Raw genomic sequence first — 60,948 nt, 5'->3', positions numbered from 1 at the left:
GGTCAGGCCAGGCCAGGCTAGGCAGGGTGAGAGAAGTAAAGCGGCAGGTACTTACGTTTCCGAGAAAGTAGCGGCGGTAGTATATTGTTGATTTAGATTCGACGACATCCTGAAGCTAGTAGGTGGCGGCCTCATCGCTCTCGAACTTCTTGTTGTTGTAGGGGATACGAGGCACACCCAATATCCCCCTTACATTGATCACATCACACACTAATATTTTTACTATTTCGGACACCAGATTTGTCTGTTTCGTATATGTATAATTGTTCAATATTAAAACCACAATTGAATGCTCTTAACAGTTACAATTTTCAACTTAACAGCCATATAGTTGGCAAGAACGCCGCCCGCCAGTGCATTTTTTTTTTTTTTTTTTTTTTGTCTCAGACATTAAGTGCAAATGTCTCAGACCCTGTTGGAATATAACCAGTCTGTCAATCGGGTCAACCCAAGTGTTGCGTTTCCATGCGTTTCCAAAAGGGTCGCCCATGTTGGAATCGGTGAACGCCCTAGTAATATTGTTGAAAACATCTTAATAACTTATTAAACCAAAGGTCTTTTTATGTCAGAAGAACGGCCGAAACTAGATCTATATATGAAAACTCTTTCAGGACAAAATTTAAAGTAAAACTAAAGATATTTGTAGTTGTATAAAAGTTGCATTTTTCATCGGTCGTAGAGCCGGAAATCCGCAATATTCATCTCAGAACAATGCTTATTTCACGCAGAATCGTTAATAAACGTAAGATTTTTATACGTCACAAGAAAGATAGAAACATAAATTTACTTTAATCTAGTTTTACATAATCTAGTTTTGTAAGAGCAGCTGCTGGCTTGGGAAAGGGGCCCACGCCGTCTCCGTCCCGGTTTATATAACCTCGGGTCCATGCGCGCGCAGCTTGGGGCGGTTAAAGTCAGCTTCCAGACATACGTTCTCTTCCACTCAGAAAACCCACCGTTTTTGGGAAACAGTGTTCTTTTCACACGATGAGAAAGGGTTGCGCAATGTCCTATGACTCACAGGATGAGTATTAGCTGCACAATAAACTACAGGTCACAGGATGAGTATGGGTTGCACAATAAATTACAGGTCACAGGATGGGTATGGGCTGCACAAACTACCGGTAACAGGATGAGTATGGGATGCACAATAAATTACAGGTCACAGGATGAGTATGGGTTGCACAAACTACTGGTAACAAGATGAGTATGGGGTGCACAATAAATTACCGCACAGAGGATGAGTATAGGGTGCACAAACTGGTTGGGTACATTTCCTTTCACCTAATGCGACTATTCATGTGTCCGGACACCGGCGATTGTGTGGTATTGGCTATTTATTTAACCATAAGTTTGCATTCATTTAATAATTATATTAAGATATTTTTCCTTGAAATGTAGTTACATTATCGTCTACATGTCTTTATTCTGACATAAAGACCTATGGCGTTACTTTGCATATATGCAAAGTAATTATAAAATTGATTGGCTTGTGTGGAGGCCTTCACACTCCCTGAGCGAGCCATCAAGTAACTATAAAAAGGCATATATCTTCACTTTCACTTCAGTTATATTTATGCCAAAGTATTAACATGCAGCTTATATTTATGTCTTTATGATGACATAGAAAACTTCGTTTATTACAATATCTAGATTAAATTAACATTGATCTTCGGAAGGTCATAGTTCCCATATCGGTAAGGAGAGCGTCGGCCATGAAGCCTTGTTTAAAGTATGAATATTTTTCCTCTAATAAGGTATAATCTCGGTGATGGATTCACAAAAACAATTTTATATCTGCCTTTCTGATAACATATACAAATATAATCTTTATTTGTGAATATTTGTTAATTAAGCAATATATCAGAGGGCGTGTAGGGTTCGGTGTTCAATGAACGAAAAGGACTGGATCACTGTGTACAGGAGGCTGATATGGCAGCAAACACTCTCCAGGCGACCATATATCTTGGATAAGTCGCTCCACATAATTGTCGCTTGGACCGTCGACTTCCTATGGCGTCACCTCTCACATATTTACGTCTCATTTCGTTATGAAATTAGATTTCAGAGTAAAAATAGGTTTGATCATGTTCTACGTGTAGCACCAACATTATAGTAAGTAAATATATCATATTTCTTCATTACTTACGTAATGCTAGGACGATTTGTGTAGTTTTGGGCCGATTTGGGCTGATTTGGGTAATTCTATGGACCGCGGGGGGGGGGGGGGGGGGGGCGAGAACGGGTTGGGTGGGAAAGTAGAAGAGGAATAAATTGGAGGGCGGTCCGTCTAATTACCACAAGCTACCACAAACTACACAAACTTCAGAAAGCTTCCTGGCAATACGTTAGTAATGAATAAATATGATATATTTACTCATTATAATGTTGGTGCTGAACGTACAACACGAAAAAACATAATTTTAATCTGAAAAAGTATCTTTTTATAAAGAAATTAGACGAAAATAAAAAGCTGGTGACGCCAAATCAAGTCGACGATCCAAGCTTCGGTTAGGTTAGGTTAGGTTTGGTTAATTTAGGTTAGGTTAGGTTAGGTTAGGATAGGTTAGGATAGGTTAGGTTAGGTTAGGTCAGCCTAACTTAATATATCATATTTATTCATTACTAACGTATTGCCAGGAAGCTTTCTGAAGTTTGTGTAGTTTGTGGTAGCTTGTGGTAATTAGACAGACCCTTGGAGGGCGAGATAACACGAGAAGTTTAGAGAAGGGTGATGAGCATGGAAGAGGGAAAGGAGAGAACAAAGGTGTGAGGGATAGATGAGGAGCTGAATGTGAGGGGCAAAGGGATAGGAGGGTGACGAACAAGGGAAGGGGTGAGGAGCAGCAAGAACCCATGGAACTGCCTACCCGCCAAAGTCGTAAAGGCTGAAACTTTGCATCAAGATCTAGCTGGATAAAATCATCCGGATTAACTGAGGGGGAACTTTTGACAAACCACCAGCTTCTTGTCCTCGTCGAGGCCACAGATAAGATAGTGGTCTATCAGGTAAATTTAGGTAAAGAGCAGGAACAGAGTGAGAGGGACAGGTGAGAAGCATGGGGAGGATGAAAGAGAACAGGTGAGTAGAAAGGGGAAAATGAAACATCACTTTCAAAGCATCATATGACAGAGTACTGGGAAAAGAGGACATCAGGGGGGGGGGGGGGGGTAGCTCTCATTCTGTAAATACAGCCACATTATTATCAATAACCACCACAACCTCCTCCTCAACCTTCAACACTATGGAGTCCGAGTTCACTCCCTTCAATCTTACCTCAGTGACAGGCACTAGTATGTTTCTGTGAATGAAGTTGCTTCTTCAACTCTGCAAATTAACATTGGCATTCCTCAGAGTAGTATACTTGGTCCACAACTATCTCTCTTTTATGTCAATGATCTTACAAATGTCACTCAAAACTTAAAGTCAGTTCTATTTGATAATTACATAACCTTCATTTGAAGATCTCGGTAGTACAGTTGGGTTCATTCTGGACTTGCAATCGAGAATTTCCGGGTTCAAATCCCAGGTGGGACAGAAATGGTAGGCCACATTTCCTATTTTCTAATGCTCTGTTCACCTAGCAGTAAGTAGATACTCAAGAGTTAGTCAGCTTGTTATGGGGTTGAATCTTGGGCGGGGTTAGTAATTTGACCTTGCAGGTGGTGGGGGGAGCCTTGATATAAGCCTAACATGTATGGACACATACTGGTTACCTGTCCCCCGACACATTGAATTGTTATGAATTATTTTCTCCCATGCCAACTTACTTATTTTAAATGACACAGTGTATACTGAACTAAGAAGAAGTCCATTTGTGGCTGACCACTAACAGAATTGATTCCCAGAATCTGCACTCTGGGAGTACCCAGAGTGCAGATTCAAATCCTCATACTGTAGTTCCTTTTGTTTTCTCATTGATACATTACATTAATATGATTTTTTTGTGCAATAAAACAATAATTATACAGTATATTTAAAATCAGAAACTCAGCCCATATACCACATTTTATTCCTGCTGCCCATCTACTTAGACTTTCTACTTTCTTTGAGGATGTACAAGGTTTATAGCTTGATCAACCACATTGACTGATCATTATACAATTATATATATACAGTATTAATAAAGGCTAATTATACTGGAGGCCATAATATTAACAGAATTTTATTATGAAAGATATCTGAATACACTAGTACATTTAATCAACTGTTTAAAGATTTGTTTTTATCAAAGTATATGACAAACAATGCATGTCAACTGATTACATCACATTTAAAATGTTTATGTTGCACATGTAAAGTCATCTTCTCTGTTCGGTAGATCCACAACACGTTCAGGAGGCAGTACAGTCACTGTGACACCATCTTCAAGACACAGTGGAGCCAATATGACCACAACTCCTCCAAGAGGTAGTGCGGACAGACACTACAATCACAATGCGATACACCTTGTGGGGTCTCCAAGTAAAAATATTCCATACGGTCAACAGCAACATTAACATAGGCAAGTGACCTTCGTTTTCATTTATCTTGTTACTGTATCTGTATCCGTTTCTTTGGTAATTATGTTTATTCATGTCAGTCTATTCAGTGATATATAGCAAAGGTGAAAGACAATAGAGCACACACCAGGTAAGTGTCCATGTGAAGTGGGTGTGGGTTAAAGAACAGATAGGCACAGTAGAGAGGTCTTTTGAATGAAACAAAAATTAAGATTGGGATGAAAGGGAAATTTGTGTTTTTTTTTTTTTTTTTTTTTTTTTTTACTTGAAGGGCATGAGTTCCAACTCTTGGGCCCTGCCTCTTAGCTGTCAGTTGATGTGAACTATCAAGCTTCTTGTGCTTTGACAATTCTATTAATAAAACTTTGGTTGAATTAAGTTTCGTTAACACTTCTCTGATCCAGGGTTGCTATTCGTAACCTTGAAAGTGTGCTTCCTAATGTCTCTCATTAGGTTATTCCAGCAGTTATCTATACTCCTTGTTTTTTTTTTCTGCCTGTAGTAAATATTTTATCCTTGTCCATGCATTCTTTCTTACTATCTTGTTCATCTGTGATCAGGTCCCTCCTGTTCTAATCTTTTTTTCCAGTACAGTAATTTAAGGTTCAGTTTCCTTGGTCTTTCCTCCCAACTGAGCTATATTTCTGGTACCAACCTTGTAGCAAATTTTCTTGTTCTGAGATTTGTTGGCATGGCACTCTCTAGTACTGGCCTCATGAAGGCAGGTGGTTTTCTAAAGTGTGTTTGGGGGAGGACTGTTGAGGTGTTGTGGGGTGGGGGGGAACCCTATAACCTTCAATAATAATGCATCTATAAAATGATTTGACGTGCTCACCATTCTGTAGTCAACACTCAGGAATATACATTAACAGAAACATGTTCACTATCACTGACATTTCACATCCTTTAATAACTTTGTGGCTTAATAATTTTGTGGCAGCCCTGAAACCTAACACAGTTGTAATATATGGGTAATTCACTTGAAACTAATTATATTTAGACAAATGTATTTGTAACGGACTTGACACAAATTGAATTTAAACAAAACTTGTCAAATGTAATAAACCTCTGTTGAGACTGGAATAAATTAAACTTTAGGGGTAAGAAATGTTATATGCTTCAGAGAAGGACAGACTCATAAAAAAAAATCATTTGTATGGCACCATAAATACGAAGTTGTTGGCACCAAATAAATGAATGAATGAATAGACAGGAGATAACAATAACTGCTCACATATTTAAGGTCAAAATGGTATTAAAACCTCTTGACTGCAGTAATTAAAAACAAAAGTTTGTACCATTTTGGATTGACACTCAAATGGAGTGTGTGCTCAGAAAAAAATGATCATAACATGCATTTTTACAAAGTAATCAATAAAAGACATCATGCTATAGTAATCTACAATAAACTATTGGATATATCATTGTTTTAGAGACAAACTATATTTCATCCCAGCAAGACTACATCACAGATTGTCTGTCGTCTTACTCTTGTTTAGATCCATTTTTTATCAAATCTTTTGTATATAAATTATTGCTACATACTAAAGAACTTTACAAGCTATACTACAAGTGTTTTATCACATAGAAAAATCTGTCACAACTATGTAAATCATACAAATCTGAAGCTATCTGGAAAAAAAAATAGGGTTCTACTTTGCTATATATATATACCAGAACAGACTAAAACAGAAAAAAATCCACCTTTGGAAACCATTCTCATATTTAACAAATTTACTAGGTACGTACCTTAATAATATTTGTCCTAATTGCTTGATCATGCAATATAAAGTTCTTATCAAATAATCAACTGCTGACAACACAGCAATTAATACATCAACTTTATACATTTATGTAAAAAAGAAGAAATAAGAGATTATGTGAATAATAATTATATATATATATATATATATATATATATATATATATAATATACTCCTGAATGCCTAGTTTTAACAAATGGTCGCCATGAGCTTCATTCATCATATAAGAATAACAAAATCACATAAATATACAGTATTGGCATACAAGAGGTAGTTGACTGAGATAAACTGTAAATGCAGCCTTAAAGAAAATATCTTATGGTTGTTGCACATCAATGACAATGTTTTCTTACATAGAGCAGAGAGTGAAAGGTATTTGTTAATATTTATATGTGCACTGTTCCTCGCAAATTATATGATTACTCCTACTATATAAAAATTAACTAGGTCCATTAAAAATAGTCTCTTAGACCTTATATTGCATAAAAAATACTAATGGACCACTTGCATACAATATAACAACATGGGATATAATTTGCCTCAAAATTTAACAGTGTAATAATATAGTTTAACCTCGGGAATCACATGTGTATGAAAGAAAATGACATGCTGGTCCAGAGGAGTGACTATTCTTGGTCCAGTTCCCACTCGGATGATGGGAATGATTAGAAGATAAATATTGTTCTGTCTTATTTGGTGGTTTAAATATGATGGCTGATGAGCAAAAGGAAATAGAATCTGAAGATTAATATGGGAAAAGAAGAAACACTGGGTGAAATATGATGATCGGAAGACCAAGTGGGCTGTGAGAAAAACAGTGTGATAAAGCAAATGTTGAGAAAAAAAACTGAAGGATACACAGATCTATTAAACAGTAGAGAACACAGAAAACAGATAGCAAGAGAATTAAATTGGGGCAATGAGCAGTGTTAGGGTAGAGTTCCCCGGTGCTCTACCTCGGTTACAATCCAATATTTGGTTCATGCATCCAAGTCCTAGTACTGTGTTTGTGTGTGTGTGTGTATGTGTGAAAGTTTAGACGATATGTCACATTTCTGGGAAGGTTGATAGATTTAACTCAACAGGAAGATATAAGTAATATATGTATATTTAACATTTACAATAGAAATCTTAAAATTTTTCACTTTCCTACAAATTCTTAACCTATTTTCTGAAGTAAAAACAAAAAATAAATTTAATAGTTGAAGACAATGCCAAAGAATTGTTGAATATACCATACTTCCAATAACACCAATAGGAAAAATTTATTTGGATTATTGTTGAACACTTAATTTTTCACTGATATGGTCTTGTTCATTCATCCCATTTCCATAGTGCATGTACAGTATAATCGTGTTCTTGTTCCTCCCAAAATTGTTAACATAATGGGTCAGTCACTGTATTGATCATCGGCAGCACATTTGTTCCTAGTCAGTGGTGAACTAGTGATCATGCCGCTGCTGGCGTCACTTGATCTTGTGACCCAGAGAGGAACACAGACAGAAGGCAAATGCCACCGAGAGAAGTTCAAAGAGGCCCACACCTATGCCAATCCCCATGAGCACATTGACGTGGTTTTCCACCCACTGCATCAGTCTACCGTAGCAACCCTGAAGAAAATGGAACCGAATTAGTCAAGCAGTATCTGTTTAGTAAATATGCTACACATACTAAAATTCTAAAATATAAAAATTCTATTTAAAATATGTATATTAAACATTACACCAGTATAATATATATATGTATATATTATTATAATAATTTTTGTCTCTTGTACTGTACAAGGGGAAACATGTAAATCTCCATTACACTCGTATTTCACTGTCCAGTAAAGATCTGTGGACTAAAGATACCATTAGTAAGTCAAACTGAATACGACTTCTCACTATGCATTACTCTATACTGTATGGTTTAAAGTTTGTTTCTCACAGTCAAATAACTTGGTGAAACTGTCGGTAAGGTTTCAACTAGCTAAAAGCATGCAAGTATATATATATGCTGGTAGCATCCAGGTCTCATGCCAAAACCAATCCTATTATTGTTCATGAATAAGCTTCAAAACTCATGCTCTTGATCCCTTTAAGTTTATGAGTGACTCCTCTAGTGTTTGTGTCCCACCTCTTATCACATCTCAGGTTTGCCTATTATATGTACTGTACTGTATTGTAATGCAGTTCATCACTACTTTAGTTGAAGGTATTTGAGACCTATTATGTTCCTTTGAAAAGAATGCATTTTGATTCATGACCCTTTTATAAACAAAGGTTTGCTGTCCAGTTCTTTCACCTTTTTATGTTCTTCTAACCTTTTCTCTACTGCCCAAAAGATGAACTCATAGCATGCTCTTGAACCTTGCACCCAATATATTAAGACTTTCAGTAGCCATGTCTTGTTTCTCTTGTCTTGTTTTAGTAGTGATTATTGGCTGTCTTATAGATATAGTTGTCTTGAATATGCCAAGATGGCTGCTCCTAATGATTACAATTATGATCCTAGTAATGTATATAATGTACTGTATGTAAATCTATGTAATACATTTTGGTGTAAGGCTGAAGACTTCTGTGGTTCTCAACAATCATTTAATACTGTTTTCAAGGATAGTACTTCTAAGTGTTGTTTGAAAAATGCTTGAAAATCCTTTTCAGGTGGTTGAACTTGCAATACTCTTGAAGGACTACAAGACCAGGAATCAATATACGAGGCAGGGTGTATGCTTCAATGGCAAGAAGACGAGTCTTCTTTACACTCAAGTAAGTAAATAAATTTGGCACAGTTATCTTGCGCACGCACTCACGAATACACGCGTGCACGCACTCACGCACACACGCGCACGCACACTGTATACTAGATATACTAATTATATACTAGATAGAAAACTATCACCTGAGGACCACATAAAGAATATTGTGCAAGGAGCCTATGCTATGCTTTCTAACTTCAGAATTGCATTTAAATACATGGATGGCGATATACTAAAGAAATTGTTCATGACTTTTGTTAGGCCAAAGCTAGAATATGCAGCTGTTGTGTGGTGCCCATATCTTAAGAAGCACATCAACAAACTGGAAAAGGTGCAAAGACATGCTACTAAGTGGCTCCCAGAACTGAAGGGCAAGAGCTACGAGGAGAGGTTAGAAGCATTAAATATGCCAAAACTAGAAGACAGAAGAAAAAGAGGTGATATGATCACTACATACAAAATAGTTACAGGAATTGATAAAATCGACAGGGAAGACTTCCTGAGACCTGGAATTTCAAGAACAAGAGGTCATAGATTTAAACTAGCTAAACACAGATGCCGAAGAAATATAAGAAAATTCACCTTCGCAAATAGAGTGGTAGACGGTTGGAACAAGTTAAGTGAGAAGGTGGTGGAGGCCAAGATCGTCAGTAGTTTCAAAGCGTTATATGACAAAGAGTGCTGGGAAGACGGGACACCACGAGCGTAGCTCTCATCCTGTAACTACACTTAGGTAATTACACTTAGGTAATTACACACACACAACTGGAAAAGGTGCAAAGACATGCAACTAAATGGCTCCGAGAACTGAAGGACAAGAGCTACGAGAAGTCAGAGGCCTTAATATGCCAAACTAGAAGATAGAAGAAAAGAGAGACGATATGATCACTACATACAAAATAGTAACGGGGATCGATAAAAGTGATGGAAAAGAATTTCCGAGACCTGGAACTTTACGAACAAGAGGTCATAGATTTAAACTAACTAAACAAAGCTGCATAAGAAATATAAGAAAATTTTCACTTTTGCAGAGTGGTAGATAGTTGGAACAAGTTAAGTGAGAAGATGGTGGAGGTCAAAGCCGTTACTAGTTTCAAAGCATTGTATGACAGAGTATTGGGAAGATGGGGCACCATGAGTTTATTTTTTATCCTGTAACTACACTTGGGTACAGGAATTACATACACATGTACACAGTAGGTGGGACATAAAGAGCTAGACCTCACTTGCCCAAAGTGATAGGCAAGTACAACTGACAGAAAGGTGGGATCCAAGAGCTAACAGCCTGATCTTGCAAGCACAAATGATATAAACACTCACACTCATACCTCCTCTCAACTTTCTCACATACTCTCTATCACTTGCACTAGGCCATGTAATGATTAATGCATTTTTAAGTCACGACATGCAAGGTCTGATAAAAACTTTCTATAGTTTCTGATTCGATGCAGTAAATTTTTGACTACCCACAGGCACAATAAAAATAAAGTTGAGCAGGGAACAAGCTACTTTTACACAGATAATCTGGCTTTGAACAGGTTCATTATCTGTGAATACGATAAGCTAAAATGCTTTACATGAAGGGTATTCTGTCTCGGTAGGAAGGGAGGAATGGTGGGTAGTGGGTAGTAGCAGGTACTGTAATAAACACTTGGTGGCTCGTACTTAAGTGACAAAGTAATTAATGGAAATCACATTAAACTAGCCTGCAAATGTCACACCAATCCAAAAGTTGTACAGTAATGAGCAAATATTTGGATATGTCCTAAGTACAAAACTTACTCAAAAGCAAGTTAATGCATCACACTAAATCCAACTAGTTTAATATAATTTCCATGCATTTGTCACTGCAGAATCCTTCATAAAATCACGTCAAGCATACAGGCGAGCGGGTGAGATCATGCGGACTAAAGTGTTCACCCTTACTTGAGAGCCTTGCTAATGGCCCTACACATGTAAAACGAGAGTGTGATGAGGATTAGCTGCAGTGTGCCCAGACAGATGGCCACAGACAACATGGGAGTCAAGTAGTAGAAGGTGTTCTCCTGTAACCTGCTCAGACAGCCCTGTAACGGCAACCATCACCATACATAACATTAGGTCTGGAGAAATGTCTGTATTAGAGGCGTACAGAAATCACCAATAACTGTAAAACTATGACAAAAATGCAGAGATAAGAGAAAATGTTGCTCATATTGGTGACCTGCAGAATTCACATGTAAATATTTTACAATAGAGAAATTTTTACAATACAGAGAAGTTAGAATACAAACTGCATATACAGGGTGTACCTTAATTTTGTAACTACTAGTATATGACAAAACAGAACAAACTATTTTTATTTTTATTTTATCTTATGTATAAAATTGAGTTCATTGTACAGGTATTCACAATTACAACAGCTACACAAAAATCACACTATGAATAGTATCTGGAGTAAAGGTTTTAGACTTACGGGACACACTGTATATTTCATATTTGTAAAATTTAGAAAAAAATCGAGTGAGATAGAAACTGCTGTTGATCAATGATTAACAGAAATTAGGCCATGTTTACCAACCATTGTGAGAGCATTAATTTATGCAATACAAACATTTACATGCATCACATTACTCATCTGTCTCATGAAGTCCATGAGTTTCTGCAAATAAACTTTTATATACATCAACTGATAAGCCATTTAATTAATATTTTGACATTTTAGAGTTAAGGAACATTTGTAATATAAAAATCTTGGACAACAAAGAAAATAATGTCCTACAAGTAAGCATTACATGCCTAAACATACAGAGTACTTAACATTAGCCACATTATTTTTTTTATTTCTTTATAAGTGACACAACATGTTAGTGATTTCCTTGCAAGTAGGTCAAGAAGTCTGATATAGTGATGTACAAACACTTTCAACACTTTTGTAATATTGAAGCCGTTGATGCAGATGATCATGTATAAGATTATTTAGATTAACATCATACCATTGTGTTAAAGTAGAACCTCAAGGTTGAATGGCCTTTTTTTGTTTCTAAATAATTAAATAAAATAAATTTTTATTCAGGTAAGGTACATACATACAAGATAAGATACAAAGTTGATGGATTTATAGATAACGCTAGTACATACAATGCCTAAAGCCACTATTACGCAAAGCGTTTCGGGCAGGAAAAGCATTTCTTTATATGTATACTGTACTTGATACAGTATAGGGCCAAATATGATAGGAAAGATCTGAATTTGCTTTCTAATGCTGACATGTAGAAAAAATAACTCAATTTGGAATTCATATTGGTACTGGAAATTGCAGTAAAGAAAAAGCGTTAAACAATATTAAATGTGCAGAAAATTCTAAACTTGAGGCTACCTATTCTTGTCTACCTCAAAATACACAATCCATGTAAGCTTATACAATACCTTTCTGTTCTATAATAATGTGTAGAATTGTTTAGTTATAAAATATATTAGCAGTTAAGGAAATGTTTTTCACTTATTTTTAGGAAATTTTCAGATTCCTGACTAGCTATTGCCCCAGACCTGACTAGATACTACCCAACATGAGTCCAAATTTTAAAGCCATTTGATACCCAAAGTCCATCTATTGTGCAAAGTGAATCCTGTGCCCAGGACAAACACTGCTAATACTTCAAAATGTGGTATAAAAAAAATTTGGGCTATCGATTCTTTCTAACAGCTAACTACAGTACATTACACTTGAATTTCTTTACTCACCCAGTTCACCTTTACCAAATACTGTACAGTACCTGCACTCTACAGTGATCATGAGTGCGTACACATACACACATAGGAAGATAGGGCACTGCAAGCATATCCTCTAACTACAATTAGGTAATAACACAAAGAGCAACTGACTGTGAGGTAGTAGGAGTTATCCTGATTAGGGCTGGAAGGACAAGAGGGGTCGAGTGGGTAGAACTTGATAGGGTCACCCTCGAGGACACAACAGGCCCTCGGGATCAAGATATCACTTGACTTGTTTGCCTGCCACAATGCCGCCTGCTGGAAGTCTGTGTAGTTGTTCACCCCACAACACTTTAGCTGTTGGAAGGAGGAGGCATATTAGTCCGAGAAAATGAGAGACGACAGATACATGGAAAAAACATTAAGCATTAATTAATTAGTCTTAGTGATCTATATGAAGGCCATCTGCTGGAAAAATTAAGCAGTCAGAAGACCTGTTATATATCCTAGAAAAGCACAAGGCTCTCCTCCCATACTCATCCTTTGGTATGAACATATGGGTGGGTGATTTAAAATACATATTATTGGCAGTAAAAAAAAAAAATGGCTGAAATTCCACCATATTAAAATAATGTTATTAAATAAAGGACCTGGAGTCAAAATCCACCATTCAGTGAAAGTTGCACAACAGGTAGGAGCAGCAGTCAAAAAAGCTAACCAAACCCTTGGAATAATCAACGTACCTTTGACTAAGAAAAAGAAGTTAGTGATTCAATTGTATAAATCTCTGGTGTGCCCCCATTTGGATTACAGTATTTAAGCATGGAGACCTTATCTTCAGAAGGATATAGCTGCTCTGGAGAAAGTGCAACACCAGGCAACAAAAATCATTCCAGAGCTAAGTCAACCCTTGTACCAGGAACAGTTGAGGGCTACTGGGAAAACAACACTGCAAACCAGGCATGACAAGGCAGATCTCATTGAAACTTAAAATTCTGAGCAATTTGGAGGATGTTGATCTGGACAATTTCTTCAAAAGTCAGATGTAACACGAATAAGGAGCAACAGTTTCAAGCTAAACAAACCACAATATAGGACTGAGAACAGGAGATGCTTTTTTACCCACAGAATTATAAACCGATTGAACTTCCTACCTGTCGAGGTTGTAAATGCCAAAACTCGGTTAAATTTTTAAACAGGAGAATGAGGGTGAAAGAAACTCTGTCCATTTGTTTCCACCTCTGCTAGGGATCGAACCCAGAACCTTAGGACTATGAATACCGAGCGCAGTCCACTCAGCCGTTAGGCTCCTGAACTCATCTATACCACAGTTTATGTACATCAAATATTTAAGTATATATTTTTGTTTTATATATTTTAGGTATTTTTATGTATATTTCTTAGCAAAGAAATAGGGCGGACATTTATTCAGCAAAATGACTGTACAAACATTTAAAGTTGGTATTTGACACCACTAAATTATAAATTTAATATATACTTTTTCGAATTGTTTTAAAATTACAAGAAGTAAATTTATTCCAGAGTTCTTCATGACTGGACGCGGAGAAGCACCTTTTTCTTCAAATTCAGAAGACAGGACTCAAGTGATGACAGTCGATCCTGCAAGCACATCTAGGCCAGTATGTAAACTTACACCCTTTCCTGTATATGTGAGCAAAACGGAGAGGGGAAAAGAGGGGTGTCAGACAGAGAGAGGGGAAAGTATTGTGGGAAGTATTGAGAGGAAGGAGTTGAGGGGAGAGCAGAGCAAATGCTTGAGGGTGGGGGAGAGGTGTTATGACAAGGGGACATGAGAGGGGAAACAGATGAAGGGGCCAGGCAGTGTGTGAAGTGACAGTAGAGGGTCGGGCAGTGTGTGAAGTGACAGTAGAGGGACAGGCAGTGTGTGAAGTGACAGTAGAGGGTCGGGCAGTGTGTGAAGTGACAGTAGAGGGACAGGCAGAGTGTGTGAAGAGACAGTAGAGGGTCGGGCAGTGTGTGAAGTGACAGTAGAGGGACAGGCAGAGTGTGTGAAGAGACAGTAGAGGGACGGGCAGTGTGTGAAGTGATGGTAGAGGGTCGAGCAGTGTGTGAAGTGACAGTAGAGGGACAGGCAGAGTGTGTGAAGAGACAGTAGAGGGACAGGCAGTGTGTGAAGTGATGGCAGAGGGACAGGCAGTGTGTGAAGAGACAGTAGAGGGACGGGCAGTGTGTGAAGTGATGGCAGAGGGACAGGCAGTGTGTGAAGAGACAATAGAGGGACAGTCAGTGTGTGGACAGACAGTAGAGGGACAGGCAGTGTGTGAAGAGACAGTAGAGGGACAGGCAGTGTGTGAAGAGACAGTAGAGGGACGGGCAGTGTGTGAAGAGACAGTAGAGGGACAGGCAGTGTGTGAAGAGACAGTAGAGGGACAGGCAGTGTGTGAAGAGACAGTAGAGGGACAGAGGGAATAGATAGCTATGGGGTGAAGGAATCACCGGGGTTGAGAAACCGGTTCAATATACCCATTTCCCTCAATGAACAGTCGCTGTCTCCACAAACTATTTTTTCCCTTTCTTCTCAGGGGAGCTGGTCGGCCGAGCGGACAGCACACTGGACTTGTGATCCTGTGGTCCCGGGTTCGATCCCGGGCGCCGGCGAGAAACAATGGGCAGAGTTTCTTTCACCCTATGCCCCTGTTACCTAGCAGTAAATAGGTAACTGGGAGTTAGTCAGCTGTCACGGGCTGCTTCCTGGAGGTGGAGGCCTGGTCAAGGACCGGGCCGCGGGGACACTAAAAAAGCCCCGAAATCAACTCAAGATAACCTCAAGATAGATAACCTCACCATTCCCTCTCCTTCTCACCATTCCCTCTCCTTCCTTTCCACCATTCCCTCCCCTTCCTTTCCACCATTCCCTCCCCTTCCTTTCCACCATTCCCTCCCCTTCCTTTCCACCATTCCCTCCCCTTCCTTCTCACCATTCCCTCTCTTCTCCTTTGCCGCGGTGGGGAGTGAGTGCTGTAGTCAGTCTCCATCCATATCCATAAACAGAGCCGGGAGACTTTCAGACCTAGTTCACAAACAAGGTAAAATACGGGGCCTGCATTCACCCTTATTGTGGACTTGAATTTACGCGCAGCAGTTTGTGTGAGACTATTGGGAGGGGGGAAGGAATTTACTGGCCGGAGTAGTGAGATACACAAGACCGAGGTGAGGCTGCGTATTAACGCGAGGCTTTGGCTCTTTCTTCATTTAATGATTGTATTGATGAGCCTTTGCGTGCACTTATTCCATTGCGGGAGTGCCTAGTTGTAGGGATGCCTACTCTAACCCGCCTACTAAGGGAGCCGGCGGTTGAGCGGACAGAACACTGGATGCGTGATCCTGTGGTCCTGGGTTCGATCCTGGGTGCCGGCGAGAAACAATAGGCAGAGTTTCTTTAAGCCTGATGCCCCTGTTACCTAGCAGTAAATAGGTATCTGGGAGTTCGTCAGCTGTCATGGGCTGCTTCCTGGGGGTGGAGGCCTGGTCGAGGACCGGGCCGCGGGGACACTAAGCCCCGAAATCATCTCAAGATAACCTACATGTTGACAGTCTGGAGCTTGATGTGCAAACTTCACGACTTTAGCTCCTAACACGAGGAACTAAGAAGTGTCTGTTAATGCAGAGGCGAGGGAGGGAGGGAGGGAGGGAGGGAGGGAGGGAGGGAGGGAGGGAGGAGGAGGAGGAGGGAGGGGGAGGAAGGGGGGAGAGGAGAGGAGAGGGAGGGGGAGGAGGAGGAGAGGGAGAGGAGGAGGAGAGGGAGGGAGGGGTAGAGTTACGGTCTCGCTTCATGCAGGTTGACGGTCAATCCAAGTGGTTGGGCACCATTCCTTTCCCACGTCCCATTCCTTATCCTGACCCCTTCCAAGTGCTGTGTAGTCGTAATGGCTTGGCGCTTTTCCCTGATAATTCTCGCCGGAGGGGAGGAGGACAGCTATCAGGGAAAAGCACCAAGCCATTACGACTATACAGGACTTTGAAGGGGTCAGGATAAGGATTGGGACGAGGGAAAAGGAATGGTGCCCAACCACTTGGCAATTGAACGCCGACCTGCATGAAGCGAGACCGTCGCTCTACCGTCCAGCCCAAGTGTATACCTGGCCCATGAGGGCGTTCCAAGCGACGGTGACGGAGTTGGCCTGGTCGTGGGTGGAGTAGTAGTGCTTGAGGGTGTGCTTCAAGAAGTTCTGCAGCTCCTCCTTCGCCTGCCGGGAGAATTACTGACATTAACAACACGTCGCTTACATCATGACAATAAACAAATATAATCTTCATGTTCCTTGTGTTTAACCTACCTCAAAACTCTTCCTTTAAAAATGTTAAATTTTGAACACTGTCTAAACCTAAATAATCAACTAATAAAGCTTATTTGCCGGTGGATACGACGCATTTTTGTATATATTATGCAAAATATATATAATTATATACATATGAATTTTTGGGTCAAATAGGTACATATACGCCGGCAAATAGGTACATTTCGTAACAGACTACCCTTGACTGGACAAGATATGCCAGACCAATAATGGTAATTTTTAACATATTAGTGCCCTTTAGGGTGGCATATTATTGCAAACTAAGGGAAACTAAGGGTAACAAGGGTACCTGTTACTGTCTCAAGGAGTACCTGTGACTATCGTGTAACAATTATATGATATTATCTATTATGTACCAAGGTAGATAACAGATAATATCATATTAATTAATTATCTACCTTGGTAGATAGGTATTATCTACCAAGGAACATCTCCCCACGAATCTTAATCACTCCCACACACACATTACCACTATTGTTTTATGCAACAGTTTACTCTTATATTTGTCAGATTAATCTAATATTTAGCTATAATCAACGTGAGTTTACTGAACCATATTGTCAATTATGAGGGATAGCAAGACAGGAGGGAGGGAGGGAGAAGAGGGAGAAGAAGGAGGGAGGGAGGGAGGGAGGGAGAAGAGGATGGGGGAGTAAGGAATGGGAGATTCGTAGAGGATGGGTGAGTACTGTGTGTTAACATTTGTGGGACTAAATGTGCGTTCTATCTCGCTGGAGACAAAGAATGTGCTGTTCATGTAGCAAGGTCACACACACACACATTAACCAGTGCACCGATGTGGGTCTGTTATGTGACGGACAGGAAGGGGAGGATTATGAGGTGGGGCGGGGAGGATTATGAGGTGGGAAGGGGGGTATTATGAAGTGGAAAGGGACGCCTTTCCCCCTTTCCACACTCCTGTACAGCTAGCTCGCTCAACTGATACGGAACAAATAGCAATGCCTTCTTTATAAATATTTCACAGCACAAATCTATGCCCGCGTCCTGAGCTTAAGACAGACATATGTAGCGAATGCAATGTCGAAGCAAGATCACTGTAATATAGTGCTCACAAATGTCTCCAAAGCTTTTTAACAGCCTGGCACACACGGCCTAAAAAGATAAGATATCTGGCCTAAGGCTTCCACAGAGATATGCTGCTACATTTGTGCAGTTTTATAAACAGAACAGCCTGGCTCAGTATCGATAGCTACTTGGGTGATATAATCTAATTGAAAAAATGGAGTACCACAAGGAATCTGCCTTTCACCTATGCTATACAAAAATATACACAGCTGACCTGCCCCAACCGGGAGGATACATTACATACGCTGAGGATGTCACTCAGATAATATGCCACAACCTGGACCTTCAGAGCTGCTATTAGCCAACAAAACCAAGGCAGCAATTGAATTAATAAACTTGAAAAGCAATGGAAAATGTGTTCAAATAAACAAAAGTTTCGTTCTGCGTGTATTTGCAATGTGTATTTTGCAATACACATTGCAAAATGAAACCCAGATCCCATTAATCCTTGACAACCATACTATCAAATATACGGATAGACAGACAGAATACTGAAAAAAGGCAAAAAAAGACTTAGGAAATCTAAGAAGATTCCGTAGTCTTAACACGAACACATAACTACACTTATCTAGTCCGGCCACATCTTGAATATCCTCCAGTACCACTAAATATCTTAATGAAAACCAACATGCACAAACTACAAGCAGTGTAAAATAAGGCGGTAAGAAGATCCGTGTAACACGGGGGGGGGGGGGGGGGTATTCGTTCTGTATTTCGTATCTTCGTTCTCTCTACCCCTCTCCTTACCCGTATTCTACTTTATTTACCTATACCAAGGCACCCAGACAACAAAGTGAATACACACTGTCAGCAAGGTGGACAGCCCGCCTGCTATCATAACTCTCACTATATTTTCCCTTCGCCTGTGTCTCATCCTCTTTACTCCACCCTCCCCCCCCCCCCCCCTTCCCCAGAAAAAAACAAACGGAAAAGGGAAGGGTCTATAGGAGCTGGGTAGGTTTGTGTCGTAGTGTGAGTGGGTGTATGGGTAGTGTGGGTGGGTGCATGGGTATGTTGGGGGAGTGGGATTCCCATCAACAATCCTGTACTATGTGGAGACTCACCTCAGTCTTGTAAACAGCAGCCAGGGCGCCTCCGGTGACCTCCAGGATGAAGATAACGATGATCATCAGACCGTACTGTGGTGAGGAAACATTTACAATTAAAGACTGGAGGGAAGTACACACACTCTTATTAAGAATGAAAGAAAACTGACTAAGCATACCCAAAGGAGTGGAAATGTAAAGGGAGTTCCGTCGAACAAAACTATCAGGAGGGAAAGCACCAAGGCATTAATTACGACTATATAGCACTGGGAAGGGGTCAGGATGAGGATTTGGGATGGGACGGGGGGAAAAGAATGGTGCCCAACCACTTGGACGGTCGGGGATGGAACGCTGACCTGCATGAAGCGAGACCATCGCTCTACCGTCCAGCCCAAGTGGTCCGTCGAACAAACTAATTTACAAATGTCACCAACCGCCCATAAGTGAAACTGCTTGATATAAAAGATGTGTCTCAAGCTTACTGAGGGTCCTCACCATTGTGAGCAATGCTCTGGACTCCATGGCGGCTCCGCAGCATCCCAAGAAGCCGATGAGGAAGACGAGGCCGCCGGCGACGATGAGGACGTAGGCGCCATGCTCCATGACGGAGGGCTGGTTGAACTGCTGGAGGCTCTCATTGTCCGACACCCGCGTCAGCAGCAGGAAGGAGGTGTTGTCCACCGCCAGCCAGATGCTGAGCGCCAGCACCAGTCCCCCGGCAGCCTGTGACAGGTATGAAAGAGCGTGTATTACTGACTTGTTCAGGTGTGTGAGACATACGCACAGCAGTAACTAACACACACGTGACTCGGGCAGTAGAGCTCCCGAAACCCTCTCCAGGTGTGCTCCAGGTATATGAAAGTGACGTTGACCAGACCACACCCTAGAAGGTGAAGGGACGACGACGTTTCGGTCCGTCCTGAACCATTCTCAAGTCGATTGTGATTTGTGCGTCATCAGCTGCTGTTCTCTACCCCAACCAAAGTAACAAAGAAGCCCATGAACCACACTAAACCACAGCACTCGCTCTATTTCCTGGCATAGATCAAATTAACTAAATATTAATACCTCGTAATGCTCATTACATGGTTTAATTAACATTAAATTACCATTTTGTGGTGTAATTAGCGAGATATTCATGAAGTACATCAGCCGGGAATTAAAACCTATTGTACAAGTGTAGCAACTTAGTGGTGATATAGAGCATTAGTGGAGTCATTAGTTTTTATTCTCTCGCCCCTCCCCCTCCCTCCCTCTCTACCCCCTCCCTCCCTCTCTACCCCCCTCCTTCCCTCTCTACCCCCCTCCTTCCCTCTCTACCCCCCTCCTTCCCTCTCTACCCCCTCCTTCCCTCTCTACCCCCCCTCCTTCCCTCTCTACCCTCCCTTCCTCCATCCATCAATGCACTCTCCCTCCCTCGCAGATTAGGGCAAGATTCCCCACCAGAGCCACATCACAAGGTACACTTGATTTCCCTTCGATAATACAATCACTTATCGTATGGAGAGATGGTGTCTCACGTTAGGGAATGAGGGAGTTAATATGGGCAGGGGGGATGAGTTAATATGGGCAAGGGGGGATGAGTTAATATGGGCAGGGGGGGATGAGTTAATATGGGCAGGGGGGGATGAGTTAATATGGGCAGGGAGGGATGAGTTAATATGGGCAGGGGGGATGAGTTAATATGGGCAGGGGGGATGAGTTAATATGGGCAGGGAGGGATGAGTTAATATGGGCAGGGGGAATGAGTTAATATGGGCAGGGGGGGATGAGTTAATATGGGCAGGGGGGATGAGTTAATATGGGCAGGGGGGATGAGTTAATATGGGCAGGGGGATGAGTTAATATGGGCAGGGGGATGAGTTAATATGGGCAGGGGGGATGAGTTTAATATGGGCAGGGAGGGATGAGTTAATATGGGCAGGGAAGAATAATGTTTCCAGCCGTATAGTGTCACAGAGTTGTGTGGACCAGCTTCGTATCAATTGAATTTTAATTAGTTTTTCCATAGCGCTGGAACTAGAATTCTTCTCCATTTATAATATTTTGTCTGTGGCAGACTGCCAAGACTGGAAGTCTTGGCATGCATTAGTTTACAGGTTTGCTGTGTCTTTTATAAACACTTTTCTTAAAGATTCCAGCGTTATTAGCGATGGTTACTGATAAGATACCGCCAAGTGTATCTTGTACCCAAGAATGAGAGCATTGGGAAGGGTACAGATCCCCTTGGACGCTGTCTTCCGTATAGGAGGCTCGTGATTTTACATTGTTCCTTTTTATTTAGGAAGTTGAAGGTCTAGCTCCCTTTTTCATTTGGTCTTCGCGTGAGTGTATGTTTGCTATTTATACCATGGTCACATCTGTCCAAGGTTTTAGTGTAATGTTAGTGATTATTAGGAATCTTGCTTGCTTCCCAGTGCATCTAAGACCATGCATCAGTGGGCCAGCAACTGTGAACAGCAGCAGCAGCAGTCTGCTCTCTACACATGTTGCCTCACCACTGTGAAAGATGTTGTCACCTCCTGTGGTTTTGTAAGCTTACTTCACACCACTCAGTCTTTGGAATTGTGTGTGTGTTAATGCTGTTCGGTCTACCTGCCTACTTCCCTCTCTTCCTTGCTTACCCATTTCTTCACTATCCCACACTCTTCCTCATCTCCCTATCTTCCTCACCCACCTCCATCTTCTCTTCCTTTCACACCTCCCTCTTTCTCTCACTTTCCCTTTCATCTTCCTTTCCCCCCCTCCTCCTATTCCATAGTAAGCTCTCCAGCTCACACTCTTCTCTCCCTCCCAACTCTCCTTCCCAACTCACTCCCTCTCTCTCTCTCTCTCTCTCTCTCTCTCTCTCTCTCTCTCTCTCTCTCTCTCTCTCTCTCTCTCTCTCTCTCTCTCTCCTCTAACACGAAGCATCACTTGCTTTCTCCCACCTTCTGGCGTCATTGTCTCCATGGCAACACGACATCCGGACCGAAAAACGAGTGAATTATGGAGGTGATGCCGAGGGAGGCGGGAGATGGAACTGTGTCTTGTCCCACTGCTGGGATGCTGGTGCAGGTGAGAAGATTTATTAAATTGTCTCCCACTCTGTACTCTCAATTGATTACTCGTGTGTGTCTCCCTCTGGAGGTTGATATTTCTCACACAGAGTGAAATGATGGGAAATATTTAAATAATATATCTAAAACAAGTGATAAAAAATGTATATGCACTGATAAAAGGAATGTAAATAACAAATGAAAATCGAGAGAATCAGTGTCCAAAGTCTGGCAGTCGAGGCTTGTATTGTTTACATCAGGCTGGGCCCTCTTGTCGACTCTTGCCCCCCCCCCCCTCCTTCCCTCAAACTTCCCTCCCCTCCCCCACACTTCCCTCCCCCTCTCTCCTCTTCAACAAAAAGATTTGGAAATGGATATAATTCCAGAGCTAACACACACACACACACACACACACACACACACACACGCACGCACGCACGCACGCACGCACACACACACACACACACACACACACACACACACACACGCACGCACGCACGCACACACACACACACACACACACACACACACACACACACACACACACACACACGCACGCACGCGCACGCGCGCGCACACACACACACACACACACACGCACGCACACACACACACACACACACACACACACACACACACACACACACACACACAGGCGGTACTTTTACAGCATATGGGAAGGTGGCAAACATTTAAAACCTGAAAACTCTTTCATAACAATGTATACGACCAATGTAAGGCCAGTACTAGTTTATGAAGCACTGGCATGACATCTGCTCATCGTAAAACACAAAACAAAACTGGAAAATTTGCAGTGGTCTGCAATAAGTGCCAGAATTAAGAGGACTAAGGTATGAGGTAAGTTATGAGGGACAACTCAATCTCACAACCTTAGAGAAAGGAAAGAACAGAAGGGCCATGGTCACAACATACAAAATACTGGGAATAGACAAGGCGAATAAGGAGAAAACAAAACAAGATAATAGGCATAAGCTGAAAACTCAAATGAGTCGAAAGAAATGTACGTAAATATTAATTTCCGTAAATATTAAAATATTAATATTAAATGTACGAAAAATTTCCGTACAAGTGGTTAACAAATGTAACACACCGAAAGACGCTGAGGCAGCCACCTCCATCCAACACGAAAGAACAAATATGGGAAAGAACAAATATGGGAAAGAACAAATGGGAAAGAACTTCAACGTCAGAAAAAAAACAAAATAACGCACCGAGAACAAGAAGATTAATTGTACTTTTAGTCACTCTTAGGTAAGCACCACCCTCTTCTCCTCTCCCTCTGCCTCTCTCTCTACCTCCCTCTCACTCATCACCATCAAACCTTCCTTCCCTGCTTCCTTTTCCAATTCTTCCACTCTCCACCACTCCGCTTCCCCACTAAAGTAACAAACCTCGAGATAAAATCTGCCGCTGGAGTCCAAAAAGTGTTGCCTGGTCGTGAAAATTTTGTTTTCGCTTCCCAATTTCTATGGACTCCTACTGATTACCTTTTTTTGGTAGTGACTTGTACCCACCTAGTGGCTCATTATCTCAAGCACTGTACTAGGATTGTGCGATCAAGTAATTAATAAATAAACAATTTATCTGATACCTTAATAAACGAGGTCATTAACATTTGGGCTCGGTTTACAATCTCTGCTCGAGTGCCCAGTCAGGTAAGTCAAACCAGACAGGATAGAGCTGTGTGTCTCAAAATTTGATCACATGCCTTATCACTCGATATGGTTAGATATATATATGAATGAGACTGGGTATCCTTTGGAGGTGTTTATCACGTTCTCTATTTTTCAAGTTCATATTTTTTTTTTACAAGGAAACCCGATTTGCAATGCAATCCTCTGAGATTTTGCAATTCGATATGCCAGTCCCCAATATATTGATAAGTGGGATTTAGGATGGTGCAGAAATATTTGTATGCAAGAAATAATGATAGTCAATAATTCTTGTAATGTTAATTAATGTAATACGTTATATTGATACGACAGACAGGTGCAGGATGCGATAGTATATGTGTGGGATACGATAGTATATGTGTGGGATACGACAGTATATGTGTGGGATACGACAGTATATGTGTGGGATACGATAGTATATGTGTGGGATACGATAGTATATGTGTGGGATACGACAGTATATGTGTGGGATACGATAGTATATGTGTGGGATACGACAGTATATGTGTGGGATACGACAGTATATGTGTGGGATACGACAGTATATGTGTGGGATACGACAGTATATGTGTGGGATACGATAGTATATGTGTGGGATACGATAGTATATGTGTGGGATACGACAGTATATGTGTGGGATACGACAGTATATGTGTGGGATACGACAGTATATGTGTGGGATACGATAGTATATGTGTGGGATACGATAGTATATGTGTGGGATACGACAGTATATGTGTGGGATACGATAGTATATGTGTGGGATACGACAGTATATGTGTGGGATACGACAGTATATGTGTGGGATACGACAGTATATGTGTGGGATACGACAGTATATGTGTGGGATACGATAGTATATGTGTGGGATACGACAGTATATGTGTGGGATACGACAGTATATGTGTGGGATACGACAGTATATGTGTGGGATACGACAGTATATGTGTGGGATACGATAGTATACATATAGGTTATGACGGTACAAGTAAATAAAAATACAAATCATAGCCTGGTCTGCCTCGCTACAATGGCCGGAATATTTCACGATAACAATGTTCAAAAATTAACTTTTAATCCTCTTTTAATAAAGTTTCGCCCGGCCCCAATTTCAAAGCTTTGATCTCCTTTTCGACTATTAAATTTTTTTTATTCTAATAAAAATTAACTACTTGAAAGAAACTTAATTTCTCGCTGAAGTTTAATTTAACTTTCGAGGTCCTTCAGGCGGTACACAAAATATTTTCTTATCACTCCATTCATAATATCTCTGTTTGGTTTCCAATTTATTTTAATATTTCGATTTATATTACAAAATATTAGACGACTCTAGACTTTGTCAACCTGAAACTGCCACTTCAACACTCCTTTCACTTCTGCTTGTAATGTTTGGAGTTCTGGCAACTCCTATTGTTCTCTGGCTGGCTCGCTCCCTCACACGCACGCTCTCTCTGGCTATCTCTCTCTCTCTCTCTCTCTCTCTCTCTCTCTCTCTCTCTCTCTTTCTCTACTCTTTACAAGATGATACTGTTATTGTAGTACACGCCACTGTCAACGTAGCGCCTCTACAGTATAAGCTAGGCTCTCCAGCGCCCCTACAGTATAAGCTAGGCTCTCCAGCACCCCTACAGTATAAGCTAGGCTCTCCAGCACCCCTACAGTATAAGCTAGGCTCTCCAGCACCCCTACAGTATAAGCTAGGCTCTCCAGCACCCCTACAGTATAAGCTAGGCTCTTCAGCGCCCCTATAGTATAAGCTAGGCTCTTCAGCGCCCCTACAGTATAAGCTAGGCTCTCCAGCACCCCTATAGTGTAAGCTAGAGTCTCCAGCCCCCCTACAGTATAAGCTAGGCTCTCCAACACCCCTACAGTATAAGCTAGGCTCTCCAGCCCCCCTACAGTATAAGCTAGGCTCTCCAGCCCCCCTACAGTATAAGCTAGGCTCTCCAGCCCCCCTACAGTATAAGCTAGGCTCTCCAGCCCCCCTACAGTATAAGCTAGGCTCTCCAGCCCCCCTACAGTATAAGCTAGACTCTCCAGCCCCCCTACAGTATAAGCTAGGCTCTCCAGCCCCCCTACAGTATAAGCTAGGCTCTCCAGCACCCCTATAGTGTAAGCTAGAGTCTCCAGCCCCCCTACAGTATAAGCTAGGCTCTCCAGCCCCCCTACAGTATAAGCTAGGCTCTCCAACCCGTGTTTTCTCTCCTTCTCCCCCTAAACAAAAACTGCACTACAGCATGCAGTTGTATAGAGCCAGGAAATGCTGGCTCACAATTTGTAGCATCTGTGACAGTGATTATACTATATATATTTGTTGATTTTTTTAAATTGTTAATTTTTTACTTTTTGTTCAACATTTATGCACAAATATTATTATTTTGTACGTAAATATAAATAGAAATGTCTGTTTCTGTTCGAGGTTAGAGGTCAAACTCTTGGGCCCAGCCTCACCCAACCATGCATCCTGATTCCCTTTAAGAACATAAAAATGAAGGTAACTACAGAAAGCCTATTGGCCCATACGAGGTAACTCGTATTTATAACCACCCACTCTCATTCATATATGTCTAACCTACGCTTGAAACAATCAAGGGATTCTATTTCTATTACATTACGCGGTAACGTAATGTGGTCGGGATCGCCACAATTCGAGAACTAGGAGCATGCCATAGTCACATACTGAACCCCATGACGATTTTGACATCTGACTCTGGCTAAACACTTTGGAAAACAAATTCAAAACCATTATATTTTGTGACATTATTGTAAAATACTGTGCACTGATCATGGGAAAATTATAAACAAATTGTTGTTCATCATATTTTGCCCATAGCAGCAAAAAGATGTATCTTCTGAAGGTGTCAACACCATCACATGAACATCCTCGTACCCTGGGCCCATGACTAAGATGCAGTAAGTATTTTCATGCTAGGCTGCAATGCTGAGCTGCTGGAACAAAAAACCCGTCGCTCTTGGCTCCTTGGTTTCCCTAATGAGTTTGACCTGCAAATCATTCAAAAACTTGAGTGCACTTTCACCCCCTTGAGCCTAATGTTTTCGAGTGTTCTGGAACAAAGCACTGTACAAGGCCTCGGTGTTTTGTTTTTTTCTGGGACTCGCTGAGAGTAGCAGCAATACACCCCTCGGCTCCGGTATACCTGAGGTGGGTGTCGGCTACAGTGATTCAGTTATGCGCAAGTATCGACAAGGAGAAACGAAAATTCTGAACGCCACACCACCACCGCCGCCGCCACTAGGCTAAATGCTCTCCATCATTCAACTGACAGTTCAGATCCACTCTCCTTGAAAGCTTTCCTCTCTTGCCTTCTTCATTCGCCCCAATTCATAGACACCGCTAGTCCCAGCTTGTTATCTTGAGATGATTTCGGGGCTTTTTAGTGTCCCCGCGGCCCGGTCCTCGACTAGGCCTCCACCCCCCAGGAAGCAGCCCGTGACAGCTGGCTAACACCCAGGTACCTATTTTACTGCTAGGTAACAGGGGCATAGGGTGAAAGAAACTCTGCCCATTGTTTCTCGCCGGTGCCTGGGATCGAACCCAGGACCACAGGATCACAAGTCCAGTGTGCTGTCCGCTCGGCCGACCGGCTCCCGGTCTAGCCTAGCTTGCGTGCAATGTTCCCCTTCACCGAACTACTTCATGTTTCAACATTCAGTGTTCAACATTTACACCAACTCTATTAAATTTATGTACAGCATTTATTCCCATTGTCTGCCATCCCCTATCCTCTCCTCTCCCCTCTATCCCCCATCCCCCTGTCCCTCCTCTCCTCTCTATCCCCCCATCCCCCTCCCCCTTCCTCCTTCCCTCTCGTGGACTCTCGTTCGCGTGCTTCATCCTGCACATCATCTTTATCGCTCTCTGCCCCATTTGCCAGATTTTTCTTAATTTCTTCGTCTCTATATTAGTGTTCTTACTGTTATTGCCTCTCCAAATAAGTAGGAGAATTGGTGCTTGTGTGTTGCGCACTCGGCCTCCTGCCTCGCCTCCTGCCTCGCCCCCTGCCTCGCCTCCTGCCTCGCCTCCTGCCTCGCCTCCTGCCTCGCCTACCCTCGCCATATAAAAAGACGGCGGCCATCTCCAACTCCGCCTCACTTTAGACCTTCCTGGGCGCCAGAATTACCCAATAGTAGTCCCTTCCCACAGAATAAGTCATATAAATTCCGAACTGAGAGAGAGAGTGAGAGAGAGAGAGAGAGAGAGAGAGAGAGAGAGAGAGAGAGAGAGAGAGAGAGAGAGAGAGAGAGAGAGAGAGAGAGAGAGAGAGAGAGAGAGAGAGAGAGAAAGGATATTAAAATTTCGAGCATCAAAAGCAAATTTCTCACTGTTAATTAAATTCGCTTAATATAGCCATATATCACAAGCCCATCACTTTCACGCTACACCATCACCTAGACGCACCTCACCATCACCGAGACGCACCTCACCATCACCTAGACGCAACACACCATCACCTAAGCATTTATCTGTCAAGACTTATTTCTCTTTAGGTGCCCGGGCCACCTCTTGGGTGGCTTAATCTTCATCAATCAATTAATCCCATTAGGGAATGCGTGTCCCCCCCCCCCCCCCCCACACCTGAATGGTTGCCGGGCCACCTACCAAGTACCACCAGGGCCTACCAATCCACACATCTGAAAATAAAGGTAGTGACGATTTTATAACGGTCCACGACGGACCGAAACGTAGTCACTTGATAACGGTCTAGGACGGACCGAAACGTCGTTACTTCCTTCATTTTCAGACGTATGTGTTGCGTGTCACGTAACTGCCTTACCGCCTGCTGGTCGTTTCCCGCCAAGCCTCGTGTCAGTCCCTATTTCGGGGCGAACGTTTCCGGATTAAAATAATCTCCGCCCACCAGCCTCTTGTATACACAAATACAGAACATCGCGGAAGGCCCTGTAAGAGGCAGCTCCTATGTATGTCCAAACTGATGCATGTACGTGTCTAACCTACGCTTGAAACAATGCCACGTCTATTAGGTTATCCGGTAATTTAATCCATAAACCGTAGAAGCCTAACAAGTTCACAAATATGCAGAGCTAAGAATGGATCGTCTAATAACTCTTGGTTTTATTACCTTCGAAGTGAACCAAGTCCACAAGAGGAACTTCAGCGAGAGAAGCCTCAATTTCCAATTTCTTTCTTTATTATGCACCCGATACCCATCCCGTGGTCAGTGGTGTAAAAGGTTACAGAGGCACATAATCGGTTCAGGAACTGAACCTTGTAGTTCGTTTAGCCTCAGTCGACGACAAACAAACTTGTTTATGAAGGCATTCAAATTGGGGGAGAACTGCTAATACCATTAAAAAGATTTTTTCCTCTTCACATCTTTACCTGGAAAGCCCCCGGCCACAAAATAATAATTTTTAAGACTTTTCAAAGCCTTCAAATTCGATAACATATTTGTTGAGAATAACCCAGCACACCTGCAAATAATTTTTGTTCTGTTTGATCAACTCATTCTCGATGTCTATTTTGCTAAAAAAAAAATTCAAGATACTAACCAAGGTGACTGACAGGTGGAGACGCACACGACTCCCTCACTGCAAGAGCTGAAAACAATATGCAACCCGCGGCTCCAGGAGAGATGATTAAATCTATTAGTCTGGCAACGAACGACGACTGGTGGTGATGACGCTAGTAGAGGAATGGTGGTAGTGGAGGTGGTAGTGGAGGTGGTGGTGGTAGTGGAGAAGGTGGTGGTGGTAGTGGAGAAGGGCGAGTATATGGAGGTGAGATTGTGTGGTTGTGGAGGGTTGGTTGAGATGGGGGTGTTTTTTTTTGTGTGTGTGTGTAGATGGGGGATTTGTCATGACGTCTTTTAAATATACGTCAGTCACCCTTTCACCAACTCCACCATGTGCGGGTAACGTTTTCTTTGATAAGGAAGAGCCACTGCAAAGTTGAAATTAAATTCCGCCGAGATGGCCAAGATTTAAAAAAAAATGATCCTAATTTACCTTAATATTCGCAGTGCTGAATTCCATTATCAGCATGAGTGATCACCAACAAGCATGACTACAACAGGCACTGAAAAAAACTAAGACCGCGGCGTTTAATTTGAAGATAACCGATATAATTACCATTCTCGGAGGGAAGGAAGCCTCTACTGTGGTGGTCCCTCTAGGCCATGTAACGGACCTTCTCCCGGGCATCTATTTAACCGCTAGGTGAACAGATGCATTAGGTGAATCCTGGTCCCTCGACTGTGATTCGAGGACGTACACCACCGTAGCCTAGTGGTCTAGGTCATAACTAAAAGTGTCGCCACAACATATTTAAACTCAACACGGAGACACACGGACTTAGGTTTACAGACACAAGACCTGGGGTCAGATTCACGAAAGCACTTACGAACGTGTACATCTTTCTTTAATCTTTGACGGCTTTGGTTACATTTATTAAACAGTTTACAAACGTGAAAACTTCCCAATCAACTGTTGTTATTGTTATAAACAGCCTCCTGATGCTTCGGAGCTCATCAACTGTTTAATAATTGAAAACAAAGCCGCCAAAGATTGAGAAAAGATGTACAGGTTCGTAAGTGCTTGCGTAAGTGCTTTCGTGAATCTGGCCCCTGGCCAGTGTGTGTAAATACATTAACCTCTTAACTCTGTATCCTACAGCTTGAGGGATTGTGAAGCCTAATCCCAGACAACTATTCGGGGACGAGCTGTCCAATCCTGCCCCAAGATTTCAACCCAGGACTGCTGTCTTCCTGACTGCTTCCGAAGCCTCGTTCACCCGTACACTCGCTAAGCAAGATTTCCTTTCGCCAAAGTCTAGTCACCAAATTAGTTTTTACTTTAATTAATATTTAATATCATATTTAATAGATTTAAAACTCTCCCCCCAAGACGTTGTGAGCAATCAGAGGTTTGAGATAAATATAAGTTGTTTACAAACAGATTTTTCACTAATATATTATGCAATTAGGAAATAATTATTTTTAACGAGTGTTGAATATCTAACGGCTTAGTTCCCGCGCTTAACCGTGGACTTAACTAATAATAATAATATCATAATTCGTCTCTCAGAATGTTCGGTAATACGTTTATTGTTTGTGATGTGTGTCTATGTATGTATTAACACGATGTACTGAACGGGGTGAGAATAGCTTGAGCTACCTCATCCCTTTGTGTGTATTTTACCTCAATAAACTTATTTCAATTTCATCATTTTCGTCGCTATTTTTGTTGCCCCTGCCACCACTTTCTTCCTCGCCTCCAGCAACATTTTCCTACGGCCTGTAAGAGCTCCCAGGCGGTAATTGACGATAGCAATCACCGGGTTCCTTAATGACTCCCCGCTAGTGTTTATTACCCAATGATCACCTGTCGGGTTAATTAGCCCTGCTTTCCCCCGCCCCGTCGCTATACCTGGGCTCACTTAGCCCCCCCCCCCTGGTCTTAAGTCATCTCACTTTATCTTGGCTCCTGGCAACTGCTAATCTCACCTGAAACTGACTTGACGAAATTTAAAGAAAATTATAAGTTACGGATCGAAACATCGTCGCTTCTCCATCTTCCGAGTTGTGGTTTGGTCATCAAGTTATTATCTTTCATCGAATGTTGAACAATAGTCATTGAGAAATTAACAAAAAAAACACCTGAAACCCGTTTTTGTTTGGGCTTTTCGAGGTTTGAAACATAGTTAATTCAAATGTAAAAAAAATCTGTTTCTGTTTTACATTTTTTTTCTATCTAAAACTGTTCGTATTTTTAACACTAAAATAACTAAAACAGATTCAAAGTTGTGCGCGAAACTTCCCCGGACGCCACCAGTCTCCTCTACTCCGGCCGCTGAGGGGCAAGAAAGAGCCCAAGTCTGGAGGCTCTCGAGTTGAGCAGCTCTACTTCCTCCTTAATGACCATCAGAGGAAACTTTGAACCCCAGTTGGCCCTTAATCTATTTAATTAAAAGTGCAATGAACCAGGCATTTGAGGTAATGGCAGGATGGTAAGAGAGTCAGGTTCAGAAACTTGATTCGTTACAAAATTTGTAAGGATGATTACACTAACGTCTGGACTAAACAGGTGAACGGTAGTCTAAACGGTAGTCTAAACTAACGGTAGTTACTCTGTTAGTATAGAGAAACATTCAGCTTATACACACACAGAGATCACACTAACGTGATGCATCAAATGAACACAAATCGTAGCTCAGTCGATTAAGGCAATGTCTGGGATGCTCCCAGACGCAGGTTCGAATCCTCGTCACGGCCCTTGTGGAATTGTTCATTCAGCTCATAAACTGAACCGTGACATGTATTGGGAAAACATAATGTAGTTTACTATTAGGGCTTAAGACAGATATTGGCACATAGGTCTCAAAGTTAGCATGATAAGAGGACAGTTTCTATAACTTCATATTATGATGTTACAGAAAATTGTGCACACCTCAGCATTGTACCTCAACAGTTTCTGGGGTCATTAAACATCACAATCTCTCCATAAATACAGCTCATGCAAGTTGACCAGACCACACACTAGAAGGTGAAGGGACGACGACGTTTCGGTCCGTCCTGGACCGTTCTCAAGTCGGTTTGGTCAACATGAGGACAGGTAGGAAACTGCAACGCGTGCCAGGACGATGGCCACCCAAGGTACATCTTGGGTGGCCATCAAGATGACCAAATTCACTTACAATGACATTTGTCCTGACTCTCTGGTCACTAATAAAATAACAATATTAACAAATGGTCCCCTTTGAGGATACAATATGACTCGGATATTTTTATGAATACTTTACAGGAACGAAGTGAGGGAGGAGGGGTGAGAGAGGGAAGGAAAGGGATGAGGGGTGAGAGAGGGAAGGAAAGGGATGAGGGGTGAGAGAGGGAAGGAAAGAGGTGAGGGAGATAGGGAGGGGAAGGTGGTGTTAAGGACGGTGTGATAGGTCTGGGATGAACCGATTATAAAAGCCGTCTTTGTGAAAAGCAACAACAACAACAACTCCAGGGGTCGCGTATGTAACAAGATACACAACACCATCACAACTCTCACTAAATCCACAAGCAATACAGTACGGGCCGAGGTGCCGACTATTCAACACAGCCCCAACTGTGGAAAACTGCGCACAATGACGCCAATTTCGATTTGATTTCGAACCTGCAGATTCCCAGTTTGCGCGAGTCCTTCTGCTGTCATTTATTCTCTCTCTATTTCCCCTCTTCCATCCTCCCTCCCCTTGTGTGTTTACCTTCCCTCCCTCTCTACCTTCCCTCCCTCCCTCTCTACCTTCCCTCCCTCTCTACCTTCCCTCCCTCTCTACCTTCCCTCCCTCCCTCTCTACCTCTCTCCCTCAATCTCTTTCTCTTCAGGACCAAAACAGGTGCGAGGAGTTTTAAAATAAATATAAACTAGAAACGAATACAAATAAAATATTTAGTATATATATATATTTTCAGCGAGAAGTTAACGGAATAAAGAAAATAAATCTAAAGAAAACAACTGGAAGAAACAACTGATCTGAAGAAAACAACTGCATCAAGAACACAATAATAACAATACAAAATATGGTAGAATAGAAAACCAAAAAGACAATACAAATAATGAGAAAATACCGATGACGGGGAAGAGGAGTGACTGGATGCTCTAACTGTCTAGGGAAGAGGAGTGACTGGATGCTTTAACTGTCTAGGGAAGAGGAGTGACTGCATGCTCTAACTGTCTAGGGAAGAGGAGTGACTGGATGCTCTAACTGTCTAGGGAAGAGGAGTGACTGGATGCTTTAACTGTCTAGGGAAGAGGAGTGACTGGATGCTCTAACTGTCTAGGGAAGAGGAGTGACTGGATGCTCTAACTGTCTAGGGAAGAGGAGTGACTGCATGCTCTAACTGTCTAGGGAAGAGGAGTGACTGGATGCTCTAACTGTCTAGGGAAGAGGAGTGACTGGATGCTCTAACTGTCTAGGGAAGAGGAGTGACTGGATGCTCTAACTGTCTAGGGAAGAGGAGTGACTGCATGCTCTTAACTGTCTAGGGAAGAGGAGTGACTGGATGCTCTAACTGTCTAGGGAAGAGGAGTGACTGCATGCTCTAACTGTCTAGGGAAGAGGAGTGACTGGATGCTCTAACTGTCTAGGGAAGAGGAGTGACTGGATGCTCTAACTGTCTAGGGAAGAGGAGTGACTGGATGCTCTAACTGTCTAGGGAAGAGGAGTGACTGCATGCTCTTAACTGTCTAGGGAAGAGGAGTGACTGCATGCTTTAACTGTCTAGGGAAGAGGAGTGACTGCATGCTCTAACTGTCTAGGGAAGAGGAGTGACTGCATGCTCTAACTGTCTAGGGAAGAGGAGTGACTGCATGCTCTAACTGTCTAGGGAAGAGGAGTGACTGCATGCTCTAACTGTCTAGGGAAGAGGAGTGACTGCATGCTCTAACTGTCTAGGAAAGAGGAGTGACTGCATGCTCTAACTGTCTAGGGAAGAGGAGTGACTGCATGCTCTAACTGTCTGGGGGAAAAAGGATTTATATGCTATAAAAAATGGTAGTTATCAAGTAAATTAAAAATGTAAACTGCAAAATGGCCAGCAAATTCAGGCAATAAATGTTGAATTGACGCTGCAATGCTTTTTCTCTCTCTCTCTCCATGTTTAATGGTCAGTTCTTATTTGAGCCTGTCCCGAACGTAACTTCCTGGAACTCGAATTGCCTGGAACACGAGCTTATAATGGAACACGAGCTTATAATGGAACACGAGCTTATAATGGAACATGAGCTTATAATGGAACACGAGCTTATAATGGAACACGAGCTTATAATGGAACACGAGGCTATAATGGAACACGAGCTTATAATGGAACACGAGGCTATAATGGAACACGAGCTTATAATGGAACACGAGGCTATAATGGAACACGAGCTTATAATGGAACACGAGGCTATAATGGAACACGAGCTTATAATGGAACACGAGCTTATAATGGAACACGAGCTTATAATGGAACATGAGCTTATAATGGAACACGAGGCTATAATGGAACACGAGCTTATAATGGAACATGAGCTTATAATGGAACACGAGGCTATAATGGAACACGAGCTTATAATGGAACACGAGCTTATAATGGAACACGAGGCTATAATGGAACACGAGCTTATAATGGAACACGAGCTTATAATGGAACACGAGCTTATAATGGAACACGAGGCTATAATGGAACACGAGCTTATAATGGAACACGAGCTTATAATGGAACACGAGCTTATAATGGAACACGAGCTTATAATGGAACACGAGGCTATAATGGAACACGAGGCTATAATGGAACACGAGGCTATAATGGAACACGAGCTTTTAATGGAACACGAGCTTATAATGGAACACGAGCTTATAATGGAACACGAGCTTATAATGGAACATGAGCTTATAATGGAACACGAGGCTATAATGGAACACGAGGCTATAATGGAACACGAGCTTATAATGGAACACGAGCTTATAATGGAACACGAGCTTATAATGGAACACGAGGCTATAATGGAACACGAGCTTATAATGGAACACGAGGCTATAATGGAACACGAGGCTATAATGGAACACAAGCTTATAATGGAACACGAGCTTATAATGGAACACGAGCTTATAATGGAACACGAGCTTATAATGGAACACGAGCTTATAATGGAACACGAGCTTATAATGGAACATGAGCTTATAATGGAACATGAGCTTATAATGGAACACGAGGCTATAATGGAACACGAGCTTATAATGGAACACGAGGCTATAATGGAACACGAGCTTATAATGGAACACGAGCTTATAATGGAACACGAGCTTATAATGGAACATGAGCTTATAATGGAACATGAGCTTATAATGGAACACGAGGCTATAATGGAACACGAGCTTATAATGGAACACGAGCTTATAATGGAACACGAGCTTATAATGGAACATGAGCTTATAATGGAACATGAGCTTATAATGGAACACGAGGCTATAATGGAACACGAGCCTATAATGGAACACGAGCCTATAATGGAACACGAGCCTATAATGGAACACAAAAGCCTCCATGGAACACGAGCCTATAACGGAACACGAGCCTATAATGGAACACAAAAGCCTCCATGGAACACAAAAGCCTCCATGGAACACAAAAGCCTCCATGGAACGTGAGCTTCTAGGGCGCCAAACAGCTGGGTGGACAGCGCTTCGGATTCGTAGTCCTGTGGTTCCGGGTTCGATCCCCGGTGGAGGCGAAAACATATGGGCAAAATGTTTCTTTCACCCTGATGTCCATGTTACCTAGCAGTAAATAGGTACCTGGGAGTTAGACAGCTGCTACGAGCTGCTTCCTGTGTGGGGGAGGGGGGGGGGTGTCATGCCTACATCCACACTCAACCCTGATTCCGCTGATTCTCAGAATCGTGTACTGGTAACGTTTAGTGAGGGACTTCAGAGAGGGACTTCACAGAGGGACTTCCGAGAGAGGGACTTCGCAGAGGGACTTCCGAGAGAGGGACTTCGCAGAGGGACTTCCGAGAGAGGGACTTCGGAGAGCCAACTCTCTCGTTTATGTACGAACGTGTTATTGTAAACATCATCACACACACGCGTGTCTAGTCATCATCTCATTATACAAACACAACACAAAATTGGTGGTACAATTGTTCACCTTGTGGGCTTATCTGGGCGCTGAATTAACGAGCCCCATTCATCCTCCAGGTGGCCTCTACCACACACACACACACACACACACACACACACACACACACACACACACACACACACACACACAGTAATCTGGTCTTCTTTTACAAGCTAATTTACCCATTGAAAGAAGCCGACCAGAGGCTGCGTTACATGGGAGAGTGATGTGTGTGTGTGTGTGTGTGTGTGTGTGTGTGTGTGTGTGTGTGTGTGTGTGTGTGTGTGTGTGTGTGTGTGTGTGTGTGTGTGTCTTGGGGGTGACACCTTATGTGCTATACTGCCTCTCATGCTGTGGCTGGGGTGCCAGGCCGGTGCCTCATATTTGTTGTGTCTTGATTTACAAGCGCGAATGTTGGTCTGAACACACCTAGTTATACTCACCTAGAAAGGCTGAGCACCGCGGGTGATGGCTGGCGGACATTAACGGGGACAAACAGAGCACTTGGCACCACGGTAAATGGTGCAGTATTTCCCGAAGGCTCTTATGAATGGTCAGGTGGGGTTGTGGTGACCCTTGTACGACCTTGGTCATGACCGGGGGGAGGAGAAGGGAGGACTGGGTAGGAAAGGTGCGGGACCCTCCCCCCCCCCCCACCCCTCAAACCCCTCCCCCCATGCAACAGTCACTCTGGCTTAGCAGTTTGTCCTGATAATTCCCCTTACCTATTAGGGGAGCCTATTAATTAGGGGAGCCGGTCGGCCGAGCGGACAGCACGCGGCACTTGTGATCCTGTGGTCCTGGGTTCGATCCCAGGCGCCGGCGAGAAACAATGGGCAGAGTTTCTTTCACCCTATGCCCCTGTTACCTAGCAGTAAAATAGGTACCTGGGTGTTAGTCAGCTGCTTCCTGGGGGTGGAGGCCTGGTCGAGGACCGGGCCGCGGGGACACTAAAGCCCCGAAATCAAGATAACCTCAAGATATACCTTTCCAAGCACCAGATGTACGAATGTTACCAAAAATATCATTATAAAACCTTCTATAACACTAAACACAAGAACGCCTAACACACTATTAATGTGGGAAGGTAAAGACTTGGAAGATCTATATATGATTCAACTCAAAAAGGCCCCATTAAGAAGACTTAAGAGAGTCAGTGCCAGATTATCTATAATTTTGCTATTAATTACAGCAAGTGAATGCCTGAAACGCCATGTGTATTAGTGGCTTTATATATTGTATGTACTAACTCTATCTATATATCCAACATTATGTTTGTAACTCATCTTCTATGTATGCACTGTTCCCTGAATTAAAACAAAATTAAATTTGAATTTGAATTTGAATTTGAAATTTGAATAGTTAACCCCTAACGTGTGAATCTTACCGTTTATACTGACCAACGGCCTCCCTCCACCACCCTCCATCTTGTTTTTTGTTCTGCCTCTCATGCATATTGTAACGTGCTTCCGAAGATGTGTTAAAATATACACCAGGCGCTTAAGCAATCACTTTTTTTTTTATAATTCCTCCGATGGAGCCGGTCGGCCGAGCGGACAGCACGCTGGACTTGTGATCCTGTGGTCCCGGGTTCGATCCCAGGCGCCGGGGAGAAACAATGGGCAGAGTTTCTTTCACCCAATGCCCCTGTTACCTAGCAGTAAAATAGGTACCTGGGAGTTAGTCAGTTGTCACGGGCTGCTTCCTGGGGGTGGAGGCCTGGTCGAGGACCGGGCCGCGGGGACGCTAAAAAGCCCCGAAATCATCTCAAGATAACCTCAAGATGGTATGTAAGTGTGGGGGGAGGGAAGCCTAAAGTTTCAGTTGGATAGCAGTTGGGTGTGTCTGTGGGGAAACTGAGAATATTCCGGAGAATCAGCCCGGATATACAGCTACACTTGTATAGGGCTGTATAGTCCTTCCGCATCTCCAATATCCTCCAGTACCACTATGAACCTTAAAGACGACTTACATGCAAAAAAAGCTATCAGCAGTACAAAATAAGGCGCTCAGAAGAGCAGCAAAACACCGTCCACCATATGACCAGACAATCCAGGAGCTCCAGGAACTCCTGAACACACAACCACTAAACATCAGACCACAGCACCAAGCCTCGATGAAAAGCAAGCCCCACAATACATAATTTTTAGCTGAAATACTGATTACAACCCCCCCCCCCTTAACGTAAATAACAAAAAGTAATAGATAAATAATAATAACAAAATAAAGAACCCTAAGAATTATTCATATCACACACACACACACACACACACACACACACACAACACACACACACACACACACACACACACACACACACACACACACACACACACACATATACACACACACACACACACACACACACATACACACACACACACACACACACACACACACACACACACACACACACACACACACACACATACACACACACACACACATACACACACACAACATACACACACACACACACACACACACACACACACACACACACACACACACACACACACACACACACACACACACACACACACACAACACACACATACACACACACACAACATACACAACCCTGTATGCCACAACATTCACGCAATACACCATCCTAACTCTCGGGGTAATGGCGCTTGCATTCATTTTCCTTTCCAGTGAGAGCGTGTATGACATACAGGATAAGCTTTACGACGCGTGTGTGTGTGTGTATATATCCCATACACGCATAATTCCTCAGTGTATGATAGCCTACATGTCTGCCCGGCTCAGCCTCCCTCAGGGCGCGGAGATGAAACCACTCACCTCTATTTTATTTGATGAAAAGTTTAAGTATGGGACCGAGGTTGTATAGCATGAGTGGCGTTATTTGGTGCGTTGGTTCGTGCGTTGGCTGGTGCGTTGCCGTGGGGGTTTTATTGAACAGTAAAGGAAAACCAATTGAAGTTAGGTTGGGGAAAATAAAAATTCCGCAAAATTTTCCATCTTTTCGCATGATGGAAAACGAAATTAGCTTTCATGTTGTTTTAATGAGGTGGATTATCACGGCCTTGTGTCTAATGTGGTCCACTTTGACCTCTACTCACGTTTTTCTTATGATGTTCAATAGATTTTTGAGCAAAAATCAACTTTTAGCGTCAAATATAGCATGTCTGTCATTCCCGTGGAAGTCGCGTGGTGACCGTTATATGTATGCAGGTCTATCTATCTATCAGTGTCGCACACGCAAGCAAGCACGCAAGCACACACACACGCACACACACACGCGCACACACACACACACACACACACACACACACACACACACACACACACACACACACACACACACACACACACACACACAAAGGAGAGGTTATGCCACAAATCACTTAGCATCTAGTGCACCGTCACCACACACACGCGCGTGCACCATCAAAGAGACAACGCAGCACACGCACATATACCAGCCCAAGAACACCCCCACACAGCCGGCCAAGCTCCCCACCTTCATGAAACATGCAATGAAAATCCTGCCGAACACCGCACGCAAAAAACACAAAAGGCAAAACAGAATAAAAAAGAAGCAATATGGAAAAACGTGGACCAAAAAAAAAAAACGACGGAAAGGTGGAAGTGACATAGACGAGGATAGCGGAAGAAAGATCTAGATACCATCCGTAAACCGGAGCCGGTCGGCCGAGCGGACAGCACGCTGGATTTGTGATCCTGTGGTCCTGGGTTCGATCCCAGGCACCGGCGAGAAACAATGGGCAGAGTTTCTTTCACCCTATGCCCCTGTTACCTAGCAGTAAAATAGGTACCTGGGTGTTAGTCAGCTGTCACGGGCTGCTTCCTGGGGGTGGAGGCCTGGTCGAGGACCGGGCCGCGGGGACACTAAAGCCCCGAAATCATCTCAAGATAATCTCAAGATAATCTCAAGATAAACCACATGAAAACAAAAAAATCTAAATAGTTAAAAAAAACAGTTTAAACTTCTAAATATTCAAATCACGCGATCCCCCTTCTTCCAGATATGAATATTAAAATATGCCACACTTCGCGTCGACGGATTTGGCAAACAAAAGCTTGCGTTTTATTCTCGTGCGACAATATATTTAGGGAAGGGCAAGCCGGCCCTGGGGTGTAGGAGCCTGCTGGCTGGCTCCCCTGGGGTGTAGAGCCTGCTGGCTGGCTCTCCTGGGGTGCAGAGCCTGCTGGCTGGCTCTCCTGGGGTGTAGAGCCTGCTGGCTGGCTCCCCTGGGGTCCAGAGCCTGCTGGCTGGCTCCCCTGGAGTGTAGAGCCTGCTGGCTGGCTCTCCTGGAGTGTAGAGCCTGCTGGCTGGCTCCCCTGGGGTCCAGAGCCTGCTGGCTGGCTCCCCTGGGGTGTTGAGCCTGCTGGCTGGCTCCCCTGGAGTGTAGAGCCTGCTGGCTGGCTCTCCTGGAGTGTAGAGCCTGCTGGCTGGCTCTCCAAGGGCGCAGTGCTCTATATACCGGTCGACTCGTCAACTTTAAAAGTGGAGGGAACAGTGTGATGGTGAGGGGGAGGGAAGGAGTGGCGGGGAAAATGGTAAGGGATGATAGGAATAATGGCCAATGACAGCGAGGAGGAGGAAGGAAGGAGAGAGAGAGAGCCAGAGAGAGGGAGAGAGAGAGAGAGAGAGAGAGAGAGAGAGAGAGAGAGAGAGAGAGAGAGAGAGAGAGAGAGAGAGAGAGAGAGAGAGAGAGAGAGAGAGAGAGAGAGAGAGAGCCAGCGAGAGAGAAAGAGCCAGCGAGAGAGAAAGAGAGAGAGAGAGAGAGAGAGAGAGAGCCAGCGAGAGAGAAAGAGAGAGAGAGAGAGAGCCAGCGAGAGAGAAAGAGCCAGCGAGAGAGAAAGAGAGAGATAGATCCAGCGAGAAAGCAAGAGATAGTTGGCAAGTTAATGATTGATTAACCTCGGGCCAGTGGGGTTAACTTCAGACTTACTAAAATGGAGAGTGGGTGGAGCCCAAAGTCCAGGACAAGTGGATTTTAAAAGACGAGAAGAAAGGAGATTGTAGCAGCACCACAAGCACCCACACCATCGCTCCAGCATCGTCACCCTTGAAAAACAGAGGTGCAGCAGGTACGGTGAGAGAGAACTCTAGCAACATCAGAGGCCCAAGACCTTCCAACCTTCTTCCTCTACACATAAGAGGCACAACTGGCCGACCCCTCACAGTGTTCAAAAGAGGACTTGATAAACTAACTAACTCACTCTCTCACTCTCTCACTCACTCACTCACTCACTCACTCACTCTCACTCTCTCTCACTCTCTCTCACTCTCTCACTCTCTCTCTAAAAATAAAATACAATACAAAAATCAACGAGGCACCATCTTCTAAGAGAATGTAATGGAGACATTAAAAATCCAAAATTCTCAAGCGAATGTAACTCCCAATTACTATACAATTCTGACATTTTAAAAGCTCTGTTCCATTAGCAGAATTATTTAAATTATCCGGTTGTAGCGCGGCGCAGGCGCACTGCGTCAGTTTATTAAGCCTATTTGGCAGGGGGACGAGGCTATTGGTGGATAAAACAGTGCCGGACTACTGATCTTGGCTCCTGGACCACACTGGACCACACTGGTCCACCACACTGGACCACCACACTGGACCACCACACTGGTCCACACTGGTCCCACTAGTGAGGCCGACACAAGATTACAGTTACTGTGTCATGAGCAACACTTGTGGGAAAGTTATCTCTAAACTTTAGGTTTCCTTGAGAGAGAGAGAGAGAGAGAGAGAGAGAGAGAGAGAGAGAGAGAGAGAGAGAGAGAGAGAGAGAGAGAGAGAGAGAGAGAGAGAGAGAGAGAGAGAGAGAGAGCGAGCGAGCGAGAGAGAGCGAGCGAGCGAGAGAGAGCGAGCGAGCGAGAGAGAGCGAGAGCGAGAACGAGCGAGCGAGAGAGAGAGAGAGAGAGAGAGAGAGAGAGAGAGAGAGAGAGAGAGAGAGAGAGAGAGAGAGAGAGAGAGAGAGAGAGAGAGAGAGAGAGAGAGAGAGAGAGAGCGAGAGAGAGAGACTGAAAATAAAAGAGGATGAAGAGATATGAAATAGAAGTGGGAGAGGAGGGGTTGAGAAAAGGGTGCGAAGAGAAGGGGAGATGGAATGGGAAAGATACTGGAGTGGAAGAGGAAGAATGCGAGAAAGAAGAGTGAAGAAGAAGAAGAAGGAAGCGAAGGAGGCTTGAGAAATGAGAGTAATAATACCAGGAGAGAACCATCCTTCGAGCTAAATGAACACAAGACAATTGGAAAGGTAGGATGAGAAGACATCCTTTGGTGCATCTCCTTATCTTCAGAGATGCACCGGCTTCAGCATCCCTCCCCCCCCTCCCCCCTGGACCTGCTTGATGGGGGGGGGGGGTTCTGGGTCTTCTCCTCCTCCTCCTACTCCTCAAGCGCGGTCCGAGACCAGGCTTGACTTGTGAGAGCTTGGTCCAACAGGCTGTTGCTTGGGGCGGCCCGCAGGCCCACATACACACCCTCTTGGATGCCTCAAGTTTACATTAAAATACTTGGTACATCCACTTATATTTGAGGCTTCCTGACACTATAGGAATAGTTAGACTATATCTAGAGTTGTTCTATGATTCTTCTCGCTTATTTCCATCTCTGTTTTCCTTCCTTCATTCAGCTTTCTCTCTCTTCCTTCATTTCTCTCTCTCTCCCTTTTCTTTCTTCACATCCTCTCTGTTCCCCCTCTTCCCCTTAAGCAGCCTCCGTCACCTCTGAACTTCAGGTTTCTCTCCCTGAGTTGTGTGACACGGTAATGCCCCGAGACTACCGCCAGGAGGGGCCCCTCACCCTCCAAAGCCCGTACTCACATACAATACTGAACCAATCTCGCCCTTAGTGGTAACAATTCTGGCAGAGGCACCAAGTTCCCTCCCTCGTAACACAACGGTGGAGAGAGACAACGTATGTGACCTGGGTTTTTTGTAGAGTTATTGGTGGCTTGTTCGGATACCACAAGACAATATCCAAGTGTAGACATGGGCTCTAATATGGGTCCCTCGGGTGTTGTATATTCTCTTCTCCAAGGCGAAGTGGTAAGTGGTGTCACTAGTTTTTGACACCACAGTGTCACTGGGGTAAGTGCCACTAGTTTTTGAAGGATCTGGGTTCTGAGTTAATCGAAACAAGAGGCCACAGAGCCGCCAGCTGCCTTTACCAGCGCCTCAACTTGGCAACAGAACAAACGCACACAGCAGTCAAATGCTGTGGCAACCCTATCAATAAACGACAAAATTTTATCTGAATGCTCTTTTATTTCCTCCTCCCAAGCTGTGGCTCCCACAGTTGCACTAGAGATGGAACCCTCAAGTACTTTTTTGAGAGGTAGAGATGAGTGCTTGTTGAAGGTGGACTTATTTTGCAGTATTGCAGGGAAGGGCAGCGAGTGACAAGTTAAGGTCGGCCGCTGAAGCAAAGACTAACTTGAGACTAACTTGAGACAGTTGTATGATGACTTAGGAAAGAAATCTCCTACAGCTCAACCAATCTTTCATTCTCAAGCAAAATACACAACCTTTTCCCCCGTCACAGAGTGACTTTACACAACGTGTGCACAAGGCACTTCTCACGGATCACATTTTTGCAGAATTAAACACCTCTGACCTTTCCCTGTTGTACTGGAGCACCTCACAATACTCACCCCTCACTCAAGCTCCTCCTCACCATTGCTGCTACCTCCAACCTCTCTATTATCATCATACTCATCATCATCACCATCAAAACACAGAACAACCACGTGCTTTTATCAATCACAAGTTTTGAGAAAAATCTCTGCAGTTTCTTAAAGTATTTGACAATGTGATTAACCATTCTCTTGATTCAATTATTACTTCCGTCGATGAATAGTAAAGTAAATATTCACACATTACTTAATAAAGTGCAGTATCATAACTTGATTATCACTAGTTTCTTGCAAGTACTTAAATGCTAGCGTGTGGGGGGGGGGGGGGGGGAGGGGGAGGTAAGTAACTATCAGGAGAAAGTGGTGAGGTATTATTCGCTCTATAGGCCTATCAGGGAAGTGTGATCAGGAACATGAGAATATGGTCAGGGAACGGTGCTCAACCACCTGGACCGTTGGGGATCGAACTACGAACCTACGACAAGCAAGGCCGTCGCTGTACCGTCTAGTTTCAAGGGAATGAATCCAAATTGGGTAGATATTAGCATAACTCATCAGCTTTGTTGTGAATTACACATTCGAAAATGGGTCTATTCGTGAATAGACCATAACTTGTAACATATGTGAGCGTAGCCCATATGTGGCCATAGCCCATATGTGGTCATAGCCCATATGTGGGCATAGTCCATATGTGGCCATAATCCATATGTGGGCATGGCCCATTAAAATAATAGTGAGAGCGTGTGGCACCCTTTAGTTAGTGGTGATATTAAGGATAAGGATCATGATCCAATCACATGAAGTAAGCCCGTCGCCTCTCAGACACCGCAGGTGCAGCTCTACTGGCCACACGTTTGCAGTAGTAATACAATTTCCTGGATATACAGGGAACGAGCGCGGCCGGTCGTGCCTCAAGGCAACTAGCATCATCGTGGTAAAGAGGAACCCTTGTGTTTCAGGACCAGAAGTGTGCCGGGATTTTGTAGGGAGGACGGGGGCTCACTTTTCTCAAAATGAGACTGTCCCTCCCTCATAAATCGAGAAGAAACAGACAGGAACATCTTATCCCGTTCTCTTTCAATACGCTAACCACTAGTGGGTTGGACATGTATATGAGTGGAATTGGGTGGTTATAGATAGGAGCTGCCTCGTATGGGCCAACAGGCCTTCTTGAGGTTATAGGTTATCTTGAGATGATTTCGGGGCTTTAGTGTCCCCGCGGCCCGGTCCTCGACCAGGCCTCCACCCCCAGGAAGCAGCCCGTGACAGCTGACTAACACCCAGATACCTATTTTACTGCTAGGTAACAGGGGCATAGGGTGAAAAAACTCTGCCCATTGTTTCTCGCCGGCGCCTGGGATCAAACCCAGGATCACAAGTCCAGCTGTCCGCTCGGCCGACCGGCTTCTGCAGTTACCTTTATTCTTATGTTATAAACGACAGTTGGATAGTCACACGCACATACGTACCAACAGACTAACTGCTTATCGCGCTAAACCACTAAAAGTTCCGGGGCATAAAATCAATTGAGACTCTTGAGCGACACTTCCTAATGCCAGCCACCAATCACCAGACCAGTTAAGACCAGTCGCGGTACCACCATCACCACCTTTACCTCCAGGGACGGTCTCCCTCCCACCTCTCCTTCCCACAGCCCAGGTCTGGAAGAAGCACCCGTCGCATCACTTTTCCGGAACCATCGGCGTTATCGGAAAAGAAATGAAAGGTTGTGGGGGCTTCCTCCGGAGGCAGGTCCCGGCGTGGCGGGGCCGGGGGTGGCAGCAGGGATGTCTACAAGCATTACGCCTCTGATGGATTATCGATGGGAGGGAAGTTAGTGTTCCATCCCCCCTCCCACATGACGCTTTGTCAGGCCTCCTCCTCCTCCCTGCTTGATGGGGTTCTGGGAGTTGTTCTACTCCCCAAGCCCGGCCCGAGGCCAGGCTCGACTTGTGAGAGTTTGGTCCACCAGGCAGTTGCTTGGAGCGGCCCACCACAGCCTAGGCTGATCCGGAACTTCTCTTAGAAAACAGTCCAGTTTTCTCTTGAAGATGTCCACGGTTGTTCCGGCAATATTTCTTATAGTCGCTGGGGCTCCCGGGGCTCTTTTGAATAGTGTGGAGTGAAATGACTGCGTGAGAGCTATGTGAACTGGGTGTAGGTAGCATATTTACGCATATATGCTGGCTATTTAACCTGTCCTCTAGAATAATGATATAGGTTTGACGTTAAAATCCGCAATACACAACTTTATGATGAACTATAAATCACAGCCGCTCGAAAACAATGACTGTTCTATGCGTCAGGTTAGGTTCGGGCGATTTAATACATCATTTTCCGTGTGTTGTGACAACTCTGGTGCAGGGAGCGTATGATGTAACAAGAATTAGAGCCAGAAACTTGACACTTAACTATGTTTTAAGCAATAATTTTCTTTTCAGACCAAATCATTCACGTTTTTAAACTTTCAGAGAAATACAGAAGTAAAATATTTGGGTTTTCCGGCTTGAAGTTAAGAAACAAAGCCGATGAACTCATTTTCAGATTTACATTTACGTCAACTGTAATTTTATCGTACAGTAATATCTAGATGTAAAAGTCCCGTATAATTATGAATAAAAACTAATCGCTCAACAATTCTGGATGACTGGTGTCTGGCCGAACATTCCAAAAACCCGCCAAGCAAGCGGGGTTGCAAGCGTTTGGCGGGAATGGGTTTGGCGGGAATTTGCTTGCCAGAAACCTCCCTCCCTCAAAAGTCTCTCTCTCTCTCTCTCTCTCTCTCTCTCTCTCACGTGCAAGTAGAGAGGTTCCTCTCTCACCTCACTACTTCTACTACTCAGTCGAAGTACTCTATACCCCTCAGCCAAAATATGACCCAACTCAATACTCACGAAGAAAATGAAGTTGAAGAAGCACAAGAGATACTTGGCGAAGGCGGTGCCGCAGTCCAGCGCCATCTCGCTGCAAAGGGAGAACACTGTCAAAATTATTATGTCCGAGCTGATTGCGCGGCTGCAGTAATCTCTGCAACAGCTGGTTACACCGCAACAGCACACGTCATTAGAGTAAGTGATTATAAACTGGCAGAGGCCATTATCAAATTGAAGAAATTTAATTGTATTACACCTGCAGAGGGTTCTAGATTTTCTTTTTTAACACACACACACACACACACACACAACACGTGCAGTATATATACTGATCTATCTATACAATACATGCTCGGGGACGGAGGCCAGACGCTCGGGGCTAGCCTCACCAACTTTTCACAGTGACTGCTGAGGGGTACGTGCCGGTACACACCTCTTAACCGACGAAAAAAAATACTTCTGAACTCTATACACACAGTCCAAGCAAGGTTGGGCCGACCTTCCCAAGGGGGGAGGAGGTCGGGCCGACCTTCCCAAGGGGGGAGGAGGTCGGGCCGACCTTCCCAAGGGAAAAGTCGTGCCGAGAATATTTACTCTGAATATTTACAGAAGAATTATTTTATCAGTAGTGTTGCCTTTATTGTTGACCCTCTTATCTTATTAGCCTCATAAACTGGTGAGTGTGAGAGGGAGGGCCCGTGGTGGGGCCCCCTGGTGGAGGGTGGGGCCCCTGAGAAAGGGTGGGGCCCCTGAGAAAGGGTGGGCCCCCGTGGGAAAGGGTGGGGCCCCCGTGGGAAAGGGTGGGCCCCCGTGGGAAAGGGTGGGCCCCCGTGGGAAAGGGTGGGCGCGCAGGGAAGATGCAGTATCCGGCAAATAACTGGGACGTGATGAGAGCCTTCCCACTTTGTCTCGGCTCACGACGCCAACAAAATAATGAGCTCTGTCCCAGTTTCCCCAGCTCCTGGCCAACAATCCCAGTTACCCCAGCTCCTGGCCAACAATCCCAGTTTCCCCAGCGCCTGGCCAACAATCCCAGTTTCCCCAGCGCCTGGCCAACAATCCCAGTTACCCCAGCTCCTGGCCAACAATCCTAGTTTCCTCAGCTCTTCGCCATACCCGTCAGCCCCACACCACCAACGCCACACCTACCACCCCCCACACCATCAAGGCCACACCTACCACCCCCCACACCATCAAGGCCACACCTGCCACCCCCCCACACCACCAAGGACGACTGAAGACATTTACAAACGAATTTAATCCCAGATATAACTCCCCCAAGCGTAATAAAACGACAAAAATCATCTTAATATATAATCAGAGCGAGAGCAAATATCGCCAGCAAGGCCACGCCAACAGACACAGTCACGCCACTGTCTCACAATGACGAGAATTTCTCAATTTCTCTCAATATAAAAATCGCATGTGAATCGACACGGTTAAAATGCTGAACGAATTTCTTCATCATAAACAAAGGGGAAATTAACAGATACGTTCCGACGGGAAATTTGAAAGATGGTTAGTACAAGACGACAAAAATGTTTGATAACACATAAAGGGGTGAGGGGAAAAAGGAGAAGGAAATGGGTCTGGAAATCACTGTAGTTTTTACGAGCGTGTAAAATCTTGTAAAATATTTACATTTTACACTAGTGGCGGGAAAATTCAAAAGATTTTGTTTTAATTTGTGGCGGTGATGAGAAAAATGAGCGCTGGAAATATCCAACATTAATATTGTCGTGACAGAACGAGTTCAAGACATGTTTTATGTACACTGACACACACAGACACACGTTCAGTATCTCTTACTGATGAAGAATTGTCAGATTAAATCCAGCATCCTTAGGGCAGCCTAGTAGCGGGGGGAGGGGGGGGGGAATTACCCATCAGTTCGACCTGAGGTCCGACCTTATAATTGACAAACAATTTATCTGGAGTCACATAAACACAATATATACATCTAATGTTTATGGTTAAGTTTACAGTCTCGACTCAACTCTTCAACAGGACGAGCCGACTTGCAGTATAGGGTTCCGTAGCCTAACAGGACCCCCAAGGGAATGAAATACTCTTAGTCAGTAGCCTATCCTTTAACCAGTGCAGGAGTCCACACAACGCTGCCCTCTACAGTTGCTGTCCAACTCCCTTTCCGTGACCATGGAATGGAGCTCTTTCGAGAAGAACAGAGGGAAAGAAATCACTGTGGAAGATTAAAAACAATGCCATTTACCAAACTAAAATAAAAGTCACATAGAACTTTAAATGGGGAGGAATACCAAGGCCTTTCTTCCAGGCCATTAAGCCCCATGCACGAGCACTTGAGAACAATGGGAGCTCCGTACCTGTGGCCAGTCCCTTCCCCCCACAATCACCCATATTCCACATTTTCCTACCCACCTGAGTGGGGAAAGTGTGGAATATGGAAGGACATTCTTTCTCCCCTCTCATTCCTATCATCTTTTTCAATCCATCTACCCCCAGCCTTTCCTCGTGAACTGAAATTGATCTTTCCCTCCCTCAGCCCCTTCATCACCCTCGGGACCTCCCTCGCCTCCCTGGTCCCTGTCCCTGGCTCAGGGACCAGGTCTGGAGGCCGGGAAGGCTGGCCACTGAAGTGGCTCCACTTACGCCACTTGTAATGGCTCGGAAGATTATTATTTTTCTTTTGTTTTCAAAGACTCGTGGTGTAGCGTTTTCTCCTTCTCCTGCCTCTTCCTCCTTGCAAGCTTCCGTTCCCTCTTTCTTCCTCTCTTCAATATTTTAAGAAGCTTACAAAAGTGAGAGGAGATATTGTTGGCGGCATTGGGTATGGCACTTACAACATTCAGATTGTCCTGACAAGTGTCTGTTTCTCTCTCACGGGTTGTTGTGCTCTCACCCGTCTCCTCTTACACCATCCTGGGAAACTGCTTCCTGCAGGATATCGCAAAAGTCATTTTCCAGGAGGATATCGTGAAAAATCTCTTCACATCCAACAATGTCTCTTCCCCTCCCCCTTCATAATATCCAAAAATATCTTCATAACATCCCCTTACTAGTTGAATACCAGCCTTGCATATTAATAAATCATTAAGAGTGGAGCACAATACTATGCTAATGGACGGTTGCTAATGTGATTCCCACTTCTAACAAGGTAAACAGATCACTGCAAGCCAAACTTAATGTCTATTGCAGAAACAAATGGCTTGAATTGATAACAGCCAAAACCTTACGTTGATATGATGAATAACCGAATAGTCACGGTTTTACTAGTTTTGCTTGAACGGATCGTATTGACAACTTTACCATGATTTTAGTTCAGTGTATTTCAAGCAGCGAACAGTGGAAAAGATTGTGATATTTCATACCTTGACTTTACCAAAGGCTTTGACTGCGTGTCTCGCGAAGGACTCGTTAGAAAGATAGAGTAGACACAATTGTGAAGGGGAGTGGTTACCCTAAGGTGGATTAGGCTAAGTTTATTTCAAAAGAGTGAGTTAGCATAAATGGAATGAGGTCTGAGTGGGAAAACCATTTCAATTAAATTTAAATTTTGCCCCGAGGGGCGAGTTTATTGGGCAGCGCCACTCATCTTGTGAGTGGACACACCGCCATAGTGACAGTATTGGGCAGCGCCACTCATCCTGTGAGTGGACACACCGCCATAGCAGCATGTACAACACTCCCCAATAGGAAGAAACCCCGCTGGGTTGTTCATCCTGTCACTTGTAATCATTTTCAAGTGCCGTGCCTGAGGACTTTATCCTGAGACTTCTGTTGTTTACCATATACATAAACGATTTACACACACGAGATTTAAAAGCAATATTTGCAACTTTGCAGATGATAGAAAAATTGGGCTAAAAATAAACTCAGAAGGATCAAAATCGCTACAAGATGATTTAGGTCAAACTGAAAACAGACGAATGATTGACAAGATGCAGTTTAATGCTAACACATATATAACTATTATATTCTAAAGAGTAGTCAGATATCACCTGAACAATGCTGAAATTGTCAAATCTGCATGTGAGAAAGATCCGGAAGTCATAGGATATCAGGATTCATATCTAGAAGAGTTAGAAATAAGATATCCAAGGTTAGCATTGCCTTGTCTTCGATGTGGCCCACTGAGATTAAGCAGTTTAATTTGGCTCACTACTTCACAATGGGCATTGTGTACACATAGGTATTTACACAGGTATTTACACAGGCATTTACATAGATACAGAGCATTTACATAAGCATTTACATAGACGCGTACAAACGAGGATACTAAAATTAATTCAAAAAATTATAAAACTCCATTATTAAGAGAGATTAGGAAAGTTCAATATACATGTTCTAAACTAGAAGATTATACGAAAGGATGAAAGGATATAAGCGAAATATTATCAAGGTGAAAACTACATCTCAAAAGGAAGTACGAAACAATGAATACAAATCAAGCAAACAAATTAAGCAACAATGTATACAAATTTAGGACTCAGAATTTTCCTTGAGGCAAATATTATTAACGACCGAACAAATTACTGGGAAGTTGGGTCGTTTGACTGAAACGATCATCATCTCTGGGTTTCTTGAGATCTTGAGGTTATCTTGAGATGATTTTCGGGGCTTAGTGTCCCCCGCGGCCCAGTTCTCGACCAGGTCTCCATCCCCCAGGAAGCAGCCCGTGACACCTGACTAACTCCCAGGTACCTATTTACTGCTAGGTAACAGGGTTACTAGGTGGTAATACAAGGGGAATAATATGAGCTAATACGTCGTCTCCTGCAGTTTCCATTGTTGTTACCCCTCGCTGATCCACAATCACCCACAAGCACACACCCACAATCACCCACAATCACCCACACTGTTATCCTGCTTCCGCCAGAGACACGAAATAAAAGCAGCTAAGGCAAAACATCGTTTATCTTCTCTCTCCCATTACTCACATGGAGGTGCAGGCAGGGAGGTGGGGAGCCTAGGGTAGTGTGTGGAGCCTAGGGTAGTGTGGGGAGCCTAGGGTAGTGTGGGGAGCCTAGAGCAGTGTGGGGGAGCCTAGGGGTAGTGTGGGGGAGCCTAGAGCAGTGTGGGGGAGCCTAGGGGTAGTGTGTGGAGCCTAGGGTAGTGTGGGGAGCCTAGAGCAGTGTGGGGGAGCCTAGGGGTAGTGTGGGGGGGCCTAGAGCAGTGTGGGGGAGCCTAGGGTAGTGTGGGGGAGCCTAGGGTAGTGTGGGGCAGCCTAGAGCAGTGTGTGGAGCCTAGGGTAGTGTGTGGAGCCTAGGGCAGTGTGGGGAGCCTAGGGTAGTGTGGGGAGCCTAGAGCAGTGTGGGGGAGCCTAGGGGTAGTGTGGGGGAGCCTAGAGCAGTGTGTGGAGCCTAGAGCAGTGTGGGGGGAGCCTAGAGCAGTGTGGGGGGAGCCTAGAGCAGTGTGGGGGAGCCTAGGGTAGTGTGGGGAGCCTAGAGCAGTGTGTGGAGCCTAGAGCAGTGTGGGGGAGCCTCGGGGTAGTGTGGGGGAGCCTAGGGGTAGTGTGGGGTGTGTGCCACGGACACGTCCGTGGCACACACGCACGGACAGTTGATGGCATTCGTGCCGACAGATGGGTACGTGAAGCTACGTACCCAGCCATGGCCTGCTGGAAGGTAGCCTCAGTCCCCACTAGTGGTTCTTACCTGGACCTCGAGTCTACCTCCAAATGGCACCGTGTATCATTGCCACAGCGGCCCGGTCTCACCCCACCATGTATCATCGCTATAGCGGCCCGGTCTCACCCCGAGTTGATGGCCCGATAAGCCAGGGTGTGTTAGCACTTGTACCTTATACACACACTCGCAAGAACAGTAATATTCAACCTTGCAAACGGCCCCCCCCCCCAGTATTTCTTATAGATTATATACATATCTGTCTATCTATCTACCTATCTATCTCTCTATATCTCTCTATATCTCTCTATATCTCTCTATATCTCTCTATCTCTCTCTATCTCTCTCTATCTCTATCTATCTCTATCTATCTCTATCTCTATCTATCTCTATCTCTCTCTATCTCTCTCTATCTCTCTCTATCTCTCTCTATCTCTCTCTATCTCTCTATCTCTATATCTCTCTATATCTCTCTATATCTCTCTATCTCCCTCTATCTCTCTCTATCTCTCTCTCTCTCTCTCTCTCTCTCTCTCTCTCTCTCTCTCTCTCTCTCTCTCTCTCTCTCTCTCTCTCTCTCTCACCTCCTTCAAAACAGGTGGTAGTTGGTTCAACCTGGAGAATGTGTCCATTCACTGGGATGTATAATAACCTCTAACTAGATAACTAAGATATCCTGGGCAACTGGACCCAGTACGTTATCGTCCAAGGACATCCTCTTGGCTTACAGGTCGAGATGACAAAGGTGAAGCTATCCTTGGGGCTGTGGTCACGCTGGACACCACATTCTTGTCCCCCTTCACCGTTGTAATCACAACTGTGAGGCAGGCAGGCAGGTACAACAAAATGGGGAGCAAGAGTAACGTGAATGGGGGGCAGAATGAACAATTGTTATACTCATATTATATGGCGGTTGAGACATATAATATAACACAATGTTACATTTAAATTTAGTGTGAAATGTTGGTAAACATTACAGCTTAACAAGCGCCCATTACAATATACTAATTCATAGTGAGGGGGGGGGGAGAATTATGCACCCTAATGAGGCGAATATGCATCTTACCAACAACAAAAGCCCAGTGGAATTAACATTTTAAATACAACCGTACGGGGCGAATGTATTACCTTCTCATGATGAACACGGCACAAATGCTTTTGTTTGGGAGGAATGTTCAGCTGCAGTTGTGTTCAAAATAACAATTTGGCCGCGTTAGATCACAAACATTGAAAACTTGGTGGTTTTTGGCAGTTAAGAGAAGCCAATTGTCATTGTTAGGGGCAAACAACCCCCCTGAACCCCCCCCCTCTCCCCCAGGGAGAAAAAATTCCCCCCCCCCCCTTCCCCCGTGGCTACCTGGAACATAAAGTTCCAAGTAGCACGGGCTATGGCGAGCCCGTAGTATGGGGCCCATCGTGAGACATGATCTCATGTGATCTTGAATATCACGTCTCAGTATATTTAAGTTATTTTGTTCATGTATGTGTGTCCAGATTGTTCTGATCATGATCTGTGGTGTGGTTGGTGAACAGTGAACACTTGCTGTGTGGCTGGTGAACAGTGAACACTTGTGGTGTGGTTGGTGAACAGTGAACACTTGTGGTGTGGTTGGTGAACAGTGAACACTTGTGGTGTGGTTGGTGAACAGTGAACACTCGTGGTGTGGTTGGTGAACACTGAACACTTGTGGTTAAGGACTGAAGAGACACTTATTGGTGCTGGAAGAGAGAACAGGAATTAAAGAAGAGAAGAATGTAGGAGACAGTGAGAAGAAAGAAAAAGAGAATAAGAAAACAATGGAAAGAATGATAAGAATAAGGAAATAATCAGAATGCTGAGGAAAAGAATGAGAAAAGATAAAAAATGAATGAGAAGGAACAAAGAGAATAATGAGAAAAAGTTAGAAAAATAAAAGATGAATAGAAAACGAGAAGAGGAGATATGATAATGAGAGAACAAGAACGAGAAAGCAAAGAAGAATGAGGAAAAACGATGAGAAGAATATGAATGAGACACAGACGTGGAGAGACAGAATAAGCAGGAGAAAATATAAAAAAATTAAGATTGAGAAGAAAAAAGAAAACATAACAAGAATGAAGAATAAGAAGGCTAGAAAGGAGAAAGAATATGAGGAAGAATGCGCAGGAAGGCAGCTCTCAACACGCCCTTAGAACACCACCTCGTCGCATCCTCACGTACACACTCTACCCGAGACCCAAAAACTATCGTACCAGAAAATGGTAGCGGCTGGCGGGAAACTGACGTAATGGTCCGTTTTCTGTCCGTGGAGGTCCTCTGGTACGATAGAAAGGGGGCACTTTAGCACGACAGTATCTTGACGTTTGGGAACGCTGGCCAGAATTGGCTGCAGTGACGCCAGAAGCCGCGTCAGGGCCCACAGAGTAGTCACAGTAGTCACAAAGTAGTCACAGAGTAGTCATAGAGCTTCTAGGGGTAGAAGCACAGCGTTTATGCATAATTTTTCACTATACTAAACATAAAACCACCAAGAGCGTACTGTGTATAGTCGTGTCCGGAGCAGCACAATACTTGACGTAGTATAATTAGGGCGAACCGTTGAGACAAAGGTGCTAACGACCCTGGCGAGTCCAATCACCATGTGGTGCAAGGTGGAGGTGGAGAAATAATGTTAGAAAGGAACAAGGAGAAGGAGGAGAAGGAGTTGGGTGTGGCGGATCTACAAGAACCCGTCTCTTGGTCGCTGTACATGGCTTGCGTAATGTAGGTAAGAACTGCGGGTAAAGGCCATATACGCCACCTGTGTGGTACGCCACCTGTGTGGTACGCCACCTGTGTGCTACGCCACCTGTGTGCTACGCCACCTGTGTGCTACGCCACCTGTGTGCTACGCCACCTGTGTGCTACGCCACCTGTGTGCTACGCCACCTGCTAGCTACGCCACCTGCTAGCTACGCCACCTGCTAGCTACACCACCTGCTAGCTACACCACCTGCTAGCTACACCACCTGCTAGCTACACCACCTGCTAGCTACACCACCCTCCATCTCCCACAAGTCTGATTCAACACAAAACGCACACTTCAAACTAATAATTTTATAACAGTTTTCCATATACACATCGTCCCTATTTCATCGACGTATTCAACAGCCAAACTGAAGTCAATAAATCCCTCGCTTTTCCCCCAGGAAAACACACACACGTACAGGACCGCAATAGGTCCTCCTGAAGCGTGAGGCCAGACGCCTATTACAACGGTCACCCATTAATGACCTAAGGGGTAAGGACACTGGTGCATAGACAATGTGTCCTGGTGATGGCAGGGTTGTGAGGGGGAGAGAAGGATGGTGATCCCGGACAAGGATCAGCTCAGGGCAGGAATCCCGGCACCTGTGACGCGCCATACTGGACCTGAGCAGGAAGCACAGCAGGCAGCGACCACCTGCAGGTATGGCAACAATGTGTGCTACGATTCATGGCAACATTCCTCGCATAATGACATACAAAAATTATTGTGCAAGCAATGTAGACGAGAGTTGCGTTGCATACTGAACGCAATGAGGGAAGGAAGGGGATTGTCAGGGTAAAGTGCCGACCCATTACGACTAATATAGCACTTGGAAGGGGGTCAGGATTTGGGATAGGACGGAGGGATGGAATGGTGTTCTCAGATTTTTACTGTAAACATGTTGGTTGTTGAAATAAGAACGGGAGTACAGTGGTAAGGTGGGGCAGGGGCACAGTACCCAGGTGGGGCGGGGACACAGTACCCAGGCGATGAGTCACAATAACGTGGCTAAAGTATGTTGGCCAGACCACACATTAGAAGGTGAAGGGACGACGACGCTTCAGTCCGTCCTGGACCATTCTCTAGTCCATCACAATCGACTTGAGAATGGTACAGGACGGACGGAAACGTCGTCGTCCCTTCAACTTCTAGTGTGTGGTCTGGTCAACACAGTACCCAGGTGGGGCGGGGACACAGTACCCAGGCGATGAGTCACAATAACGTGGCTAAAGTATGTTGACCAGACCACACACTAGAAGGTGAAGGGACGACGACGCTTCAGTCCGTCCTGGACCATTCTCTAGTCCATCACAATCGACTTGAGAATGGTACAGGACGGACGGAAACGTCGTCGACCCTTCAACTTCTAGTGTGTGGTCTGGTCAACACAGTACCCAGGTGGGGCGGGGAAAATCTTTTGAGCAAGGCAGTGACCAACCAACCAACCGGGTTGTGGTGCATATGTGAGCCGGCTCTAAGCAACAGCCTGGTGGGCCAAGCTCTCACAAGTCAAGCCTGGCCTCGGGCCGGGCTTGAGGAGTAGAACAACTCCCAGAACCCACATCAAGCAGGTAATCAAGAACCGGTCTGGTTCTAGGTCGCCCCACAGGTGTTCCCATGGACCCGCTCCAAAGATTTCCTCACAGATGCATCACACTATTGTGACTTCACTTACAAATACCAGATCCACCTACTGAGCCACCAGCACCCACAACAGGGAAGGACTCCAGACACATTTATCTGGTATCCAACTAGACCATTAGGCCTTCCTGGGGGTGCCGCTTCGGCAAGGAAGGTGTTGGGTGCTCCTCGACCAGGTCGTATACATTGTTAACCACCATATCGTGTATAATGCATATGCTGGACTGCGGGCCGCTGCAAGTAACAGGCTTGGTCATCAAGTTATCACAATACAAGCTGGGTCCCATGCTGGGCCGGGCTTGGGGTGCCCCGTGTGTGCGTGTGTGCGTGTGTGCGTGTGTGCGTGTGTGCGTGTGTGTGTGTGTGTGTGTGTGTGTGTGTGTGTGTGTGTGTGTGTGTGTGTGTGTGTGCAGTTGGCAGAGTAGCGTTTGTTTAGAGTGTTTTAGTGTTGCTGTGTGTTATTTGGTGTTTAACGTTGGCCACCTGCAAGTCTTATCCCACCACCACCTGGGCCCTCAGTGTTAGACCTGCCCTACCCTGGCTCCCTCCCTCCCTCCCTCCCTCCCTCCCTCTCTCTCTCTCTCTCTCCCTCTCTCCCTCTCTCCCTCTCTCTCTCTCTCTCTCTCTCTCTCTCTCTCTCTCTCTCTCTCTCTCTCTCTCTCTCTCTCAATTTATCTAGCTCGCTCGGTCGTTCTCTCTCACTTTCTCATTCAATTTCCCTCGCTCTGTCGTTCGCTTTCTTTCATTCGATCTCTCATTCGTTTCTGTCTCTTTATACCCTGCACCTCTCTCTCTCTCTCTCTCTCTCTCTCTCTCTCTCTCTCTCTCTCTCTCTCTCTCTCTCTCTCTCTCTCTCTCTCTCTCTCTCTCTCTCTCTCTCTCTCTCGTGTTCCCAATTTAGTAAATTCTAAATGATGGATGCTGTTGCAGTGGAGATGAAAGGAGATCATTAGTCTCTCTCACGTCTGTTCCAAATTCCAGGCTCCTAACTGCCCTCTCCTGCCCTGCGTCCCACCGTTCACCCTGCCCTGCGTCCCACCGTTCACCCTGGCCTGCGTCCCAGCGTTCACCCTGGCCTGCGTCCCACCGTTCATCCTGGCCTGCGTCCCACCGTTCACCCTGGCCTGCGTCCCACCGTTCATCCTGCCCTGCGTCCCACCGTTCACCCTGCCCTGCGTCCCACCGTTCATCCTGGCCTGCGTCCCACCGTTCACCCTGCCCTGCGTCCCACCGTTCATCCTGCCCTGCGTCCCACCGTTCACCCTGCCCTGCGTCCCACCGTTCATCCTGCCCTGCGTCCCACCGTTCACCCTGCCCTGCGTCCCACCGTTCATCCTGGCCTGCGTCCCACCGTTCACCCTGCCCTGCGTCCCACCGTTCATCCTGCCCTGCGTCCCACCGTTCACCCTGCCCTGCGTCCCACCGTTCATCCTGGCCTGCGTCCCACCGTTCACCCTGCCCTGCGTCCCACCGTTCATCCTGCCCTGCGTCCCACCGTTCACCCTGCCCTGCGTCCCACCGTTCACCCTGCCCTGCGTCCCACCGTTCATCCTGCCCTGCGTCCCACCGTTCACCCTGCCCTGCGTCCCACCGTTCATCCTGCCCTGCGTCCCAGCGTTCACCCTGTCCATGAGCCTCACCCTATCCTCAGCTCCTCTTTCCTATCCCCAGACCGCAGCCTCACAGCATGTATTATATAGTGGACAGGTGCTGGGTCGGGAATGGCGGGGCGGGGGGGGGGGGGGGGGGGTAGAAGAGCAGGCTGTGGATGGGCAGGGTTAGGTGGGGCAGGGATGAGAGGGGGGAATTAAAGAAGAGGTGGGGCAGGGCGGGGCAGGGCGGGGCGGGGCGGGGCGGGGCAGGGCGGGGAGGGTGTTAAAGACGACCGCCTGCCACACCCTGCTGCTTTCTGCTCCTGCACTGATACTTAACTATTTGCACTAGCGCCACCCACAGCGCCACCCACAGCTCCACCCAAAAACCCACAGCACTACACACACACAAGCAAAAACTTCTCACTCGACCACCGTCCTATTCACCAGCCTGCTATCTACGGCGACTATATGTTTCCCACACCAGGAAAACAAAGTCCTTCAAGTGGAGCCGGAGCAACGGACAGTAACGACACGACACCTCCAGTAGCTGGACCAGGTAGCAGGCGTTCCGGAAGGTCAGGTAAGGATCCCAGGGACTCGATCAGGACTGAAATCAGGTTCACAACAATTCCCGAAACTGCAGAAAAGGTCCTACTACGTCCCACTCACGATATACTCTTCGAAGCACGAACAAATCCACAAGGGCCGTTATCTTGAGGTTATCTTGAGATGATTTCCGGCTTTAGTGTCCCCCGCGGCCCGGTCCTCGACCAGGCCTCCACCCCTAGGAAGCAGCCCGTGACAGCTGACTAACACTCAGGTACCTATTTACTGCTAGGTATTTACTGCCGTGACGAGGATTCGAACCTACGTCCGAGAGGATCCCAGACGCTGCCTTAATCTTCAAAGCATCATAGAAGAAAACTGTCACTAAGCTGGAAGGACGTTGTGGCTCAGATTTAGCTACTCAGAACGAAGTGTCCAAGTAGCACGGGCTATAGCGAGCCCGTAAAGAAGGCTGCAAGGACACAACCCTAAGGATATATACCAAAAAAAAAGGTGATTGGCCGGGGGTCGAGGGAGCCGAGGTCGGTCTTGACAAAACTATTGGAATCCAATGATACAGCGACGAATATCAGACAGGGAAGGGAAGGCGGTGCAGAATCCATGACGTTATTCATAACGCACAAATCGTTACAATTATGGCTGGAGTGAACAATGTATACTACAGTGTAAAATATACATACATTGGTATACACTGGAGAACATGTAGCTTACAATTCGTGTTGTGATATATATTAATACGTTGTCAATTCAGATTCAACATTTGGTATTCATAAATGTTTTACACAAGTTTAGAGCACATTAGTTCAATATAAGTGGATCTTCAGGTTATATTGAGATGATTTCGGGGGCTTTTAGTGTCCCCGCGGCCCGGTCCTCGACCAGGCCTCCACCCCCAGGAAGCAGCCCGTGACAGCTGACTAACACCCAGGTACCTATTTTACTGCTAGGTAACAGGGGCATAGGGTGAAAGACATTCTGCCCATTTTTTCTCGCCGGCGCCTGGGATCGACCACAGGACCACAGGATCACAAGAGTGCTGTCCGCTCGGCCGACCGGCTCCCACTGGTGGTGGAAAGCGGCACCTATTGGGCATAAGCAGCTAAATCTGATATGTCACTTGATGGTGGAAGACAGAGACATGATCCAGATTTATAAAATACTTTTGTGCATCGAAACAGCAGAGACAGACGACAGGACACGCTTCGTAGCTAGACACGCAGATGAGGCACAAATTATTTGTTGTAGTTGTTGTTTGAGATTCAGCTGTTGGGAGCCAAAGGTTCCAAGCAGCACGGTCTATGGTAAACCCGTCGAACTCCCCTGGTAAAGGAGATGAGGCGTCAGAAATGCCAGAAAGAACTATTACACCACTGACGCGTAAGGGGCATGGAATGGGTGAGATGGGTAAGGACTGTTAGGAAGGTAACGAGAGAAAGGTAAGCAATGCTCCCCGCGTAGGGCAAGTGACCTTTGACACCTGTGCCGATACCATCACACCTGTTCCAGCTTCAACACCACCCCCCCCCCCCACACACACACGCGCACCCACACACACACACACACACTCTTGGATCCAGGCGGGATCCAAGAGTCAATGCTCGATCCTGCAGACACAACTAGGTGAGTACACACACACACACACACGCATACGCACACCCGCACACCCACCCACCCACCCACCCACCCACCCACACACACACACACACACACACACACACACACACACACACA

At 44.7% G+C, this 60,948-nt stretch overlaps 2 protein-coding genes across 2 annotated transcripts; both read right to left on the bottom strand.

Annotated features, from left to right (window-relative positions):
• Nucleotides 1-4,150: 4,150 nt before the first annotated feature.
• On the bottom strand, nucleotides 4,151-47,140 carry LOC138349488 (tetraspanin-1-like). The gene is made up of 7 exons (XM_069332873.1): nucleotides 47,065-47,140; nucleotides 19,667-19,894; nucleotides 19,190-19,264; nucleotides 16,821-16,928; nucleotides 12,871-13,056; nucleotides 10,933-11,072; nucleotides 4,151-7,876 (listed from the first exon to the last, which is right to left on the bottom strand). The coding sequence occupies exons 1-7, from the start codon at nucleotides 47,128-47,130 to the stop codon at nucleotides 7,858-7,860; spliced, it is 822 nt and encodes a 273-aa protein (XP_069188974.1). The 5' UTR covers nucleotides 47,131-47,140; the 3' UTR covers nucleotides 4,151-7,857.
• Nucleotides 47,141-58,014: 10,874 nt separating this feature from the next.
• Nucleotides 58,015-58,653, bottom strand: LOC138369413 (uncharacterized). The gene has a single exon (XM_069332649.1). It carries the CDS (start codon nucleotides 58,651-58,653, stop codon nucleotides 58,015-58,017), a length of 639 nt encoding a protein of 212 aa, XP_069188750.1.
• Between the last annotated feature and the right edge of the window lie 2,295 nt (nucleotides 58,654-60,948).

This window comes from Procambarus clarkii, chromosome 28 (genome assembly GCF_040958095.1).
Source record: "Procambarus clarkii isolate CNS0578487 chromosome 28, FALCON_Pclarkii_2.0, whole genome shotgun sequence".
In the NCBI taxonomy this organism is placed as follows: Eukaryota; Metazoa; Arthropoda; class Malacostraca; order Decapoda; family Cambaridae; genus Procambarus; species Procambarus clarkii.
The sequence above is the reverse complement of the archived record's forward strand: the minus strand, read 5'-3'. Positions and strand labels throughout refer to the sequence as shown.

Bases quoted from the DNA above. Each gene is read 5' to 3' on its own strand.
- LOC138369413 (XM_069332649.1), bottom strand. From the start codon at position 58,653: ATGAACGGTGGGACGCAGGGCAGGGTGAACGGTGGGACGCAGGGCAGG.
- LOC138349488 (XM_069332873.1), bottom strand. From the start codon at position 47,130: ATGGCGCTGGACTGCGGCACCGCCTTCGCCAAGTATCTCTTGTGCTTC. The intron at 19,895-47,064 runs GTGAGTATTGAG...TACCTGTCACAG, and splicing joins TCTTCAACTTCATTTTCTTC to GCTGCCGGGGGACTGGTGCT. The intron at 19,265-19,666 runs GTGAGGACCCTC...TCCTCACCACAG, and splicing joins CCAGAGCATTGCTCACAATG to TACGGTCTGATGATCATCGT.